The 72,089-nt window shown below is 34.9% G+C and overlaps 1 protein-coding gene across 2 annotated transcripts; it reads left to right on the forward strand.

The window, feature by feature from the left end:
- The first annotated feature begins 7,266 nt into the window (after window positions 1-7,266).
- SEC11C (SEC11 homolog C, signal peptidase complex subunit) lies at window positions 7,267-32,530 on the forward strand. 2 transcript variants are annotated; one of them, XM_074279462.1, is made up of 6 exons: window positions 7,267-7,504; window positions 21,935-22,044; window positions 26,618-26,767; window positions 29,462-29,581; window positions 31,792-31,849; window positions 32,327-32,530. In XM_074279462.1, the coding sequence occupies exons 1-6, from the start codon at window positions 7,463-7,465 to the stop codon at window positions 32,378-32,380; spliced, it is 534 nt and encodes a 177-aa protein (XP_074135563.1). In that variant the 5' UTR covers window positions 7,267-7,462; the 3' UTR covers window positions 32,381-32,530. The 2 variants fall into 2 exon arrangements, with proteins under 2 accessions (XP_074135563.1, XP_074135564.1); XM_074279463.1 differs by lacking the exon at window positions 7,267-7,504 and adding an exon at window positions 23,978-24,124.
- The last annotated feature ends 39,559 nt before the right edge of the window (window positions 32,531-72,089 follow it).

Here is a 72,089-nt window from a genome sequence, read left to right on the forward strand (position 1 = left end):
AACAGTTGTTTTTTACTCTAAGATATTTGCAATCTTTTGACTCTGTTTTAATATTTTTTATTGCTTCACAAAGTCAATTTTCTATTTTCTTTATTCTTATTTTCAGAATATTTGTTATTTGGGCAAAGTTTTGCACTTTTCATGCCAAACTGTTAATTCCCTTTTTAATTCTTTTTTTTTTTCATAGTTCATTTTCTTTTCATTTTCCCCTTAAGTACTCATTCCATTTATTAAAAAGTTAGCTATTTCTTAAAACAAACAAAAAATTATTTCTTCATAATTTGCTGAACTTCTAGTTGAATTTGTTCCCTACCTATGTTTTTCTTTGAGGCATTGCTTATAGAAGTTTTGGAGTCATTCCCTCCAGCATTTGTTTCTTGAACATTCTTATAATCATAATGGCTCATTATGGTAGGCTTTTTCTTCTTCTTCTTTTTTTTTTTTTTTTTTTTTTTTTTGCCATTTTCCCAGCCTACTTCTTGTTTTTGGACTTAACTGTCAAGTTCTAGCTCTGCCACAGTTCTGGAAGGAAGGCTTGGGCTAATCATGTTGCTATTTTCTTCAGATATTGACTGTTATGTAATTTTAGGATCTCAGGATAGGCTGGGGAACTTCAAGCTTTCAATATTCCAAAAGTCTCTCTGGGATGGCTGTCTCTCTAGTCTGAGCTCTGTAAGTTCCTGACTTGGCTTTAAGTCTGAGCAAAAGTAGACACTATTGGACTCCACCCCTATCAACTCTTGGATCTGAGTGACAGAACCCGTAGGATCTCTTTTGGAATAAGATTACTGTCTTCATCTGTCTACTAATACTGTGCTGGGCAAATGACTCACTGTAACTTTTTCTGGATTTCCACATTGGGATTTAATTTGGTCCACAGAACTGTTTGGAAGATTATGTGGAGGGTAGCTCTTCACATTGCTTAATAGTCTGTCATATTAGCTTCATCTCTTAAATTGTTTATCAAAATGATTATGCCAATAGTTCCACCAACAATAAATTAGTGTACCTGTCTTTTTACTCTCCTTTCAACATTGACTTCCCCTTATTTGTCATATTTGTTAATTAGTTGCATCTGATGTAAAATTTCATAATTGTTTTGATGCAAGTTTTTCTTATTATTAATGATTTGGAGCATTTTTTCATATAGTTATGAAAAGTTTGTAAGTCTTTTTGGAGAACTCTTTGTTCCTACCACTTATCTATTGGATAAATGATACACCTCTTTAAAAAGAAAGTTGTACATAATGGGCAATCTTTTAATCTGTCCTTTGTGCATGGAGGTGTTTATGTTTGCTAATGTCTATGAAAGTACTTTGTATTCTGTAAATTATCAATACAAAGTGTTATTCTTGTTATTACCATCATATTTATTTTCCTTTCAAGTTCCAACTAGTAATATATAAGCCTTATGGCTTCCCTGAAGATAGTGAGAGAGCTGAAACCCAATGGCCTGGAAAAGAGCTGCCAGCTATGGTAATGCTAGAGAAACTGAGGCAAGATAGAGATTAGAGTTTTTAATATTTTATTTGACAGGGAAGGATTGTGCTGGGGGCATGTTGCCTAGGGCTGATGTCTCAAAGCATCCAGCAGCCAATGTGAGGTTACCCTGAAATATATATACACGTGGCTCCAAGTGACCAGGGTAGAATAAGGCAGGGGTGGAGTCCAAGCACTGAGAGCAGGAATAGACTATCAATCTGATTCTGACAGGGTGAGGGGAGGCACGGGATATTCTGATGACTTAGGAGGAATTAGGAGCCAGAAAGTCTGAACTCCCCTTTATCTTGAGTTTACACATTTCCAATTTATAACCTTAGAGTAACTAGCCCTAAGTTATATCAGTCCTAATGTTCAGGAGGGTATTGCAACCAGGGAGATTAAGGCAGAACAATTAAAGGAACTGAGGCAGGAGCATTAGGGAAACTGAGGTAGGACAATTAGGGAAACTGAGTCAGGACAATAAAAGGGAACTGTGGCACAACACTATTAGGGTCTTACATGGTCCAGAAAATAATACTGAAAAGACCTTAACCTACCAAAGTGTTCTTTAATTTGCTATCTGTTGGCAAAGACTAGTTCCTGGCAAAGATAGTGTTCCTGAAATCTTGTGTTGTCAGTGAGACAGTTGAATGACCACATTGGCTGGGGATTAGGAGATTGGGTTCTGGTCCTAAATCTGTCTAGTCTGATCCTTTCTGCTTAGTTTGCCTAGAAAATTAGCAGGTAGACTAGATCATTTCTAAGTAGATGATGTTCTAGCCCCAACTAAGGTTTTATTTTCATATATATATATTTTTTTTTCCCCTGTCAAATCTCTAAGAAGGGTGTTCTGATCATCATAATAAAGAATGATATTTTATAGTGGAGAAAACAGGAGATGATGATACAAGAGGAGGCAAACTGGGAAATAAGAAGACAAAGATGAATTGTCTTTTTTTCAGAGACAGTCTCTACTAACCCTGCCACTTGCCAAAAAGCAGATGCAGAAAGGATTAGTTGTTACAAATTTATTCTTTCAGTCATGTGAAAAAAAATCACAGAATCTTAGAAATGCCAGGAAATTTAGAGATTCTCTAATGTAACTTAACATCACATATGAAGAAACTGAACCCAGGAGAAATGACTGATGTAACAGGACTCTGTCCCACTGATCTTTGTGGAGAGTGGGCCTCCTGGCCTGAGGAAATTCCTAAAAATGATCCCCACACAAATCTCAATCCCTCCTGATTCTGGGAAAACTACCTAGTTCCCACAGGAACTACTTCCACCTCCAATTGATCTGGGATTCACTTTGGTCTGGGAAACAATCACCACCTTTATTGATTTGGAAATTAGTCCCTAAATGCTCTCTAGCCCCAAATCATAGAAGGCTAAATAAAATCAAAACTCTGTATCCCAATCTTCCTAATTAGGAAGCAGCCCACTGGGAGAAAGAGTTTCTCAGTGAAAATAAACTCGTTTTGCTAAAAACTTCATTTGTAGACTGGGACTTTGAATTATTTCACAATACCTGCCACACTGGCCTAGGGATCCCCATCACTGCTAGGGTATTCTCACCTCTCAACATGACTATATATGATTAGCAAACTAGTTTTAAAATCTTAGGTGGTCAAGGCAATGATAAAAATACATATAATAATAATAATAATAAGTACCTCTTTCTTTGTGGAGATAGGGGAGATAGTGTTGCATATTGTAGTTGATGTCTGATTGGTTTTTTTAAAAATTCAATTTTATTCTATTTTCAGGTCCAAATCATCTACTATACTCCCCTCTCTTCCTTTCTTGGGAACGTAAGAAAAACAAAATCCATTACAAACATGTATGACCAAACAAAACAAGTTCCTCCATTAGTCGTGTTGGAAAAAAAAAAAAAAGTCTCAATCTGTCCTCAGTCCATCACTTCTTTGCTGAAAGTGGATAATATCAACAATATTTGTTGAATTGCTTTTTTTCTCTTTTAAAATCTCTATGACAAGGGATAGCTTACTTGGTAGGGGAAGAGGGAGGGATATATCCAGAAATGAGGGTACCATTAAAATAAGACAAAAACATTTTTTTTTAAAGAACACTAATAGCTGGCATTTTATAGCACTCCACAGTTTACAAAGCACTTTATTTCATGTAATCTTCACAACAATCCTTGTGAGGTAAGCAGGACAAGATTTATCTTCAGTTAATAGAAGAATACATGTGGATTCACAGAGATAAATGTCTTGCCCAAAGTCACACAGCCAGTAATAGGCAGAGCTGGGAGCCAAACTCAGATCTTTTCAAATAGAGCATTCTTTCTCCAATGTTACAGTTGGCTAGAAGGTAGTGGACATGCTATAGGCAAATCAGAATTAAAAAGTCCTCATAGAGTGAATGCTCCATTGACTATGGTCAAGAAGCATAAAGATCTCTGAATAATGGAAGCAAATTAATTTGGTGAAAAAGATGGGGCGTATTTAGTGCGTCATATTACTAGTAAGAGCAAAATGATCAGATTATAGGATTACTGAGGAAACTGTAAAATAGGGGAGAGAGATGAACAATGGAGGCTCAGTCCTCAAAGTCATATTCTGTGTATTTCTTATCTGCTTATTGCATGACAAAGATTTTTTTATTAGTTTCCAAAATAGAACTGAACAATCTACAAAAGTTTGCTTAAAAGAATTATAGAAAATTGGCAAAGACTACAAATAAAGGTAAGGGAAGTCCTAGACATTTTATGAAACACAAGAAGACACTTTTTAGTGAGTGAGAGGAGGTTGCTCAAACCAATATCCTTCCTTGGGGAAGCCCAAGGGCAAATCAGCCTATGTATTTATATTTACCTCCAAACTCTTTTTTCCCTAAGCATTAATTCAAGTAAAATCAGATTAAAAGGAACATCCAAAGTGTCTGTTAAAAAGAAAATAATTCACAGAAATGCCATCTGACAAGCAGATGCTAAATTAGGGAGAGGGTATTTTCTCTATTTAACAGGAACAGAATAATGTCTGGGAACCAGACTTTTCTTGCAGACACCCTTCAAAAACACCAGCATTTCACATTTTATTTAAAAAATTTGTGATGCTAATGCATTGTTGGAGGAATTATGAACCAATCTAGCCATTCTGGAAAGCACTTTGGAACTATGCCCAAATGGCTTTAAAACTGTGCATACCCTCTAATGTAGGAATAACACTATTGAGTCTATATTCCAATGAGATCATAAAAATGACCTACATCTGGGAAAGGACCTACATTGGGAAAAGGACCTACATGTGCCAAAATATTTGTAGCAGCTCTTTTTTATGGTAGGAAGGAATTGGAAATTGAGTGGATACCCATTAATTGTGGAATGGCTGATAAGTTGTGGTATTTTAATGTAAAGGAATACTATACGTTGTATAAGAAATGATAACCAGGCTAATTTCAGAAAAGCCTGGAAAAAATTACATGAACTGATGCTGAGTGAAGCGAGCAGAACCAGAACACTGTACTAACAGCAATACTGTTCAATGAACAATATGGATAGACTGAATTTTTCTCAGCAATATAGTAATCCAGCACAATTCCTGTAGACTTGAAAGGGAAAATGCTGTCCACATTCAGAGAAAGAACTATGGAGACTGAATGCAAATCAAAACAAATTACCCCCCCCCTTCTTTCTAGTGATTTTTCCCTTTTGATCTGATTTTTAAATACTAGTTACTTTTATTTTTCAAAATATGTGCAAAGATAGTTTTCAACATTCACTTACAAAACTTTGTGTAAAGAATTGCACATATTTAACCTATATCAGACTGCATGCTGTCTTAGGGAGGGGGAAGAAAAGGGAGGGAGAAAAATTTGAAAAACAAGGTTTTGCAAAAATGAATGTTGAAAACTATCTTTATATGTATTTAGAAAAAAATGCTATTTAAAAAAAAAGCAAATTCCAAAAAAAGTAATAAAGAATTATGGAATGATTAAAGAAAATGAAAACTATCTTTATCTGTAATTAGAAAAAAAAAACCACTATTAAGCAAAAACAAAACAAAACAACACCTTTTCAATGGCTTGATTTGGTGGATTTTTTAAATGTTTGATTTCTGTCATCTCCTAGAGGAGCTATATAGGATTATACAGTTATAATCCTGAAACCTCTTCTTTGGGGGATGCAGTCTTTTTTTCATGTATCAGACTTTCTGGGTTCTAGTCATGCTTCTGCTTTGCCCTCTTTTGGAAGCAAATATATATCTGCAGCCTGCTATGCTTAGAATCTTCACTTCAAAAAAAGTGCCTATTACTTCAGGGATAAGAAACTAAGCACATTCTCATGAGCAGTTACCCACCTCTCCTTGTTAAAACATCTGAGTTAACCTAATGGAAAGAATGAAGATAGAACCTGGAGTCTCAGTAAGAGATGGTGTAACGGTGTGGCAAGTTCTGAGAACAGCTTTTTGGAAGACTATCAAAACAATTTTCCCAGTCACTAAGGCTCACAACCCAGATGTCATCTTCAACTCATCACTCGTTCTCACCCTATATCCAATCTTCTGCCAAAACTTGTCAATTTTGCCTTCATAATATCTCTCATATACAATCAACCTTCTTTCTTGTGACACTGACATTTCACGTCACCTCTCACTTGGACTAATGCAATTGCCAGCTGGTGGTCTCTACCTGCAATCTTTCTTCACTCCAGTCTATTTTCCACTCAACTGTTAATGTTAACCTTAAAGCACATCATCCCACCTCCTGTGTCAATAAACTCCAGCAGTTGCCGCTCAAATATAAAAATCCTTTGGCATTCAGAGCCCTTCTTAATCTGCCTTCTCCCTTCCTAGTCTACTTACATATTAGTTTTTCCATGCTCATTGTATTCATCAAATCGGTCATTCCTTATTTCTGTATTCCATTACATTCAGCTAACACAATTGGCTTAATCTTTCCCGATTTATAGCTTCTACTTTGTTTCCAGTATTTTTTTTTTCACAAAAGTACTGCTATACCTATTTTGATGGATATGTGAGCCCCCCCCCCCTTTTTGTTTTTTATCAATGACCTTCATAGGATATATGTCTAGCAGTAGAATCTCTGGAGGAAAATTCCAGGTTGCTCTTTCTCTTTCTCCTCTGTCCTCTTGTCGTTCCTTCCTTCATTGGGAACATTTTTTTCAGACCGCTGTAAATACCGTGCATAATTCTTTTGTCCTAACTGTTGGAGAACTGCTTTTGGTCTTTTTAGTTATCCTGACAGAAGGTACATTCTGAATTTCGTATTAAAACGAGAGTTTTGCCTAGACAACGACTCCTTCCAATTCCAATTCAGATTCTGGATGCTCCCACACCAACCCTTAGTGGAGCATCATCACCCAATCTAAACTATCACCACGTGCCCCGCCCATCCAGCCACGCCTCCCTAGGCCACGCCTCCCCATGCCCTCCACCGCCCAATGGCCAAAGTACACGGCGCAGCCCGACCAATGGGTTTTTAGTTGTCTTCGAGATGCCTGGATGGAATGTTTGGAAATTCCATACCACCAGGTTATCCTTTCACTATACCATTATCCTGGAGACGTCCAGAACCCGCACCCTCTGTGGTTTGCTGACAGCACACTAGTGGCAGCCAGGTGCTTCTTAAAGCCCGCTCCGCTCCTTCTTCTCACCGGCTCAGGGTCCTAGCTGGAGGATGCTCTCACCCCCGAAGCATTTCGGGAGTAGTAGTTTTCTGTTCCCCACGGCCTTCCCGGGGTCCACAGCAAAGGACTACAACTCCCAGCCACCCAAGCGGGCCGCCTATCAATGGGTCCCACCTGTCCCGCGGATTCTCCGTTGCGCGGTCTAGACAAGGCGGCGAGGAAGCAGGAAGGGAGGGAGAAGGGGGCGCCAGGCAGGTGTTTCGACGTTGCTCGGGTAACAGCCCTTACCCGGAGCCCTGCTGCTCGGCCCCCTTCTTCCTCCCTGTTAGACGCGGTGTCCTGGGGGACCGGCTTTGGGAAGCCGCCATGGACATCTTCGGGGACTTAAGGAAGATGAACAAACGCCAGGTAACCGGAGGCCCGGGGCAGGGCGAGGGGCGCGAGGCTGCGGGAGCTGGCCGGGCTTAGGAGTGTTGGGGCCCCGGAGGGTGCGCGGGCCCCTGTGAACCGAAGCGGGGGGTGATGGGCAGAGACCCGACCGGGAGCCGAAGAGAAGCGCAGCCCACCTTATGTTACCTGGGGGTGAGACTCGTGGCCTCGGGTGGGGGTGGGACGTGTGCAGTCCTCGATGTGCTGGATTTCTCCTTCTGGCACTCTTAACCAGCTTGCTTGTGAGCATTTATTAGCGCCCGCTGTGTGTGAGTTCTGCAATATATACATTTAGGCTAGAACTGCCCTACCCCTGGGTAGCTCACACTGTTATAACGTCAGGACATGGGTGAATTCCGCTCCCTTCTGCCGGGGGCTGCTGTGTGTACCGGGCACTGGGGGAGGAGGGGGGTAAAAGCATGTCAGGGAAGGCACCCTGTGGTGTCTGGCTTCCAACCCTAGGTAAAGAGCACCGGGCAGGGCGGGAGGGATCGGGAAACCGGAACCCGAGAAGGATCCTCTGATGCTTGTCTGTAACTGACAGCTCAGCAGTGAGGATGTGACGGCCTGTCAATCTTCTTCCTATGTCTATTGCAGCCCTACTTCGCTCTCTGCTCTTGGCTGCCTGGTGTGGAACTCCTGCTACTCCATTTCACTGGGGCCTTCACTCCCGTAAAATAGCTTTTGGAACGTTTTCCTTCTGTCCCTGTTTCACTGCGCCCGACCTGCCCCCAGCTTTAAAGTAAATCTTCCTTCTCCATCTCAGTGATTCTCTGAATTTTTATTTTTTATTTATTCTCCAGGGCTAATTTCTCCAGTTTCCCTCACTGAATTTGATTCACGGGTGTTAAATTATACACTGTTTGAGTGCTACTTAGTACGACAAAAGTGAGTCAAGAAACTGCTAAGTTCAAATCTAGTCTCGGATAATAACCCTTAAGTTTTGTGACTCCAGGCATGTCACTTAACTCTGCTCATTTCCATCCGTTGTAAGATGGGGTAATAACAGCATCTCCCTCAAAGGTTCTCGGGAGAATCGAATTAGATGATTTTTGTTGGCACCATAAGTGCTATGGAATGCTAGGTATTTTTATAATCTGCTTTTATTATTGGAGATGACTTCTTTTGGCCTCCCACTCAATTGAAATTGTTCTATCAAATGGACAAGTCTGGTCGCCTTTTCTCCTGCAGTATTTGAAACATAAATGTCAAATGCTTGTATTCTGCTAAGTGTATTTTGGTTTCTTACCTCTGAACCTTTTTTTCTGTCTACTGATTTCTTTTCCTCTTTTCAGCACCACATGTCGGTGCTTCCTAGGTTCCTTTATCCTCTTCTCTTTATGTAGGTGACTTCAAATGTCTATCTTAAGCCTTAATCTTCCTCCCAAGCTCTAGGTCTCATTCTAAGAAGGACTTTTCCACATTGAATGAGCTTCATTTAAAAAAACCAATGATATTTAACCCAGAAAAGGGAAAAATTGAAGAAGAACATGATTTCTGGCCTCCTTTATTTGAAGAACCTTGTATAGAAGAGGGAGACTTATTCTGCTGGGATCAAGGGAGAGAAAAACAGTTATAAATAAATTTATTTTTTAATTAAGCATTTTTTATTCCTCCCACTCTCTCCCCTACACACACATCCACACACATAGAAGAGAAAAGAAAAACAAATTCCTTACAACAGTGCATAATCAAGTAAAACAAATTCCCATATTGGCCACATTCAGAAATGTATCATTCTTCTTATTGTCAGTCATTTCTCTAATATTCCTTATTAGCTCTTTGGAATCATGGTTGATCATTTTGTTAATCGGAGTTCTTAAGGCTTTCAAAATTGTTTATTTAGAGTGTAAATTTTTCTCCAGGTTCTGTTCATTTTATTCTTCATTAGTTCATCCAAGTCTTCCCAAGTTTCTCTGAAACTTATTTCCTTTGTTTCTTATAGCATAGTAAATTTCATTGCATTCATGTCACAATTTGTTCAGCTTTTCTCCATTTGATGGATACTCCCTTGCTTCCTAGTATTTTGCATAAAAGAGCTGATCTAAGAGTGTGTGTGTGTGTGTGTGTGTGTGTGTGTGTGTGTGTATGAAAGACCTTTTTTGATGTCTGTTGATACAAGCCAAGTAGTGGTATTGCTGGGCCAGATAGAAGGCATTACTTAGTAACTTTTCGGGCATCCTTCCAAATTGCTTTCCAGAATGGCTGGACCAATTCATAGCTTCAACAACAATAAGTCATTATGTTTGTTTTCCCGATGTTTGTTGTCAATGTTCCCATTATGTTTGTTGTTCTTTCCAACATTTGTCTTTTTTTTTTTTTTTTTTTTTTTTTTTTTTTTTTTTGTTCCCCAAATTGATGGCTGTGAGCATAAAATTACTTTCATTTTAATTTCTCCAGTTATTAATGACTTGGGGCATTTTCTCATGTAGATTTTACTAGACTTTCTTTCCTTGAGAACTATCTGTTCATATTTGTTGACCATTTATCATTTGAATAATAGTTATAATTATCATAAATTTTAATCAGTTTCATATTTATCTTGAAAATGAGAGCTTTATCAGAGAAACTTACTGAAAAGGTGGTTTTTCCCCTCAATTAACTTTCTCTTCTAAACTTTATCTGCATTGGATTTGTTTATGCAAAAACTTTAATTTTGTGTATTCATAATTAAATGTTTTATTTTTGTGACCTTCTCAATGCCATGATTAGTCATGAACCTTTTATCCATAGATAAAAAGGTCATTTCTTTCCTGTTCCTCAGATTTGTTTATGTTGTGATATTTTATATCTAAATCACATACGCATTTGGAACTTGTCTTGGTAAATAATGTTAGGTGTTGATATATGCTGTCCAATTTTCCTAGCATTTTTTTCATCATATTGTGAGTTCTTTTTCTAGTAATTGGAATCTCTGGATTTTATTGAACACTAAGTTGTTTGTATTATTTAAGTACACTAGTGTTCCTAATGTGCTTCACTGATCAAGCACTATTTTTTAACCAGTATAAAATTGTTTCTCTGATTACTATTTTGTTGTGAACTATGGTATTGTTGGGTCACTTTATGACTGATCACTGTTTGATCTTTCCTTCAATCCATACTTTTTACCTCAGCTTCTTAAACTGTGAGGTCTCATAACTGAATGTGGAGGTTGTGAAATTATGATTTATTATCAGTCGATGTTTGGTTTGTATGCTTGTTTTGTATATCTATATATCCAGAATCACAAAAATTTCTCAGTGAAAAGGGGTCAAGATTGGAAAAGGTTTAAGAAGCAGTGCTTTATAGCGATGCCCAAGTAGTCTTTCTGTTGCACTATTATGATCTATGTTAGTCACAAATCTCATCAAATTTCCCCATGATGATTCAGAAATTTAAAGGTAACACAGCTGTCTTCTTGGCCCTGCCTTCCTATTCCACCCCATTCAGCCAAGCCTTCTACATTAATTTCAGGCTAACCCTTATTTTACTCTGCTCCCCATTCATGCTGGATGTTCTAATCTTCTTTTCTTCTTTCCTTACTTCCTTCCCACACTACCCCCTCTTCTCTCCTTTGTCTATACAGGAAATCATACCCTTCCTTATTTGCTGGTGATTGCCCAAAGGAATATACATTTGGATTGCTGAAACCTCACCAGCTATCTTGGGGTTTATGGACTAGATTTCCTTTTTTTTAAAACATTGTCTTAAACCCAAATTATTCTTTTTGATTGGCCAACAACAGTAGATCCTAACTCAATCTTCACTTGGTCTTTGTTTAAGTTTTGATGGCTTAGAGTGAGTGTAAATAGCAGTTGTTTCTGCTTTGGCCAAAAACGCTGAGGGTCTTCTCTTACAGATTGATTTTTTTTTGGACTAGGTAAAAGAGGTCATTTTGGGGGCTTCATTTCCTTCCTATCCTTAATTATTGAATGGCCGTTTGCCACAGGTAAACTTGAGACCTGAGAAAGAGTGGACCCAAATGACTCCCTAGGAGAGAGTAAAGCTGGTGACTTTGCACAGCCCTCCCTCACTTAAATCCAATTCACTTTCAAGTCATCATGTCACCTTCTTGAAGTCTTTGGTCTTCTTCTAGAACAACAATGGCAACAGCAAACAACAACAATTTGGTCATATTTAACTACTTTTATATTCCCCTTTCTCATCCCTACTCCTTTCTCCACTTATTTAGGGAAGTCATATCCTATTACTGTAATTAGAATGCATATCATCTTCCTGCCCACTTATTGGAATGCCTATTATTTTATATCTTCTATGAAACTTTCTGTCAAACTCATCTCTTCTTTCCTTAAATTTAAAATTATTTCTTCCTTCCTTTAAAGCATTTTTGTCTGGATATCTCCTTTGCTTTTATTATATTTTATTTTGTATCATGGTTGTAACATGTCCAGTTTCTCCTTTTAGGTTGAAACTATCTTAAGGGCAAGAACTACAGAGGTTCCCCCCCTCCCCATATTTCTATCTTCAATGCCTCACTTGTGTACCCAAGGCTTGCATATTTTATGTAAAAGTTGAATAAACACCCATAATTTAATACGTTGAATTCAATTGAATCACTTGGCTTTCTTTCCTCCTCTCCCATTGTATAACTATCAACCTAGTTCAGCCTTTCATGGTTTTTAAAATCTGAACTACTTATAGAAGAGATTTCTATATTGAGAGGAAAATTGTGCTATGACTTTGAAGGTCCCCCTTACCTTTGAAAGTCTGTGATCTTTACTGTATCCATGGTGTAAAAATTAATCACCACTTCTGGGAGCAGATCAGGAATAAGAATTGTTCTCTTCCTTACTTGCCCTTAATTCTACAGTTAGCTTTGGGTTCTAAGGGCCTGGTTTAATGATAAGTGAGAACTGAATGCAATCTTCTGAGAATGCCTAAATTTTTAGGCTGAAAATCCATGTCATGAGCTTGTTAAATCATATTCAATTCAATTGTCATTTATTAATTGCTACTACATGTACTAGGTGTTGGGGATAAAAATAGAAGATGAAAACTAGCCTTTGGAGGGAGTGGGGAATGATACAATATTTAAGCAGCTAAGTATATATATATATATATATATATATATATATATATATATATATATATATATATATATATATATGTAGCAATTTAAGAAAGGAGAAAGTACATATTGGGCTTTAGAAGGCTTTTCATAGGATCTTCATGGTTCATTAAGGAGTCTAAGAATTCAAAGAGGTAGAAATGAGAAGGAAATATATATATATTTCAGACATGGATAAACCAGAAGGAATGCTAAGTTTAGGAAACAAGTAGGCCAAGTTTACTTGGGCCATTGAGTATGAGAAATAAACCTGAAAAGGTACGCTGCAAATGTTTTGTCAAGTGCTTTAAGCATCAATCTGAGGCATTTGTATTTTATCCTGTAGACATTAAGGAGCAACTCGAGGTCCTTGTTTAGGAGAATAACATGGTCAGATTTATTTCTAGAGAAGTTTTTTTTTTGGTAACTGTTTTGAAGATGGATTTTATAGGGGAGAGATTGGAAGTCCTGCAACTGCCTATTGCAATGTAGGTAAGAGGAGACTCAATGGCCTGAACTAATAGGGTGCCCATGGATGAGTGAGCCAAGAAAGATTATGAAAGTAGAATTGACAGTATTTGGCAACTGAATGAATATGGGGGATGAAGGAGAAGGAGAAGTCAAGGGTGACTCCAAAGTTGTAAACCTAGATGATTGAAAGCATGGTGCTGTTTTCACCAGAAATAAGGAAATTTGGAAGAAGAATAGATTTAGAGAGGACCATTTTAAACACTGGTATTTTAAACATTAAATTACTACTTTATGCTTGAGTAGTATTTGCTAGGACCCTTATAAACCACTACTCCATGTTGTAGTACATTTAAAAAAAAATAAGCTAGTCCTTTTTTTCCTTTTTTAATAAGGAGACATTGATGAAGGAATGCTCAGGTAATTCAATTAGATTTAAACAAAATATAACATTCTGTTTGGATCAAAGTAAAAAAAAAACTCATAGGGAGTTTATTTAGCAAAATGAACAATTTATGGAGCTTAAAATCCACTTGACTGATGTGCTTATCTATGACAACTCTTCTCCCTTCCCCCTCCCCAGTTCTAGACTATGTTTCAGTATAATAAAAAGTCCACCAGGAATTGATGAGTTCTATCAGAACACTAAACAAATCTGAATGGCTCTTGAACCTTGAGTTTTATACCATTTTATACTCAAAAGAATAAATGGAATTGAAACCCAATACAATTGTAGCTATCTAGAATGAGCAGATACTAGAGCTCTTTGAATACATGAAAAATGAGTAAGCTTTGTATGCGTAATTCCTTTAGTGTACTGTGGTCACACTTAAGAAATCATTAAGCATTCTAGTTATTTGTCTGTGTCTTTACCTTCATCTCTACTCCTTTCCCATCCCCCAAGGGATCTAGTCTTATCAGATTGCTTCCTTCCAGTTTTTGGCAAGTGCAATCACTGAGGCTACTTTTAGGTATATTATGTTAAACAATATAACAAACAACAACAAAAATCATAATAACACTACTAACAAATTCACAATGAACTTATGGACTAATGAAATATTGGTAGAGTCATAGTATTTGTTATATTCCAGGAACTGTTACCACCAAGAAAGAATCTGAAGCTAACTAGTTTAGTCACTGATGTATTGTTTTGTTCCTAAGGGTTTTTGCTATACTAAACCTTCAAGACTGGTGGGGATCTATCTTGTCAGAGCTTTGTCAAAGAAAACCTAGTTGGAGTTCAGTGGACTTTTGAGAGCTTGTTCTAGTAGGGGAATACAGCTATATTTATGGACCCTTGACTAGAGAATGATTTACCACTATTTAGTTTTGCAGCCTTGTAATTATATTTCTAATATACCTATGGGTAAAGCAGAATCTAGTCTATAGATAAAAGTGATCACTGATAAATTGTTGGCTGCTTCCCCTAGGAGAAACTAATAAACAGTACAGTCCCATACATTTCCCTATACTTGGAGCCATACTGTCCTTATCCCAAGTTCCTTTAGGAGGTCACAGTCTGATAAGCTCAGTACATTTAAGGCTAGGATGATGAATGATGGCAGAATATAATTTGTTCTTTGACCATGTGTACTCCATTTATTTCATTAATTCAAGAATGTGAGTACTTTTCTGTGTAAGCAAATTTATCTGTATAGGGATTTGTATGCATAACATGTTTTTGTGTGTATATTTATTTCTGCACATAGACATACATATATACATACATACATATATGCTATAGTAAATAATTTAATGAGTTGCTCTGGTTTCCCAAAATTCATCACTTGGTGGTCAGATCTCAGAAGATCTCAGTGAACCTATGCTTATTGCTTATGCTTATTTGATATCAGACTTACATTTCTTGCTGGGCGCATGCATTTTTAGTTTGATAGTTCTAGCTAGCACATATTTCATTGGCATAGTATCTAAGGAATACTTTTATATCATGATGGTTATCAGAGAACTTCAATGGAAGCATCACATTTATCCAAGTAGAATGGCAGAATTTGTCTTAAGAAATGTCATAGATTTTATGGAATATGTTTTGGCAGCTGTATGTTTCAAGGTATGTGTATCTAGATGCTTGGCTGCTATGACAGCTGTAACTAAATTTAATAAAGAACATTTCTGAAAAACTGAATGATTCTTCTACTCTTGGATATTATCAACAGAAAACTCCCCCAGGAACTTAGGGTTGCATTGTTAAAAATGGCATTATGGTAATACTGGGTAGTTAAAAAAATAAATCCTCCAAAATGAAGTATTGAGAGTTGCAGCCTGGCAGGAGGGCCTGACCTTCTGGAATGTCTTTTCCCCAACTAATCTCCCCAGTTTATTCTCTCACTTCTTGTATGAGCCAGTTTTGCTGCTTGTTTGTGCTGCTTCTCTTAATTAAAAATTGTAAAATATTACTTTCTTAAGAATATTAGCTACTGATACTTGTTCTTTGGATACATTCTCCTTATTGAAAACCCCCTTTTTTTTTTTTCTATTGCCCTCTAAAATCTACTAAATAATGCATGTTTAACCTGGGACTATTTTCTCTGTTGTAAAGGGACTGTTCTTTTCTCTTTGTTTCCACTTTTAAGGGAGGAAACAAAAAAGTCACTTTAGTTTAGGCATCTGAAAAAGTAAATCTGGTAAATCAGTTGTTGTCATTTTTGTATTCCTCAGTTGACATTATCTGTAGACTGAATTTTTTGTTTAAAATATTCAAACACTTGTCATCTTTATTGTTAAGTTTACTTCTGCTACTTAATTCTGCTTTGATCTTGGAAGAATTATGTACAAAATAGTAACCAAAGAAATAACCAGTAAACAGGGTTTCCTATGTTTCAGATCAACATCTTGATCTCAGATTATTTTGCTCAAAGAAAATAATTCTTAATTGATTTTATTTTTCCCTCAAGATTTCAAGCTAAAAAAAAAAAAAAACCCAGGGAAAAAAATAAATTCTTTGTATGATGCTTTTGCCAAATAAGAAGCTAAAAATAAGAATCTGCTTCCAAGCTACTTTCCACACAGCTGCCAAATTGATAAGCCTAAACACAGATCTAACCGTGTCATTGCTTTGCTTAAAAATTTCCAATGACTTCTTGTTGCCTCTTAGATAAAATAAACAAGCTTTGGCCTGGCATCTAAAACCCTTGACAATATAACTGTCACCTACATTTCCAGTTATATTTCATATTATTTTCTCTTCAGGTAGTCTTCACTGAAGTCAAATTGACTTTGTAGTTCCTCCTCAGATAAAACATTGTTTCCTATCTTTATGAATCTGAAGTTGGGCCTTTCCTGATTTTTCTCTTCCTTTTTTCCAGTTAGTATCTTCTTCCCTCTTAACATTTCTTTGTATCTCTTTACTTACATATTCAGCCTCCTAATAGAATGTAAGTTCCTTGAGAACTAGGACTATATCATTTTTGACCTTTTTTCCCCATTACCTAGCACAGTATCTAATAAGTAACCATAATAGAAGACATCTAATAAATTTTGCATTCCATTTTGTTGAGCTAAATCAGTATGGACACAAAGGACTTGGAAACCTTGTCTCAGAAATAGCAAACTTTTAAGGGTGCCCTGGAGCATTTTCCAATTAAATCTACTTATATCTGGATGAGATGGGTATCCCTGTACCAGTATGTCTGGCAGTCCATCTGTAGACCCTCCACCAGGACATATGGCAATCCATCTATGCCTTTTTATCTTTATGTCATACATGTCCATGTTATTCCATGAATTTTTCTGAAATCTGTCTACCAAGTCATATGTTTTCCTTTGGAGCTAGCCGTTTGTTGTCTCGTTCCCATTGCCCTATCAGTTCATCTCCTTTCTGGTCATTTTTAAAAGAATTTCTACTTCATTCAACAAATATTAAGTGTTGTATATAAAACTGTGTGCTAGGACATTTGTATAAATGTTAAACAAAACAGTTCCAGGGAACTTGCATTCCAGTAGATAAGATCAGATAAATAAAAATGAAGACAAGTAAAATGAATGAAAAAGCATTTATTTAGCAGTAGGCCAAACAACACTGTGTCAATATCTGGAGATACATATAGAAAAAAACTAGAAAATTCTTTCCCAAGGAGTTTGTACTCTAATTGGAGGAAATAACACATAAAAGAACTGAAAGCCACAAGGCAAATAGAAAGGTCCAGAAATCCTAAGAGTGTTGTAGAGGAGGAGGGGGCAAGGCCAGGAATATTTAGGGTTATATAAGTATGTTGGATCACAGTGCCAAGGAATTGTACGGCAAAGAAGCAAGGCAGATGATAAGGCACAGAGGACTTGGAGACATTGGTAAAGCAGGTGGCACAGCTTGGTGGCCTTCCTTATTTCTGGAAGGAATAGAGTTGACTTATCCAAGTGTTGTGAGCAGTTGAGAAGCAAGCAGGAAAGGTGCTCCCACTGGTAGTGGATCTCCTTACTGCTCAAATTCATTCATTTATTCATAAGTGTGAGGCAAATTATACTATTATAAATGCATAGTTAAGGCTAAAACAGAATGTTGCTGTTTAGTTCTTTTTCAGTTATATTTGACTTCTTTGTGATCTCTTTTGGAGTTTTCTTGGCAAAGATACTGGAATGGTTTGTTGCTTTCTTCTCCAGCTCATTTTATAAATGAGGAAACTGAGATAAATGGGATAAAGTGATTTGCTGAGGATCATACAGCTAGTCTTCTTGATTTCATACTTGGCACTTTATCCATTGTACCACCTAGCTGCTCCCTAAACAGAGAACTAAGGAATTGAGGAGGCAAAAGACCACTTGTTGAGAGGGACACCAGGGAAGGTTTTATGTAAGGGGTTGCTTGGCTTTGAAGGAAGAAAAAGATTTTGACAATTAGAGATGGGGGAATAGACTATTCTGTTACAGGAATATCATGTTCAAAAGTTGAAAAGAGCAGGACAGGTCAAGGGGGTGAGAAGTAGTACATTTGGGTTGTTTGGAACATAGAGTGAACATAGGTGATCTTAATAGTCCACCTGGGGAAAACTTATCTGATTGAAGAATGCCTTTCATCCAGATTGATCTACACTGTATGGACAGCTAATAGAGTGGATTCATCATTACACGTATCTTGGAAGATGAGCTAGGCCAAAAGTTGAATAAGAAGACTAAAGTAGGCAGGATTGGATTTTAGAAAATTGCTCAGTGCTTTCACTGAACAACAAAAACCTGTCCTTTTAACACCAAGCATTTTTATAGTGATAACATATGGCTGTAATTTATGGAACACATCACACTGAAAAATCAAAATTGTAGATTACCTAAAGGGCGGTGGAAAAATGTTCATTGGGTCTAAATGGGCTGTAATATATGACCAGTGATTATTTGGTTACAAGAAACAGTGTAAAAGATAAGGAACTAGGCCAGTCTTAACCAAGGAATTATATATGGAAGGGCAATTCTAATGCTGTCCTGGTATCTAAGATTAAAATTCCCACAGCAGGGAAGGTTTCTTCACCTTTCTTGGGTCATACCCAACTTTGGTAGTTAGGTAAAACCTGTGGATCCCAACTTGATACAATGTTTTCTTTTCTTTTCAATAGTATTTTATCTTTCCAAATAGTTTTCAGCATTCATTTTTGTAAAACTTTGTATTCCAAATTTTCCCCCTCCCCAAAACAGCAAGCAATCTGATATAAGTTAAGTATGCTTATCATGTTGTGTAAGAAAAATCAGACCAAAAGGGAAAAAAAAAAATTGAGAAACAAACAGAAAGGTTAAAAATACTGTACTTCGATCCATATACAGCCTCCTTAGTTCTCTCTCTCTGAAAATGATTGGCATTTTCTATTCCAAGTCTATTGGAATTGCCCTGAACTATTGTGGTATATAATGTTTTTAAATGTATAAAATAAAACATATAGAATTACAAAGGAAATCAATTGTACTAGAAATAGTTATCAAAATGATTTTTTTCTAATAGTCCATAGATCCCAGGTAGGTCTATAATACATTTATTGGACCCTCTAGGGAAACTTAGTGGAGAAGAGGAGGGAAAGGGATTGGAAGAGGGGAAGTTCTGAGGAGTCTGACAAGATAAATCTTGATGGTTTTTTAATTTTACTGTTTTAAGTACTACTCAATTTAATGAAATTATAAATTAGTTGAAATATCCCTACCATCAAATGTAGTGCCTTACACATGATGGACACCTAATGTTTGTTAAATTAAACTAATCCAACCTTTTCTTCCTTTTTTAATTTAAAAACAAAAAACAAACTAAGGAAATTTTGGTTCAAAAGAAGATTAAATATCTTACCTCACATCACATAGTTAAGTGACTTTAAGCAAATTAAATTGTTTGGACTATATACCACTTTTTAATATAAAACATGGATCTATCTTTTAGATTATTCAAAGGGACTTAGTTATTGAATATTGATCTTGTTATAATATGGCAACCCATAACATCTTATTTTCCCCATTCCCTAAGGCATTATTATTTATAAAGTTTGGTGTATTTTAATTTTTTACATTTATGAAGGTATTATAACCCTAAATAGAAGTAACTTCTCTTTTTTTTCCCTGAGGCTGGGGTTAAGTGACTTGCCCAGGGTCACACAGCTAGGAAGTGTTAAGTGTCTGAGATCAGATTTGAACTCGGGTCCTCCTGAATTCAAGGCTGGTGCTCTATCCACTGCGCCACCTAGCTGCCCCTAGAAGTAACTTAAATTTTACTGCAAGTGAGATTAAAAATCTTTTTTCTAAGGCTAAAGTGATTGTCATTATTAGGATGGGAATTATGATTCGTAAATGTTTTTAAAGTATATAAAAGCCATATCAGATTGTCAGGATATACCTTTTATTTCTTAGGCTTTGTGTGTCCTTAAAGAAGAGCTGTTTATATATAACCATTGTATTATAAGTCAGGTGACTTGAATTCTAATCCTTGCTCTGCTACTGTTTAGTCAAGTTACCTCAGGCTAGTTTCATAATCTCCTTCTGAGTCTCTTATATATAAATTAAAAGGATTGAATTAGATCATTTTTCAAGTTCCTTTTCAAGTCTCAAATTCTCTGATCTGTATCTACCTTATCAATTATAGGAAATGTTTAAATGAATTAAATCCAAATTAATGAAAAGCAAAGTTTAGCTTAGAATTTTTTATACAATATGTTTGGTGAAACAAAAGTACATGCTATTTTCTTTATTTGGATACTCTTTAATTTTAATTTGTGAAATGATAATACTCTAGGAGAAAGGGCAAAAGTGAAGCTGGTATTCATATTTAATTAAACATTTTTTTCTTCAATTATTAAAATAGTTTTTTTAAACATAAAGTCAAACTCTTGAATGTGACAGTCAAAAGTAAACATTTTATGGAGATTTAAATTTGGATTCTACAAGAGTCTCTTTTCTCCCCTATGCCAAACGTTGTTTAAATAATAAAGATTTGAAAACTTATAGGAATCTTATAAATTGCATGAAGCCAATGAGCTGGGCCCAGAATTTACTAGGAGGAAAGCCAGGGAAATCATGTTTGGGAAATTGCAAAGTGCTATCTGTGGATCCCAAACCATTCCTTGATGCAGAAATCCCATCTTTTAATACTGGAATTTTTCTGATGTTAATTCTCAGAGCTTTAGGCCTAGCTCTTGATACAAAAAAAAAAGAAAAATGAAACAGCTCTTGTCTTTGAGAAGCTTATATTCTGCTGATTGGGAAGAATATATACACAAAATTATACAGAATTTACAAGAATAGTCTATATTGTATAAAATTATTTGAGGAGAACTGACAGCTGAGGGCATGAGAAGATAGGGAAGGCTTCAAAGAATAGTTGAACTTGAAGAAAGATAAAGATTGGAAGAGGCTGAGATGAAATCAGGAGAACATTCTGATTTGGGGGAAGTATGGTGATACTTCCAAGTATGCCAAGTTTTGGGAAATAATAATTCAGTTTGAGCAGGTTATATAGTGGGTAGAATATTGAGCCTGGAGTTAGGAAAACTTGAATTCAATCCTAGTTTAGACACTCATCGACTATATTACCCAGGACAAATCTTTTTACCTCTTTCCTTCAGCTTCCTCAATGTAAAGATGGGGAGAATAATGATACCTACCTTGAAAGGTTATAATAAGAGGAGATGATATTTGTAAAGTGCTTATTAGCATAGTACCAGACATAGCATAGTAGACAATATATCTTATTCTTATTCCCCTTCCTTAAATGCTTTTGTTCTCCCCCAAAAGATCTGAAAAAGGGAATAATATGAAATAAGGCTGAGTCTTGCAATAACTGTGGATGATTTTAAATGTCCAGAGAGTTTGTATTTTTTACTTATAGCAAGCGGTTGGAATTACTGAAGGCTTTTGATCAAGGACTCCAAGAAGAGGGCTCAGAGAACTAAAAGGGACTTGGGTGATGGATTACTTTGTAGACTTGTCTAAGTGAAGAATTCCCACCCTTTGACCTTACAAGGATCAATCATCTCACTATCTTCCAAGATGTTTGGTCTTTACACTAAAGTTTCACATCATCTGTTATGGAAATAGAAGGAACTATCTTAGAGTACATCTCTTATTTTCTCCTCCCCTGGATCAATCTCAGAGAAAAAAGATGTATTTTCAATTTGTCCCAAAACTCACCCTTTATCCTCGACTCCAGTCTTTTTCAGGGCGATGCCCTGTAGGCATTTTCAGATATCTCCCTATTTACTATATTCCTAAAAAGCTTCTTTTAATACTTTCATTTCCTCAAACTGTTACTTACCCATTTCCTGTTAGACTTTTATTTAGGGCTTATATTTCTTGCCTACAGTTGCACACCATCCACTTACTTCTCAAAATCTTTAGTTTTCTTCCAATACCATTCTTTACTGAATCCAGCTTTTGTCCTTTTTGTTATGTTTTGTTTTTAAATTTTTCCACAGCTGTATTACCAGGTTTTAAACTTTGCCATGATTGTATCATCTGCTCTTATGATTTGGAAAGGCTTAATAGTTGTCACTGGGAGCGAAAGCCCTATCGTTGTGGTTCTGAGGTATGTCTTGCATAATTTTCTTATTCAGTCACATTAATGTATTGTTAATGTTTTTGTGTTTTATGGTAGTGTAAATGTAAATATTTGAATAAGAAGTTTTCCAAATTATATCAACTTGAGAAATTTCATATGTTTAATTGAATAAAACCATTCAAAGTCCTTTCTGATAGACCTATTTGGAACCTCTTTAGAAAACATTTCAGGCTTTCTTATCTAGCTTTCAATGAAAAGTTTTATAGTTAAGATTAGATAGATATACATGTTGATCAAGGTCTTACCATGCTTTCAAGTCCTTGTGTAGTCTTTTTAAAAATGCACCAGATGGGTCAGTTAGTTGGTGCAGTGGATAGAGCACCAGCCCTGAAGTCAGGAGAACCTGAGTTCAAATCTGGTCTCAGACACTTAATACTTCCTAGCTATGTGACTTAAGTCACTTTAACCCTGTCACAGCAAAAAAAAAAAAAAAAAAAAAAAAAAAAAAAAAAAAGTACCAGATATAATGACAAGGAGTACAGACAGAAAGAAATACAGATAAGCATAATAGCTTTTGAAAAATTAAATTTGTTATTTATTTAAAAGCAAACTGTATGAAATAAAGATTCATGATTTTACCTGTTCTGTTTTATATGCAAATTGCCTTTGAATATTTTTTGTTCATTAAATTCAGATAAAAAGTTTAAAATCAATTAATACTCTGAATTGGCAGTGTTTTTTATACAGTAAATAAGGTAATAATTTTTTACATTTAAATTTTTTTAAAAATATGCACTTTTAAAAAAAGTTCTGATGTTTCCAGCCAAGTTTCCTTTACATTAAGAGAATACATTTTAATGATATTCTTTCAAATTTCTTTAAGTACATTGTTCACAAATATACTTGTTTGATTTTTTTTAAAATACCTTATGTATTAAGAACTTTTGCTAAATTAACACTGATTATGCTCATCTAGTCATATATGATGAACAATTAAGAAATCATTGAAATTAAATGAAATCACATAAGAATCACCATGTTTCAGAACTATGAAATGTTGTAGTATCCCTATTCTGAATGTGTCAGTGATACTGTTACTTTATCTTAGGTTTTATGATCAAGTTTATTGTGGCTCTTTGCAGAGGTCACATTAAAGGCTACACCTCTATGAATATGGAAAAATTATGGGAAATTTGAAACCGTGAAAGGAAACGAGTAAGAGTTGGAAGGGATTTGGGGATCCTCTGCAGACCATATATAAAAACAGACTAAGGCTGAGTTTGGTCTGCTGGCCATAGGCCAAAGTTTGCCCTCCCCAGCTCAGTGTTTTCATTTTACAAATGAAGAAACTGAAGCTTAGGCTTGCCCAAGGTTATGTGAGAAGTTAGAAGCAAGACCCAAACTAGAACTTGGGTTTTCTGATGGCCACTCTAATGATGAAGGGAAGAGTAGAGGAAACTCCTGGAATAGGAGGGAGGGGAAGAAAAAAGGGGAAGGGGGAGGAGATAAAAGTATTACTTTTAAAAATTATGTCATGGTGTTCTAAAGTCACTTCGCTAGCTTAGTGATACAAACATAGTAATTAATAGTCATGTAATACTTTTAAGTTTTAGAAAGTACTTTGTGTTATATATAACTTGATTTTCTAATGAAATTATGTTTCTTAAGTCACATATAGCAATATTCAGATTGAAGTATTCAAATGATGGTTATAAATTTCCTTAATGAATTTTCTTTTAAATATTTTTGGTTTAGACCTGTATAAGCTCAGTTGTCATTTTTTGGATACTTTGAACAGATGAAACTGACAGCATAGTCAAACAGGAAAATACTGAGGTTTCTGAAATTAATTTCCCCCACAATGTCCAAGAGATATAGAAAGAACTGATTTTCAAAAAACTATCTTAGAAAGTAAAGGAAAAAATCCCCAAACTTACTGAATTCAATATCTGTCACATAGTATTTAGTGACAACTGAGAGAAGATGACAGTTAGATAATCAGCAGTTTGTGCCTGCTTCCTTTGCTTGAGACACGAATGCATCTAGCACTTGTAATGGAGAATTTGTACAGAACTGCGGGGCACAAGAATCACAACAGTCCGATGTGGTAGGTAAAATTACATAGACACTTTAAATCTTATTTAGATTTTAAAATTTACTTTGGATTTTTTTTAAACCATGAAAACCTGGGTAGCAGTGTAAAAACAACTTATTAAATATTCTCAAAGAAACCATAATTTCAATTAAAAAAAAAAAGTCAGGAGGAAATATATTCCAAGGCCTTTATAATTAGACCTTTTGCTAATTTAGTTAACTTTAAACATGTTACATTTTACAAATACTGGAATTATTACTGCAGTGAGCATTTCTATTTTTATTTAAGAAAAATGATTTGTGAAGGATACCTAGTGATCGATAAGCTTTTCCTGCGTTTCTTGTGCTGATGCTGTTCTCTCCTCTCTTTTTATTCTTGAATTCTGCTCAAAAAATGTAACTCATTGTTAAAAATCCAAATTGATTAGAGTGGTGTTCAAGGCTGCTTATTATTCCAATTTAGACAGGTTTTTCAGTCTTTTGTCCTTTTACTCCCCTTCACAAATGATTTATTTCATTTCTACTAATTACTCACAGTCCCCTAGGAAAAGAGAATCTTAAATCATTTTTACTTACCTTCGTGACTTTTTTTTTTTTTTTTTTTTTTTTTTTTTTTGCTTTATTCCCCTATTGACCTAGCATGGGCTCTTTATTTCTGACCTGATTTAAGTCCCAATTCTGCCACTTAATAACTACTACCTGACCTTTGGTAAACCATTTAATATTTCTGAGCCTCCATTTTCCCATCTGTAAAATGAGAAAAATTGTATTTGCACAGGCTTATTGTGAGGAACTCACTTTCTCAGTATTAGGACATATAAATAGAAGCTGTTATCCGATAGCTAGCTACTTATTCATCAAGACCTGGCCCAGGCTCATCTATCCCAATGCTTCCCACTTTGATTGTCCATTGTACTCACTGTCCTAGTTATCCATGTGGCACTTTAATAGTACAGTGAACATAATACTTTCTTTTTATGTATATCATAGCTTCTAACTAGATTATAAATTCTTTGATGAGAGGGAGTTTGTAGGGAATATATTAGAAAGAGTTGTAAGATTTATAAAAAAGATTCTATGGTAGTCTTCAAAACAGTTTGCTTAAAAACCAGGTAGTTTGCTATAGCCCATCTTCTTTAACTGTGGTTGGTGACCCTATGTGTGTTCTGTAACTCAGAGGTCACATTTATCAGTAAATGTTTGATTTGTATACCTACTTTAAATATTTATAAACCCAGGGTCACATGCAAACTTCTTAGGTAATAAAGGATCACGGGTAGAAAAGTTTAAGAAGCCTTGTGATATATAGCATGAGTCAGTTTGCATTATCGCCACTCAGTGATTTCTGCAATAAAATGGTGATTCCATTTCATGGCTTTCCTTTATAGTTGCACCCTAGACTTTTCCCCTCAATAATCAATCAACAAGTATTTATCAAGTACATCCTATGTTCCAAGCATTGTGCAAGGTGCTGAGAATACACAGAGAAGAATGAAACAAGCCCTGTCCTCAAGAAGCTTTTGAAGGGAGATAATATGTTCATAAACATATAGAATACATATTAAATAAATACAAGGTGGTTTTGGGAGGGAGGACACCAGGAATGGGAAAGGATCAAAAGCTACTTGTAGAAGATGATCCCCTCATGTCAATTATTTGAGCAATATAAATTATTTCACTTCAGTTAGGGAGTCTTAGAGTATAAATTAAAGCTATAATTTAGAGAATTTTTGTGAATCAGGATTTTATAATTTTCAGTTGCCGAATTATAAAACTCAATTATATTTTGATTATTTTAGCTCTAATTACCAAGACTCTGGGATATAAAAAGAGAGAATGCCACATGGTAGCTTCTAAAAATCAGTTCATATTTTAGAAAATTTGACCTTGTGTTAACAAGAACTCTAGAATTGGGGGTTGGGAAACTTGGGTTCTAATTTTAGCTCTGCCACCGCTTGACCTTGAATAAGTCAGCTTCTCTGGCCTCTTTGAGGGGAAAAACTTTTTATTTTTTGTCTCTGTAACCCCATCCTCTACAGTGCCTGGCACAGAGTAGGTACTTAATGTTAATTAATTTGTTGATTGGATCTACTTTCTCATCAGTTAAATATAGGGAATGATCCCATTCAACTGAAACATTTTGATTTTAAATGAATTAAAATTTACTAGAAAAAGACAGAGTTTTTAAAGTTAAATATGGAAGACTCTACCATCAAGATTCAGAAGTCTCTTCTTGAGCTTGATCTGCCACAGAGTTTCTAATCTTCCTAGGAATCAAGGGGGAACTATTGTCTAAAGCGTAGCATTATTGATTTGTAGATTATCTGTAGCTATGAAGAGAAACATGTACTTGGTAGCATTATTGATTTGTAGATTATCTGTAGCTATGTTTGAAAGTTATTTCAACCTAAATCGGCACATTTGTATTATTTTGGACAAATTTCAGTGTTGTTCATTTTTAGATCATAATATAAACCCTGTAATTATTTTTGTTTTTTCTTTTTAGTGGCAGTATGGAGCCAGCATTTCATAGAGGAGACCTTCTGTTTTTAACAAATTTCCGGGAAGATCCTATTAGAGCTGGTGAAATAGTTGTTTTTAAAGTTGAAGGAAGAGATATTCCTATAGTTCACAGAGTCATCAAAGTTCATGAAAAGTAATGAAAAGTTTAATTATTCTTTTGTGCTTCCTTGTTTCTTGGTTCATAATTGGGGAGTCAGCAAAATGCACTGGAAAGACTGCTAAATTAGGAATTACAAAACCTAGTTTGTGACTGCTCCTGCTGCCAGATCTTAACTTCTTGACTGTGGGCAAGTCACTGTAGCCTTTATGAACCTGCTTCCTCATCTTTTAAGACTGATTTGACAATAATTCACAGTAATGTTGGGTAAATTAAATGATGAAATTATTCATGAGAAAGAACTTTGACAACAAGTAATATATAAATGTAAATTTTATGATGAAAATTTTATTTCACATATAATATGAATATTTATTAGACATCTCAGTGTCTTTTTAGAATGGGTTCCATTTGTCGAACTTCTTCCTAACAAACAGGTTTTATGTCGCTAGTTGTTACCTTTTTTCCAGCATCATTGTTTTTACCCTGTTGTATTCTGTGATGAGAGAAGTGGCACATCAGGAATATATGTGTATGTATAGTATCCCCCAAATAAAATAACTCTTCTCATACCTCATTTATTCCCTTGCTTTGACTCCTTATTTAGTAATTTAATTGGAGTTGCCTCATTTTGAAATTCCGATGTCCTTCAGCAAATATGCCTGCTTTCCCTTTAAATTCTTCTAAATAGAAATTGTTTTTTAAGAATCAAAAGCATTAGTTTCTAATATACATATTAATTTCTAATTAAAGATCTCATTTCTGATTAACAGTACTTTGCCTATTTTGGTTATTAATTTTTCTATAGCAAAATGGATGATTTTAATTTACTTCTTAAGAACTGTTTTATTAAGCACGAATCTAGCATATTATGAAGATAATGGAGTAAACCTTATATATACATATAAATCCCATGTTTTCAGTTTCAAATCTACCAGTTATTCCCAGATGTCTTGAACTATTATAATCTTCTACCTTGAATGACTGCTCCTTAAAAAACTTGATCTATTCTAAGCCTACATTTATAGTTAAAATATGCTCTTCTGAGATATTTGTGAAATACTTTTTAATTTACTAAAGGAAGAAATTTACTTAGAAATCTGCTCAAAAATCTGCTCATGGCCTTGATTGATTTTTATTGTAATTTTGTTTTGTTTTGTTTTTTAAGTACTAGAAAGAGAAAAATTGTTCACAATTGAATAACTCCAATAATTTACATTTGTATGCTTTATTGCTGTAGCGTTTGGGGAGGGTTTTTTGTTTGTTTTTACGATGTAGATTCCTGTAGCTCAAATCAATTTATTGCTATTTGGTCGAATTTTAAATTCTTAGGCGGATTTTAATGTTATCTAATTGTGGTTGTGCATTTTTTCATTTGTTTTATTTTTAACAGACATATAGTTATTTAATTAATTTAATTTAATTTAATTTTGTTTCTAGACTATCTTAATATTCTTTTAGAATGCTTAGAATTGGTCCCATTTGTAGAACTTTGCTCTAAACATGCTGGTTTTATGCTATTAGTTGTTTATGCTAATAATAACTAATAAATATTATTAGTATTAGTGATCTTTCCCAAGATCCTGATTTTATACTCCATTGTATTCTGTGATGAGGGAAGCACATGATACAATGTCAAGTAAAAGAGGAGAATTGAGAAGTACTCAGATCTGTTTGACTTTTTAGAAGCTGTATGCCCAAAGTTTGGCAGAATATATTTCACATTTATGTGATACTTAAAATGTAATTTTTTTCTTGTTTTTTATTAGGTTAGAGATTTACTTCTGAACCACACTGCTCCTCTATTGTTAAGGGTTGCTTAAGTGTTTTAGGTTTCTACCAAACTGTCATCTAGTTTCTCCTTCAAATTGATCCTTATGTAATTACTGGTTACTTGTCAATGGAATGAGCAAGTGGTAGGTGTATGAGTGTGTTGAAGGGGAGTGAAGTGCTTAAAGGCCTACATGTAATGTTAAATCAGTGTCAAATGCTGACTGATTTGAATTTTAAGTTGTTAGTGTAAGAATGACTATAAGCATGCTATCAACTTAATCTGTATTCAGTTTCATAAGACTTCATCCATATGTTTGACTAATAGCATAGGAATTCATGGAACTTCATTTAAATTTTAAAATGGGTTGAGGATATTAGGCCCCATTATTTTCCTTATTGCAAAATGTCTTGTCAATGAATTTTAACTAGTAGTAATTACAGATAACTCTTCATTTTAAGAGACTTTTTTCCCCCTGAATTGTAACATTCTTTTGTTTTTAAACATTCTCAAAGCATTTCAGAATTTGATTGTGCCATATTTTCAGTTGAATCTTGCTTGTGAGGAGTTGGTTTGAATTTGAGGTCTGGCTGTACCACCTTATATTCACTGGGTGACTCTGGGCAAGTTACAACTTCTGGAGGCTCCATTTTATTCATCTATAAAGCAAAAAAGAATAATATTTACATCATTTCATTGGGCTGGGAAGAAAGCACTTTACAAATTAATAAACACTCTTTTAGATGTAAGTAGTATTTATGACAGATTAATTTTTTTTTAAGTTTTACATACAATCAGGATCCCAACAAATAGGTGTGTCTCATGTGGACCACTCAAAATTTTCCTCATGAGCACTTTTCCAATGCTTTTGGATCATTCTGTGGAATGACGTGTACGTCTAAATTCATTTTTAATCATACTGAAATTTATTTACAAGTTGTTTGTCTTTTGCCTTTCAGAGATAACGGAAATGTCAAATTTCTCACTAAAGGAGATAATAATGAAGTCGATGATAGAGGTCTGTACAAAGAAGGTCAAAACTGGCTAGAAAAGAAGGATGTTGTAGGAAGAGCAAGAGGGTAAGAAACTTGTTTTTATACTTTGTGGTTTCAGTGACGCAGAAAATGATTTGGCCACAGTGAGATTGAATTTTTGAGTATAAGAGATGATCCAGTTTGTGCCATAATAACAAAATAAAACTTCTCATAACTTTTCAAGGACTAATGCTAATCAATTTTCTGTGCCACGGTTTGAATTCTTTTTCAGTTGCACTCTAAAGTTTTTTTATTCTTGATGTTTACAGAAATGTCATTACTTAGGGGAAAATTTCAGCAGTTTACTTTGGGGGGAAAAGGGAATTAGGCAATATCTTTTTACTTAAAGGCACATCACTGGGTTTTCTCTAATTTTTTTGAGATTCTAATTTACAGAGAGGCCACATGGTTAAGTGGCTTCAGAGTTGGCTTCAGAGTCAGGAAGACATAGATTCAAGTTCCACATGTGCTGATTATATGGTCTGGGAAAATCTCTTAACCCACCAATGCTCCAAGGTTCTACACTATATAAGTGTCAGTTTGTATTGGTAGAGAAATTGCTTTCTCAAGAATTTTCTGTGCCAGTTCAAAACAAAATTTCACCAAGCAATCTCTGTTAAGAAGACAAAACTAATTACAAGGTAGTTGTAGAGTCTCAGATGAACCTGAATGTCATCCACTTGATCCCTTTACTAACAATCAAGACCATGTTAGCCATCTCAACTAGAAGAGAATATATTCTAGATTTTTTAAACAGAACTCCAGAGAAAACTCTTCCCTTACCTCCTTTGGCAGGTTTTCTGTATTTAAATTTCAACATAAGAAAGTTATCACACAATTGTGTATTGAATTTCTTTTTTTCTATAAATTATGACCAACATATACTCAATTGAAACAAGCAAATGATTATTTTTTGTGTAATAAATTTTTTGTGATTTCCTCTGTAACTCTTCTATTTATCCTCAGTAGTAGTCAGACCCTTTTTTTTCCCCCCCCAGGGACTGGTTGTTTACTTGTGGCTTACTTTACTCATTAATTTTTTTTGATTATTTTACTATCCCCTAACACTTCTCCTGGAGGATACACAGGTAGAATAGGTGGGACTTCTTTTGCATGTTTTTAGAACTTCCACTGGCATATTTGAATAGAAAAAGAAGTACTGTTCCATGGGATTAAGAGAAAACTAGTCAGAACCCACAGAGCAGTCTGTCCATGAGAAACCTCAGAATAAGCTGATGTTCCTAGAATTTAAGACAATAAACAAGGGCTAGATATTGTATATAAAAGATATCTCTGAGAACATGTGCTGCTGACTGAGGGGTTCCAACCCAGCCACCTCACCTGGCACCCATTGTTGGACTTATTAGCTTAGCTGAAACCTAAAGATTGTCTGTTGGTTTTATGTAATTTGTTCCCTCTTTGTTCAAATGATTGAGAATTGAGTGATTTCTTAGAAATACTAAAGATTTGCTCATTTTCCCCCCCTCTCTCCCAAAACAATTTATATTTATTTTCTATTTGTCCCCTTTACTCCCGTTCCCCAATGTTTTTGTCATTGTATCCTCAGTACCTAGCAGAATCTTAGACACAGAAGCTCTTAAATGCTTTCTAAATAAATAAAATAATTTCCTGGCAACACAAGTTTTCTATTCCTTATTAAATTGTCAGCATAGTCAGTTAGTTTGATTTCAAACTTTCAGATCTTATGTTGGTAATTCTTGATCCATGAACTTTAAAGCATATCTAAAGTGACAAGGGTATTTGTCAGTTAAACCAATAAAGTGTTTTTTTCCCCTAATTTTTTGGCTGCCTCAGATGGTTAATGTCAGCAGTATTTCTATAGAAAAGTTAACTTTGATTCTCTATTAAAGATATTGCAAATGAAATTTGTAAAAAACTTTCTTTTTCATTTGTGCAACAAGTAAATTTTGTGTATCCATTTTATGGTAGTAAATGTAACTATTGAGAAAATTTTTGGTTCAAGTTCACATACTCATTTTTAAATTGGCTTTGGTTTTTGAAACAATTTTTTGTTTGTTTTTTGTTTTTCAAATCCAATAAACCCTCTTCAGAGACTTTGTAGTTTATTTTAAGTACTTTGTATTTATTTTGTACTTTCTATACTTTATACTTAAACAGTCTTTGTCATCTTTCCCATCACATTCAGTAATATTGTATAAGAAATAGTTAGCTCCTAAGTGAATCTAGGGCCCACATTCTGTGAGTAATTTTATTGTTTTTATTTTTCACTTTAGGTTTTTGCCATATGTTGGGATGGTTACTATAATCATGAATGATTATCCAAAATTCAAGGTAAGAACAACTTTTTTGAGAGGGAACTAATCAATTGTATACTTTAAATAGCTGAAAGATAACTTTATTTGCAAACCAGTTGATAGTTATGGAGGGAAATTATCATTTGGAAATTTTTTCTTTTCCTTTTTTGGTTCATAGTGTATTATGAAATGATCTATTAAAAAGCAAACACTAATTTAAGAACAAAGGATTTATTTACAACTAATCTTTAAGCACTGGTTATTTAAATTCTTATTCTAGCTACATGTTTATAGGTCTGTAACTCCAATGTGCATAATAACATCTGATGCCTAATTTGGGGCATAAAACATGGGGGAATGTAAAGGTCTGGGCTAGCTCCGGGGAAGAGGTAGTCATTTACTTTTTTTCTTTAAACCATTACTGAACAGAGTTTTTCTGAATATATTTATAGGCTCTAAAGTTATTTACAGACTTTAAAGCTAGGACTATAATTTCCATTATGTTTCTTTACAGTATGCTCTTTTGGCTGTAATGGGTGCATATGTATTGCTGAAACGTGAATCCTAAAATGAGAAGTAATTCCTGGGACTGGACGGAAATGAATTCTATTGAAAAAATAAAAATTAATATATTTGAAATGTTTCACTTTCTATATAAAAGAAAACAGTGTGCAGATTTTTTTTTTGTCTTGTCCAAATAAATGGTTCATCAAGTAAACGTTTTCTTGTGTTGATTCTCAAATTTGAATCTATCCAATTTATGTAAGCCAGTGTCACCTAAGGATTTACATCACTTAAAATATCAAATGGGCCCTTTATAAGACTAAAACATTGATGGGAGAAAATATCGTCTCTATGTGTTATTAGTTTGAAATAAGTATATCTTTAAGGAAAACAAAATTCTGATCTTAATCAAACACAGCACTTTTCTAAAGAGAAAAAACCAAGCATAAACCCGTAAAAAAAAAAATGTAGCTTTTTAAATATATATTTTGTAACTGACAACTAAAAACAATGAAAAATGGCAAGAAAAGATGCAGTTTGTTTCATTGTCTTTGTCATATGGAATGACATAGATAGTTTTTTAAAGTTTACCTTATCCTTCCTATAATATGTAATCTGCCCTCCATATCAAAGTTAAACCAATGACATATTGCACACCTCTGAGATTACTTTCCTTGAGTTAGTTCCCAATTTGATAAGAGACCAGCAGGAGTGATCCATGGGAGTCAACTTGTCCTTTAAGCTTTTATCTCCCCTGAAATAGGCTATTGCAATAATAATGGGCTTCATCCTGTTGAAATCAGCAAAACTGAAAGAAAAAATGTACTGAGTACTTTTTAAAAGCATGATTATTCTTCTGTGCCCTTTAATAAATTGTTTTCCTCACAAACTAAGAAAAATCCATTTTTCTTTCCCTAGCAGTTAAAATTGAAGGTACCATGTTAGATCATAATTTTAGATTTTATCCAATCTTCCTGGGGTTCTGTGATTGGTTAAGATAATTTTTTGAAAAAAACCTACAGAAATGTCTAGTCTGGCCTAGTCTGACAACAATTCTGCCATGGATCAAGTATGTGACATTAATAACTCATCCATTTGGAGGATGGAACCTTTCTCTTCCACTAGCAATCGGGAATCCTAAGTTTCTGTTGACGAGTTTGTTAATAGCGTAACACATTTCTCATCATCACATAAAATTGTTATGTATTAGATAGTTTTGGCTGGTTAGAAATTGAGGCCTTTTTTTGCTGCTTAGAATCCATTTACCTTTTATGGAGAGGCAATGGTAAATAGAACAGAGGTGCAACAGGACTTTTTGGAACATCATTTACCCAGTACCTATAAAACACTGGCATAAAATTCATGCTCTAAAGCTTGTAGGCTTCATGTAGCTCAAAATGAGGGCTTAAGGATTCTCCTATTTGCTTTTAGTTTTGTATGTAATTTCAAGAAAGCTTTAATGCCTTGTTTCCCAGCAAAGCCATGTGAAGCAGTGTGGTAGATACAAATGGCTTACCCTGTCACCACCCTCCCCCTCTGAGAGCCAAGAAGTGATGATAGCCTGACCTGGAAGATAGAAAAAAAAAAAAAAAAACAAACAGTATGGTGGGGGGAGAATGGGAAGAGGGAGGGGGAGAAAGTATGCAGACTCAATAGTTGCATATATTTCAATATCAATGAAAATCACTGCATTGCAATACAATGTAGTAATAAATTATACTCAAAATAATAATCCAAAGTCAAAAATAATTTGAATTATATTCAGTATCCTTTAAGAAGATAGAAAAATAAGTATATTTTATTTTTCTCTTCTGTTTTGATATTTAATTTTTTAACGTTATCCATCTGTCCCCTTGTATGCCTCCCTTTGCCTTCTGAATTCAGCACTCCCTATTAATCAAATCTTTTTAAAAAAACAACATAAAAATAAAACTTCTTGATTGACTTTATTTTGCATTGTAATGTTGTACAAATTGTTCTAATTTTGCTCATTAGTCTAATGTCAATTCAAAGAGGTCTTACTAATTTCCTTTAAAATTCCATTTCATCATATAGCACAATAATATTTCATTATGTTAATAAAAATACAATTTGTTTAGCTGTTGCCCAGCAGGACACACATTAACGTTCTATTTTTAGATCACTGTGAAAAGATCTATAATAAATATTTTTCTACTTATAAATCTTTTTTTCACTTTTATAACTTTTTATCTTTGGGGATTGTAATAGTATCATTATAGCTAGGTCAAAGATTATGCAGAATTTAGTGATTTTGGGGGAGCATTCTAAATTTCTAGAATGACTAGAACAATTCACAGCTGAACTTTGTGTACCTGTTTTCCTAAAGCTTCAACAACATTTGTTATTTTCCTCTTTGTTAATCAGTTCTGATTTGTAATTCTCTTTATTATTAATTTGGAGCTTTTAAAAATATGATTGTTGATAGCAGATTTTTTTTCCCTTAAAAACTGCCTGCTTTCTATTCTTTAACCATTTTTCTATTGGGGAATTGTTCCTTGTCTTATAAATTTGAATCAGTTACTTATTTATGCTGGTTATGAGCTTTATTACAAGACTTAATGCTTTTCCCATTTAACTTTCCCTTATTTGGTATGATCTTATCTATTACTTGTTTTGTCTTGAATTCTTCCTCTCTCTTCATAAATCCAAATCATTTGTTGATGATTGTACTTTTTATATCTAGGTCATATATCTGTTAGGAGCATATCTTTGAATATAATATGAGGTGTTGTTCTAAACCTCTATCAGTTGTCCAGTGTCATCTGTACTTTTTTGGTCAGATAATGAGTCCTATTCTCAGTAAGTGGGTGGTCTTGGTTTATCAAATATTATGCTATGTTTATTTGCTTTATGTTGTGTACCTTATTGTATTAATTAACTTTTTAATTAGTTTAAAGTAATTGCTGCTTTATAGTAGTTTGATGTTTGCTACTGATAGACCCCCCCCCTTGCCCATTTTTTTATTATTACTCTTGTGAAATGACATTTTGTTTCTCCTTATGAATTTCATAACCAATTTTTTCCCAGCTCTCTAAAGTATTCCTTTGGTAGTTTGGTTCAGTACTGAATAAATAAATTAAATTAGATAGTATTGCCATTTTTGTTATATTGGCTTAACCTACCCATGAGCAATGAATGTTTCTGAGGTTATTTGGGTCTATTTCTTCAAGTGGTTCATTGTAGGTCATATATCAATGTGATAAAATAGGTTTTGATAATTATAAGAAAAAGCTTTATCTGAAAAGTTCAACATGTGAATTTTGATGACAGAATAAATGAAACAGTCATTGTATTTAGGAGAAAAATCTCATTTAATGGGAAGGTAATATGAAAAAAATCTCAGAGTTGAAAGGGGGCCTCAAGAACAATTTTATCTAACCTATACCTAAAAAGAAATCCCTTCTACATTATACCCAGTGAGTGGTGAGCTAACCTCCATCTGATCTCTGCCAAAAGTATTGATTACCTCTGAAGTCATCCATTCCACATCTGGATAACTCTTGTTGTTAGGATGTTGTTTTCCTTTATCCTTTAAATTTTAAGAAGTAAATCACACCTATTGTATAATTTAGCCTTTTCTGCTCTGCTCTTCCTTGTATACACAATCATTTTCATTTATCTTGTAGTGATAGATTTATCATTAACTCCTTTGGGGAAGATTCAGAGTATTTTCTTTTAGCTGTTCCCCATTCCTAGAATGCTTTCCCTCTTCACTTCCTTTTGTCTTCCTTCAAATTCCATTTGAAGCTTTCCCCGGTCCTGTCTTCTCTCTGTGGTTATTACCAGGTTTATCCTGCATTTCTCTTATGTGTCCATAGTTGTTTATGTGCTGTCACCCCTACTACACTGAACTTGAAAATAGAGATTGTCTTTTTGCCTTTCTTTAATATCCCCAGTACTTAGCACAGTGCCCGATACATAGTAGACTCCTAACAAATGCTTATAGATTGAATGATTGAGATGGGCTATTGGTAAGTGATAGCAATATTTTTTTAAAAACATCATTAAAACTTTTTTTTAAAATGACACACAAGGATAACCTGTGGAAAAAACCCTAGTGTGTGAAGCATCATGATAGAAAGGAAGAACACTGATATTGGAGTTAGGAGGCCTGTCCACTTCTAACATTAGCTTTGCAATCTTGGGAGAGAGACTTCTTGAAACTCTGAATCTTTGTCTGTAAAATAAAAATAGTAATTCTTGTACTGGGGCAACTGGATCTATAATGAGGAAGACCTGAATTCAAATTTTACTTCAGATACCGCTGTTTGCCTCAGTTATCTCATGTGTAAAATAAATTGGAGAGGAAATGGCAAATCACTCCTGAAAGCCTCAAAGAAAATCTTAAATGGGGTCACAAAGAGTCGGATGTGATTGAAATGACTAAACAACAATATTTACACTGTTTACTGTTTGTTTACCTCATACCATTGTGAGAAAAGTACTTTATAAACCTTTATGTACTCTAGAAATTAGAACTCCCATTAAATAACCAGGCGTCTGAACCAACCTGGATGATTTTGAGTGAATTCTCATGGTGGATTTGTTCAAAAAGCATCTCTAATTTTTGTCCCAGTGGGAAGCATTCAAGATAGGCAGATCAAGTTCCTAGTACAGCTGTATAAGTGAAGATTGATGTTTTGGAAAGGCTCCACCTTCCAACAATAGAAACTGTTATCTTCCTCACCCTTCCCCACGCAAACACTGCATTTATTACATTTAATTAAATACTAAAATAATAACCACACTTGACCCCAACAAAAATCTCTGAGAAAGCATCCTTCTTTGTAGAGATGAGATAGTATAGAAGTGAAAGTGTTGAACTGTTTTTGTCTTTTTTTTTCCTTTTAAAAATTCTTTGTTTTAAGAGATGTCTTTTGGGGAAGGAGAGGGAAAAGATCTACATTAGGAAATGTAGGTGACATAAAGGTAGAAAATATCAAAAAGTTTATTTTTTCAAAAACTTAATCTAAACATATATGTTTTTCAGGGAGGCCAGAGGGGTGATGTATTGGATAAATGAACCCTTGGTTCCTTTTAGATAGGGAATATAAGGGGAAACAGCTTGGTAGAAAAAATATGTATTAAATATCTATTGCTGACTTCAATCTTTATTACTATTGTAAAATGGATTTGGGAAGCTTACTTTTCTGATGTCTAGCATCCAACCCAAGCACATTGTCCTGACCCTTTCACTTTTGTCAGTGCAATAACTTGTTTATTAGTCTCCCTGTTTTTAGTCTCCTTTTTCAGTACTTTTTGCCTTTGCAATATCTCTTTATATCTCCTCCTCTCCTCTTCCATAAACCCAGTTCAGGCCCTCGACAACTGAACATTATAGCAGTAGTCTTCTATTTGGTCTTCCTGCCTCACTCTCCCCACTTCAATCCATCTTGTCATGTAGCTGCCAAAGTAATCATCTAAGGTGTTAGTCTAAGGTGAGCATATCTGCTCACTACTCTATAAACTCCAGTGGTTCCCTATTATCTCCACTATCAAATATAAAGTATTTTATTTGGCAATTAAAGCTCTTTATCTGCCTCCTTCAATTTTCAGTGGTCCTATGTTTTGCTCCCTTCCACATACTCTCAACCCAGCTATATTGCCTTACTAGTTGTTCCGAAGCAGCAAAGCACAACCTGCAATATTTTGGCTCCTTAGGGCTGCTTCTTGCTTCTTAATTTCCTTAGATTCCTTCAAGATGAAGGAAGGAGAAAAGAGAGAAAGGAAAGAAGGAAAACTATTTGGAGCATTGGACCTGGTGTCAGATCTAACCTGGCTAATTGACTATATGACTTGATTAATTACTTAGCCATTCTGAGTTCACTTACCTATAAAATGAACATAATATTTGCTTTAGCTACCTTCCAGAATTGCTGTAAGGATGGAGTTCCCACACACATGATGTTACCCACACACATATGTTTTGAAAATCATGAAATGACAAAGTTACACTGTAATTATTACTAATCATTGAGATTACAAATGACATTTATACAGTACTTTAAGGTTTACAAAACATTTTGTAGATATCTTTCTTGATCCTCAGAACAACTGTGAGGTAGATATTCTAGATATTATAAATGAAGAAAACTGAGGCACTTCTCTATACAACTAGATGGTTGTAGATAGGCTACTGGGTCTAGAGTCAGGAAGGCAAGTTCAAATTTGATTTCAAACATTTATTAGCTGTATGATCTTGGGCAAGTTATATAACTTTTGCCTATCTCAATTTTCTCAATTGTCATATGGAGATAATAACATTTGTACCAGCCTTTCTGTGAGGACTAAATGATAGAATAATTTTGTTTTTTGCAAAGCAAAGTTAAGTGACTCATCCTGGGTCTCACATCTAGTAAGTGTTAAGTATCTGAGGCTAGATTTGAATTTGGATCTTCATGACTCCAGGACCTGTGCTCTATCCACTGAACCATCTAGCTGCTGCTCGAATATATATATTTTTTCATTCCTGGCACATAGTAGGCACTTAGTAAGTGTTTTTTTTTTTCTTTTTCCCTTTCTAGACAATTTTAAAAAATATTCTGCCTGCTGCCTTTTACCTCTTATCTGGAATGCACTCATTCCTAGTCTCTGACTTACAAAATTCCTAGTTTTCTTCAAAGCACAATTCAAGTACTATTGGGACCTGTCCTATTCCTTCCCTGTCTTTATATCTTTGTCTCTTTCTCTCATTCAGCCACTTTGTAGAATTTCCCACATAATTTGTATCTATTTCTGTACATTGTATTCCTCCTATAGATGCTCCTGAGGGAAAGGGCTGCTTGGTTTTTCCCCCCTCTTTTTCCAGAACCTAGAACAGTATCTTGTACCTAGCAAGCACTTAATAAATGTTCATTTAATGAAATTGAATTTTACAGGTTAAGAAACACAAGTAGTTAGGGTTAGAGGTGGAATTCAAATGTATGGGCAAATTACCTTTATGAGTAAAGATACATTATAGACAGTCATCAGATCAGAGCTCATTTGTACTGTTTTGTTTTTAATAAACAGTTTCACAATTCAAGAAAAGGTAAAAGGATCCCCTGCAATCAATGTTTTTAGCAAAATTGGCCATCTTTTCTCAAAAGCAGATTGAAAATGATATACTTCTGAAATTAAACAATGTGGAAACAGAATGATCCTGTTCACTACTTCTGCCACCCCCTTTTGAGGGCAGTAGGATGAAGTTTTTATGTCATTGATTTCAATGCCATGAAATGGAAGCAAGGATGGAATTAGGAAAATTTGGCCTTGAATGGGATAAGAAGAGGGTTCTTCAGAACTATAACAAAGTACATGTTAGAAAATAAACTTCACATTGTCCTGGTTCTCTTGTGCTTCTAGAAGTTGACTTTTACTTGAAATAAGTAGGTTATTGATTTGGATTTGCAGACTTTAAGTTATTCAGATATTTTTTGTAGGGAAGAATATATAGTTACTATAAATAATGTGGGGCAATTGTCTTCTATTTTCTGCTAGGATCAGAACAAGAGGTGTTTTGTTGCTCATATTATAGAACAGGATTTAGACAAAATATTTGGAAGAACTTTGTCTTGCTAGAAATGCAGATACTATACTTTGTTGACAAGGGAGTTTCTGAAATCTCTGTCATCAGTTAAATTTCAAAAAATAAGATGGAATATAATCTTTCTGGGATGGCCTTGCCTGGAAATTGGTGGGGGATAGATGGGCAGGAGGGTAGGCATTTGCTCAGCAAAAGGTGACCTTTTCTTGAGGCCCTTCCACCATGGCGTCACACCCACTAACTAGTGGACATAGGAGATGGGAGAGTTGTGATCTATCTCTCTTACAATTTGTGATCACCCCAGGAGCGGAAAGAAGAAAAACGATTTGTAATGAGACTAATTAAATTGGATGCTTATATCGTTACTGTCTTCTCCTCCATCTGGTGAATGTCAGCCCAGCCAAGCTTCTAATGAAAGTAGATGAGGGAGGAGAGCGGGCTGGGGGGGATTTTTTGGGGGGAGGCTAACAGGTTTTCAGTCTTCATATTCTTTTAGTTTCTGTCTTAAAATCTGCCTTGCACCAAAATTGGGAAGAAAATTTATTTATTTTTCCTCCTTCTCTATCACCAATGTCTTTCTTATTTTTGAGGTCCCTGTCTTAGCTCCTAGCTTCAAAAGTCCATCCCTTCCTGTGGTTCCTTGGCTGTGGTTCCATGTCACCATGGTGCTTGAGCATCTTGGTCCATCCTTGGATACAACCATTCATCATTCTCTTTGCCCAGCCACTCAATAAAATGAATCAAATTTCCATTTCCTTAGAACCTACTTCTTGCTAATGAAATAAAGTAATATGTACTGGTGAATTAGTGGGTTTTCTTATTCCACCCCCCCCAAAAGCTTGCTTTTTCCCCATTTCTAAGCCTTTGCTCATGCTGTTCTCTCTCCCATTAGCTTTTGTGTTTTTTATGTGTCTGTCCACTGAAACCTTTAAATTCTGAGTCTCAAAAGGATTTTCAAGAGACAAGTGAGCACAGAGGTCATTCCAGACATAGAAATAGCCAGTAGAAAATTAGGAAATAGGGAAGAGAATTTGACTGACGCATAGAGTACATAGGATTGGGGATAACTGGATTATGTGTCATCAGTCTGGATAGAGATTGAAGTCAGACTTTGAAAGTCTTTAAATGCTGAAAAGAAGTAAAATAAAGTTTTGGGAACTTTTTTTGAGAAGGAGAGTGACATCCTTGTACCTGTTCCTTAGGCATACCACTTAGAAAGCTTTGTGAAAGGAATGGAGAGAAGAGAGATTTACTGCAAGGAGAATGACTAGGAAACTATTAAGATAATCCAATGTTGAGATGCAATGCATGGTGGTGGTCATGTGAGTAGAGGGAAGAGTTTGGAAATGAAAGATATTATAAAGAGATTATTGATAATCTTGAAAAGAGCAATTTTAGTCAAGTAGTAGGGACAGAAGCCAGATTGCAAGGGGTTGAGAAGTGAGTGGGAGGTGAGAAAATGGAAACAAGAATTGTAGAATAGCTTTTTCTTGGCGTCTGGCTGTGAAAAGGGAGAGAGATATAGGGTGTTACTTTGAGAGAATGATTGGGTCAAGTGAAAGTTTTTTAACGATAGGGGAAATCAAAGCATATTAGAAGACAGCTGCCAAAGAGCCAAAGGATAGAGGTAAGTTTTTAAAAAAGGGGAAGTGTTGCTCAAAAGCCTAATTTCACAAAGGGGATGGAATGGTTTGGGAACAAGAGTACAGATACAGAGATTACCCTAACTATCTGGAATAATGAATAAGAGGATAGTGATTGTGATTCTGAAGTAATTTGAAGTGTAGAATTGGGAAGAAAAGGAAATTTGTGATGTATAACGTCAATATTTTAGTGAAGTATGAGATGCTGTTCTGTCATTTCAATTGTGTCCAACTCTTCATTACCCATTTTGGAGTTTTCTTGGCAAAGGTACTGGAGTAGTTTCCATTTCCTTCTCCAGCTCATTTTGCAAATGAGGAAACTGAGGCAAACAAGATTAAGTGACTTGCCCAGGGTCACATACCTAGTGTCTGAGTTCAGATTTAAACTCAGGAATATGGATTGTCCTGATTTCAAATCTGACATCCTATCCACTGTGCAACCTAGTTACCCTAAATTATGAGATTAGCAGGCCAGATACTTCTCCATATGTTGTCTACATTGACTAGACCCTGGTGTGCTGGTGATATGGTTGGATAGGATTTAAAACTCAGGCTCAGAAAGATTAGGTATAGAAGCATGAAGAGAGGTTTGAACACCTAGGATACCCTTTGCCTCAGTGTGAATCCCAGGGATGAACAGATTAATTCTGAATCTCACTTCAGATTTTTACTAGCTACAGTGGTAGACTAGCTACAGACTCAGGTAAAATGCCTGATTTTCCCTATTCTTAAAAAAACACTCCCTTGATCCAACTATTCTGGACACTTAACTCTTTGGATCCTTCCTTATTTCCACAATGTGGACATTAGACCCAGAGGTCCTAAGGTCCCTTCTAGCTTCAAATCTAAGATCATTCAAATGTTCTTGGATCCCTCTATTAATGTTCTCTGTTTCCATTGCATCCCATCACTTCCTCTCTTCTGTTCTTCCCCTCTACCATACCAGAGGTCCCCGATACCCTTTCCCTGGAAGAAAGGGTAATTGTAGAGGAGAGAGGAAATCTCACTGGAGACTGTTTAGCTGCTCAAGAGAAGTTTAAACTGAATATGTTGGGAGGAGAAAAATCCATACAAACAACAGCAGGTTATCACTACAGGGGAAAAAGAATATCAATAGATAAATCTAATAAACCATAGAAGACAGCACTTTAAAAAGGTACAGTAGTAAAACAAAAGTATCTAGGTGGTGTAGAAATTAAAGTTGATTCTGGACTCAGGAAAACCTGAGTTCAAATTCAGCTTCAGACACTTACTAGCTATTATTTAACTGCTGTTTGCCTCAGTTTCATCCTCTGTCAAATGGGGATAATGACAGCATCTACCTCTCAGGATTGTTATGAAGATCACAGAAAATTATAATTGTAGAGTACTTAGCACAAGGTCTGGCACATAATAAGTGCTATATAAATATTGGCTATTATTATTATTATGGTAATTATTTAATAAGGTGATAACTATCAAGTGTTTAGCAAAATTTAGAACTTCTAAAAGGGCAAAGATCAGTTCAGGATGTTAGAGAGGGTGGTTTTATTTGGGTCTTCAACATTCAATCTGCGTATGAAGTATAGGATACCAGTTTTTTTCTTCCATCATAGACATACTTTTCAAAATACAGAAACATAAAGCACCTCTAAAAGCCCATTATACTTATTCTACCCCAATTTCCCTATCAAAAGTAAAAACAATTTTGAAAAATAGCTCAGAAGGTCCAGATTACTGGCCAATTGGATGTAACTTTCTTTAGTCTTTCAACTGCAAAAGCCTCCTTCCTGGTTGTGTTCCTTCTCCTCCAGGAAATAGTACATTGGCAGAAACTTCTCACTGGGCAGCTGGTATCCAACTCAGGAATCTAAGTATTCTCTGGAAATTTGGTGTATTCCAAATATTTGTGGGTTCTGTCACTCCAAAACCAATTCAGAGGCTTAATCTGTTGTTGATCTCTTGAGGGAAGCTCAGAGAAAGTCACATAGAGACATATGTACTCTCTGCCATCTAGGCTCTGCCCTCTTGAGTCTAGGTATTTTCAAACTTATGACATAGCTGCCAAAGCTGTAAACGTCCATTTCTCAGGATTGCTAATCACTGATCTGCGATCAAAGGAGGCAATAGAAGGGAGAAGGAGGCAAACCACTCGGGAACTTAATTTGGTATTATGCAAATAAAATGTCTATCACCTACACTTCCACTTCTAGCCCAAACCCCTAAGACAATCAATTATTGATAATCAATAAACATTTATTAAGTGCCTATGATATATGCTATGGTAAGCATTGGGGATACAAAAGAGACAAAACACAATCTTGTATTTTGGAGCTCACAATCTAATGGAAGAGATAACATGCAAGAAATTATATAAAAAGCAAAATGCATATATATGATAAGTAAATAATTATAAGAGCGAAAACATTAAAATTAAAAGGAATAGAGGAAGGCTTCCTGTAGAAATAGGATTTTACTTGGGACTTAAAGGAAGACAAGGAGATAAATAGTTGGAATAGAAGAGAGAGAATTCCTGGCATGAGGGACAGCCCCAAATTGAGAAATAGAATATTTTGTCCACAGCCACAAGACAGCATCACTAGATTGAAGAGTATGGGGAAGGGAATAAAAGGAGAAAGATTTAATACAAAAGTAGCTGTTTTCAGCACCTTGAACACTTTCAATACTTGTTATGTGAGAAATAAGATTTTTTTTTTCTGTTTGGCCTCGGAACAAGGGCCAATCTTTCTTATATTCCCCTTTCTCTTCTCTGACAGGGCCACCACCCTGCTGCAAACCTTTATTACCTCACCCCTGAACTATTATAATAGTTTTCTAGTTAGTCTGTCTGCTTCAGGTCTCTTCCCCACTCCAGTTCATCCTTCCCTAAACTGTCAAATTGATCTCTCTTTAGGTCTGACCACATCACTCCTCTACTCAGTAAACTCCAGTGGCTTCCTATCACCTCAAGGATCAAACATAAAATATTTGGCATTCAAAGCCCTTCAAAATCTGACCTTTTCTACATTTTCACTCTTCTTCCATTCTACATGCTACACAGTGATACCAGTTTCCTTGCTGTTCCTTACACAGAATACTCCATGTCCCAATTCCAGGCATTTTCACTGTATGTCTCCTAATATCTGGAATTTTTTTTTCCCTTCTCATCTCTGCCTCCTGGCTTTTTTTCAGTTCCAGCTAAATTCTTACCTTTCATAGAAAGTCTCTCTACTGCCTTCCCTCTGCAGATTATCTCCAATTTATCAAATATGTATATATCAGTATATATTTATATACAATAGTGAACATAATACATAAAATATATTTATTAATATGAATGTATACATATTCAATATATCATATTATCATATTAATATACAAAATATTTATATATAATATATAATTAATGTAATATATAAAGTATATATTTATCATATGTGAATGTACATATATATAATTTGTTCTCAATATAGTATGTATATCATATCAATATATAATATATAATCAATTGGAGATAATTATGCACATATATGTATATACACAAAAATATAGTATATCTTCCCTAAGAATCTTTAAACAGAAGTTATGTGACTGCTTTTTCAGGGCAATGGAGGCAACCACCCTGCTGACTATACTATACAGAGGCTCCTCTCCAGCCTTGCTTTACCTTGTTCTCCCCCATAGGTGGCAATCTCACCCAAAGTAGCCTCCCATTGTATAATTATAAGATATTTACCTAGAGATATCATTTTACCAAAATCTCTACTCAAAGAGAGGAATGTCCAGGGTCTTTCCCCACTGTCCAGATTAATTGGTCTTAAATAGTTTGAGTGTATATTTTATGTTGCTTGCCTCAAAAGCATTTTGTGTTTCTTGCTCTGAATTCCATTTGCAGCTCAGCTCATTCATTTGTAGTTCTGCTTATTCTTTTGCCTCCTTACTTCTATCTAAGGGGATTCTAGAAACCAGAACATGTCTCTTTCCCAAGGCTAGCCACCAGTTCCCCTTATAAGCACTCAGGCTCATGAGCCTTTAAAACATAGGTTTAAAACAAGATTATTCGAAGATCAATTCTACTGACGTGGCTCTTTTCAACAACCAGATGATTGAAGTGCTCTTATAATGAAGAGAGCCATCAGGACCCAGAGACAGGACCGTGGGAACTGAGTGTAGATCACAACATAGTATTTTCACTCTTTTTGTTGTTGTTTGATTGCATTTTTTCTTTCTTATTTTTTTTCTTTTTGATCTGATTTTTCTTGACAGCACAACAATTGTAAAAATGTTACATATATTGGATTTAACATATATGTTTAAATATTTTAACATATATTGGATTACTTGGCATCTGGGGAGGGAGTGGGGGAAAGGGGAAAATTTGAAACACAAGGTTTTGCACGGGTCATTGTTGAAAAATTATCCATGTATGTTTTGAAAATAAAAAGCTTTAATAACAAATAAAACATAGGTTTAATTTCCATGGAAGGAAAACAGAAAGTATTTGCCTCCAAGTCCATAAAGAACCAAGAGACTATCCTCTGATAAATCTTATTTCCCACCTTTTATTTTTCAGTTATTCAATCATTTCTGACTCTTTGTGACCCTATGGAACATAACATGCCAGGCCTTTCCATCCTTCAGTATCTCCTGGAGTCTGACCAAGCTCATGTTCATTGTTTTCATGATACTACCTATCCATCTCATCCTCTGCCCTTCTCTTTTTGCCTTCAGTCTTTCCAACATTTTCCATTGAGTCCTATCTTCTCATTATGTGGCCAAAGTTATTTAAATTCCAGCTTCAGTGTTTGTCCTAATGAATAGTCTAACTTAATTCTTCACTTAGAATATGTTAATTCATAGAGCTTCCAGAATGTATGTCCCAGTCAGAAGAAAGGTCAAAGCCTTCTTCTCTACTTCATGTTAGTGGTCTGTGTCTCACTGCTCTTCTACTAGTGTCTTTCTTCTTGCCATGGTTCTATTTTCTGCTACAACAGGGCTCATGGATCCAAATCACAAATGAAAAATATTGAGTGTTTATTTTTATTTGTCTCTCTTCTAACTTTTAGTGCAATTGGACCATGGAGTTCAAGGCTCCTTCTTTTACTGTACTATATTTACTGTTCTACTCAATACAACAGTGTGATCTGGATGGGCTATCAAACTTCTGTGCCTCTTCTTGTCTCTCAGGGAAACTAGCTTTTATTCCCCCCTTTGCTTTTCCCATCTGTGGGTAATGTGACTCTCCTGTGGCTAGTAGTGAGGGCTTTCAGATCAATGGCTTAGCCTTATTAAACTACTTTTTCCCTTCTTCCCTTTAACATCGTGTTTCCTTTAAGAACAGTTTTAAGTACAGACTTATAGGTAGATTTTAATCAAGATAATAAAAAATAAATATTGGGCATTTAGTTGGAATGGTAGAGAGAATGGTTGGAGTTAAAAGGCCGGAACCTAAATTTAGACTCAGATACTTACTGGTTTGTGTGACCCTTGACAAATTACTTACTCCTGTTTGTCTCAGTTTCCTCATCTGTAAAATAAGCTGGAACAGAAAATGGCAAACCACTCAATTATCTTTGCCCAGAAAACCCTTAAATTGGTTATGAAGAATTAAATATGACTAAAAAATATGGCTGAAGAACAACAATAAGAAAAAATAATCAAAGGATATTGATATTAACATATCTAGCACATACCCTTTCAAATTATAACCTTTTAAGTTCACTTAATCAACTTCCAAAGAAACAGATAAAACTCTTTTGTTTTTCTTTCTTTCTTTCTTTCTTTCTTTCTTTCTTTCTTTCTTTCTTTCTTTCTTTCTTTCTTTCTTTCTTTCTTTCTTTCTTTCTTTCTTTCTTTCTTTCTTTCTTTCTTTCTTTCTCTTTCTTTCTTTCTTTCTCTTTCTTTCTTTCTCTCTCTTTCTTTCTCTCTCTTTCTTTCTCTCTCTCTCTTTCTTTCTCTCTCTTTCTTTCTTTCTCTTTCTTTCTTTCTTTCTCTTTCTTTCTTTCTCTTTCTTTCTTTCTCTTTCTTTCTTTCTTTCTCTTTCTTTCTTTCTCTTTCTTTCTCTTTCTTTCTCTCTCTCTCTTTCTTTCTCTCTCTTTCTTTCTTTCTCTTTCTTTCTTTCTTTCTCTTCTCTTTCTTTCTCTTTCTTTCTCTTTCTTTCTTTCTTTCTTTCTTTCTTTCTTTCTTTCTTTCTTTCTTTCTTTCTTTCTTTCTTTCTTTCTTTCTTTCTTTCTTTCTTTCTTTCTTTCTTTCTTTCTTTCTTTCTTTCTTTCTTTCTTTCTTTCTTTCTTTTTTGGAGGCTGGGGTTAAGTGACTTGCCCAGGGTCACACAGCTAGGAAGTGTCTGAGATCAAATTTGAACTCGGGTCCTCCTGAATTCAGGGCTGGTGCTCTATCCACTGCGCCACCTAGCTGCCCCCGAAACAGGCAAAACTCAAATGCAGACATTCTATTAGGGTGGCACAGAGGATAGGACACTGGGTCTAGAGTCAAGAATATAGGAGTTGAATCCAGCCTCAGACATTTAATAGCTATATGACCTTGTGCAACACTTAACCTGTAAAATGGGAATTAACAATGGTACTTACTGTTGTGAGAATCAAATGAGAGGAAAGAAGACAAAGTGCTTAACGCAATACCTGATGCTTAATAAATGCTATTTCTTCCTCCTTTTCTTTATTCCCATCACTCCCAACTGAAGAATTTTCCTTAGCAAGATATCTTCCCTTGGATTCTTGACAGGGTAATATGATAGATTTAAAATTAGAAATGCACTAGAGGTCACCTAGGCTAGCCATTCATTTTACAGATGAGAAAACTGAGGCCCAGGCAATACAATTGACTTGCCAAAGTTCACACAGCAAAAGCATATGAGATGTGATGCAGAAATTCAGTTCGCTCTTCTGGGGTTTCCTAAAGTATAGGATAGCATACAAGCAGGATGGGATAGGTTGGTAGCATTCTCAGATAGCTGCATCTTTATTTCCCATTCTCAAGTTCTCCTTCCTCTTTGCCTATTAGATACCTGAATTTAATTATGCTTTTGTCCCTTTAATATTAAGGAAGGATTTGAGTAGGCTCCTTTTTTTCCTAATCATTCAGGATCTCTTACACTTTGTACTCTAGGACAAAGCTAATTAAACTGTGAGTTGGGTTCTCATATGGGATTACAGAATTGAATGTGAGGGTTGCAAAATTATGATATATTATTAATGAATGTTTGATTGTATACCTATTTATATACCTATATACCCAGAGTCACATAAAAATTTCTTGGGCAAAAAGGGGTTTTGAGTGGGAAAAGAAGCCCTCATCTAAGGTCTAAAGTTTCTCTCCAATTATTTCTTGTTGTCAGTCAACCAACATTAAGTACTTTGCATTCTTTCTCTGTGAAATTGGTCCCTTACCATACATAAACACTTTTGATTAAACATTGGCTAACATTGCCAAACCAAACTTATTTAAAAAGTCTTTCTTTACATCCCTGGTAGACAGTGTAAGTATATTTTTTACTCATTTTGTAGAAGAGGAAACTGAGGATTAGAGAGGTTATTTCAGTTCCTTGACTGATTTTCTCATTTTTTCTTGAGGGATTTTCTCATTTTTTGCTTTACATTCTCAGCACCTAGCACCTGATAGTAATAATAATGAAAATATTATTATAAATGCTTTCTTGAAATGGAAATTAATTGTTACATATTTTGAATCCTTCCTAATGTTCTGCTGGGCACAATGCTGTGAGTTTTTGTTTTGTTTTTCTTTTTCTGTCTTTCTTTTCTATTTTGTTTTTTTTTTCTAATTTTGCATTTAAGTTTTAAATAAACACTTTTAAAATAATAATGAAAAAAGATATTGTTTATAATTCATCCCATAAGATTTTATTTTATTTTTGGTTAGGCAATCAGAAGTAAGTGACTTGCCCAGGGTCAAACAGGTAGTAAGTGTCAAAGTATTCAGAGGCCATATTTGAACTCAGGTCTTCCTGACCCCAGGGCCAGTGCTCTCTATCCCCTTCACCACATAGCTGTTCCTACTGTCCCTTAAGATTTGCAAAAACATTTAATATATTATCTCATTTGAGTCTTACAACAACCCTGTAAAGTAGGTGCAGTTATTATCTAAATGCCCATTTGGCAGAGGAGGCAACTGAGGCTGAAAGTTAAGGGTGACAGAACTAATGTCTGAGGCAGGCTTTGAACCTAGGTATTCTAGACTCAGGTCAAAAATAAAAATCATGTCTTATCTATTTAAATAAATCTGTACAGTGTCTATCACAGCAGGACATTTACCAACAAGCACAAAAGATTTTTGATGGATTAGGTTTATTTGAAAGATGGATCTTTGATTAGTCGTATTGTCCAAAATTTGCTTCCATTGTCCCTTCCTAGTACATGATAAACTAGTTTAGGAAGTATCAAAGCTAGGTTATGAACAGGTATTTCCTGACTCTGGGTTCTTTTCCTTAAGCCCTTCTGCCTCTTCATAGAGTTCATGGAGGTAGGCATTTTATCTATAAAATATTTAGAAAACTGAGGAAAATCATAACCTTTTTAAATGCCACATGGATTTGTTTCTAATGATGAGAACTGAGCTCCACTTGGTCTATATATTCCTTTTTATTTTTTCTAATTTTTTTCTTCCTAATTGAGTTTAGAACACATTATGAATGCCCCTTGTCCTATGTATAGTAAGACAGCAAGCAAATGGAAAAGGTACACTCCCAAAATGGAGTATGGCATGAATCTTCACAGAGGCAGAGGAATGCCCTAAATGACTTTTAAGTCCCCTTTTTAGCTTTATGATTTCATACCCTGCAGAGAAACAACTTGATTGAATCCTTACTCATGCAGGAGATAGCTCCTTATTGACAAGTTCATTTCTGACCAATGTTCCCTCTAATTGTTTTAAGTTGTAAGCAGACAACAATGATATGCGAACAACAAACCAAGAAGCTTGAGCAAATACTTACAGAATTCTGCATCATAATCAAATCAAACTTTAGAGTTAGTCTGACACACATTTAATGATAGCAGTGGCTGGAGAAGCGGAAGCCTGTGAAGTCCTCCTGGCTTTTCCACTAACAAGCTCTGTGACTTCAAGCCAGCTATCTCCTTATCTGTGTCTTGGGGTGGGGATAAGGGTTCTCATTTGCAAAGATTGACTAGATAATCTCTGAAGTCCCCCAAGCTTTAGAATTTCATGAGGCTATGACAAGAATTATCATAATTGGGCTATGTGGTAAATGTGTATAAATGTATGTTCTTGAGGAAATTACTTAATTTCTCTGGGCTTGATTTTCCTTATTTATAAAATGAAGGAGGTCTCTCTAACATCTCTTTTAACTCCAATATTCTATAATCCTTAAATCCAAAAACAAGCTTAACTACTTTATAATTTTACCTTAGGTCTATTCTGCTGAGTGATCACCTTGCTCTGATCTTACTACAAGTCCCTGAGGCCCAGCTATCCTTAGTAATGTAAAACCTGACTTTTTGTAGTCAGTGTAACTAACTATGGTCTTCTTGGCCCTGCCATCTCTATTCTGCAGCCATTCATCCAAATGTTCCTTTGGTCCTTTGAATTTTTCATAATGATTCTTATGTTATTAGAATATTCTATTTTAGGTAACTTTAAGACTCTAAATGCTAGGTAGGTTGCTGATTTGCAATGGTGGAAGAAATTTCTACATTGGTGTTTGGGAAATTCCTAACATTAATAAAACCATATTAAATGTAATAAGATCGACTCTATATCCCCTCCCTTTCTAAAGTAAACCCACTTAAACATAGAGGGTAAAATATAATTATCCATTTCTCTTTTCCCTTTCTGAGGCCCCTCTGCCAAAAGTTATCTTTCCTACAATTGTCTGAAATTCTAACAACTCAAGTTCATTTGGTTTAATAAACAAGCTCCTATAAATAAATTTCAAGAATAAATTCAATTAATACACATTTATTGAAACTTATTATGTTTCAATTATGTTATATAGTGTATTTGGTTCTAGGCTTACAAAGACAAAAAATAGAGTGATCATGGAGCTTAATTTCTCTTGGGGTATCCTCAGCTTGTTTTCCTAATACCCAGTAAGAAAGAACAAAGAATGTTCTGGGCAGGAGAGGAGGAAAGAAAAGAGGTGATTTGTAAGCTTGAGGCACTTAGGAGTAGGGCAGGTTTGTGGGATGTATGTGTGTGTGTGTGTGTGTGTGTGTGTGTGTGTGTGTGTGTGTGTATGATGTAGAAGGAGTAGAAGTAGGAATAGTAGGAGTAGGAGTAATAGTAGAAGTAGGAAAAGAAGAAGAACAATAACAATAACAACAACAGCAACAAGGAGGAAGAAAAAGAAAAAACAGGAAGATGAAGAGAAGAGGCAGTGCTCCTGAGGAAATAGAAGAAAGTTAAAGGAGATAGAAGAAATATGGACAATTCTGCCTCTCTCTACCTTCCAGAAGCCATGAAGTTCTTAAGTCTTGTGAAATACCTTAGCCTTAGCAAGCAATAGTAGTTAGCTGATTCTTTAATGACAAATAGACAAGGACTAATTGTGGGTGACAAGCATCCTGCATAAAGATCATCACTTTTACATCAAAGTTTGAATGAATTTAGTCAAAATACTCTGTTCTCTCTTACTTTAACATCTGTTTATGTATACTGATGAGTTCCACAGCAAACAACAGGTACCCAATCAACTTCTATTTCAGTAACTTATTCTACCTCATCCTCATCCCCAACCATCTTATTTCCAATCATTTTTTTTTGAATGCAGGTCTTTTTTATTATTATTGTTTATTATTATTATTGTCTTTATTATAGAATCCAGCACAATAATCTGAACATGATAGGTACTTAATAAACATCTGGTAAATTTAAATGACCCAAATGTACAAGAATTAAAGCCCTTCTCTGACAGATATATGATCTAAAAATATGGATAGACAGTTCTCAAATGTGAACAGCCATATGGGAAATACTCAAAATCTTTAAAAACATAGAAATGAAAATATTAAAACTCAGATTCTCTCTTCCATCAAATTAGACACAATCATAAACAAGAAAACACCATGCTCACAAGATGTTATTAAACAATTGAAGGAGCAGCAAATAATTTCAACCTTTATAGGAAAGAAATTATACAGTGGAAATATATAAGTGGAATTATACAATAGAATTTTAATTTTATTTATTTATTTTTTTACAATAGAGTTTTAACAATAGAAATACCCCCTAAGCCACTGGTTCCACTATGGGGACCAAAAATATCTTTTTAAAAATTTTTTTTATTAAAGCTTTTTTTTTTTTTCAAAACATATACAAATTTCTCCCTCTTCCCCCCCCACCCTCTCCCTTAAACAGCAAGAAATCCAATATATATTAAACATGTTAAAATATATGTTAAATCCAATATATGTATACATATTTATACAATTATCTTGCTGCACAAGAAAAATTGGATCAAAAAGGAAAAAAATGAAAAAAAAATGCAAGCAAACAACAACAAAAAGAGTGAAAATGCTATGTTGTGGTTCATCCTCAGTTCCCACAATTCTTTCCCTGGGCGTAAATGGTTCTCTTCATCACAAGATCATTGGAACTGGCCTCAATTATCTTCCAATCATTTTTCTTTTATTCCTATATTCTTTAGTATTTTTAATAGTAATGGATGTTGGGTTTTTATCAAATGTTTTTTCTGCATTTATTGAGATAATCATTTTTGTGTGTGTGTGTAAATTTGATTACTATGTAATCAATTATGCTAATAGTTTTCCTAATATTGAACTAGCCCTGCATTCCTGGTATAAATCCTATTTGGTCATCATGTATTATCCTATAATCTCTTTGATAATATTTTATTTAAGATTTCTGCATCAATATTCATTAGGGAGATTCCAATAATTTTCTTTATTAAATTTGCTATTAGACTTGTTTCTAATAACTAAGTTCTAATAACTGACAATGGTTACTGTATTACCCTCCCAGGTTTTTTTGCACTTGAAATACAGAATTTTTGAAGAACCACAGAAATGACTCTATAAAGATGGAACTCTAAACATTGTGACAGTTGTGTGGGAAAAAGTATTTTAGGGAAGTACGAAAGCTTCTTTTTTATCTCTTAAATCACACCTAAGTGTAAGAGTGGCACTAGGCTTGTCTTGTATACATTTCTCAAGGCCAAAAATTATTTTATCTATTTAAATAAATCTGTATAGTGTATTTCACAGCAGGACATTAACATACATACACAAAAGATTTTTGGTAGATTAGGTTTATTTGAAAGCTGGCTTTTGATTGGTCATACTGTCCAAAATTTCCTTCACTACCTTTCTGCAAGTCTCAGATAAAATTCCATCTTCTCTGAAAAGCCTTTCCTGATCCCCCCTTAAAGAGGATTGCTAATCCCTTCTTTCTAATAATTATCTCCAATCTGTTCTACATGTACTTTGTACATGATTGTTTGCTTGTTGTCTCCCCCAATAAATTGTAGACGCCTCGCAAGCCTTTCTTTATATTTTTAAGGCTTAGCACAGTGCCTGACACATGGTAGGCACTTAATAAATAATTATTTACTAATTGACTTTGTATTAGTCAGGCAACATGAATATAGAGGGAAAAAAGAAATCTCTCTGTGTGTGTGTGTGTGTGTGTGTGTGTGTGTGTGTGTGTGTGTGTGTGTGTGTGTGAGATAAAATCAAAGGTTAAATGACTAAATGTGTGGCCAGGGTCACACAGCTAGTAAGTATTTGTGGCCAGATTTGAACTGAGATGTTTCTAACTCTAAGGCCAGTGCTCTATTCATTGTTCCATCTAGCTGCTCTGAAATATTTTTTTAAAAAGAAAAGAAAATGAGAAATGTTGTTGCAGGTTAGACTGTGATAAGTAAGCTGTAATACTGATATTAAGGAATTTAAAGGGTAATTTGAAAAAAAAAAAAAGTTGATAAAAAGGGAGTCTAAATTCCCTGAGGAGGAAGAACCTATCTCTGCAGAACAATTACAAATCAGATGCATATACAACTCAGCTAATGTAGGCCGTCAGAACAGCATGGGGAAATGACACCATGTCTTACAGGAATTCACTATTAGAGTTTCTCATCAGAAATATTTTTCATCCATGGTGACTGCTTGAAGAATAAATACCTTCTGAGATGAATCATGTCTCCATAAATCTTTAGGTCCCAAAAACTCCAAATGGAAAAATGATGGAATCTGGAAACAAGTGGGATTGTCCAGAGACTTCATACCCAGATGCTTCTCCCATTTTTCTATATTCCCAAGTCTTGTCATATATTATAGTATGAGAGCTAGTGGTTAGGAGACACCAAGTTGAGGAAGTAGGGATAAGATAGCCTTTCAAATGATAGTCTTTGTTTTGCCTCCTGTTCCTGGATTCTGAAGAAGAAAATTTGGAACTCAAAATATTATATAAAAAATGCATTTTGAAAACTATCTTTACATGTAATTGAGGGAAAAATACTATTGAAATAAAAAAAAAAAAAAAACTTCCCCCTCCAAAAAAAAAAGTGATATTGTTAATAATTTCCAGGGCTGGCCTAGGAAGTATACAACTCAAACTTGCCTTCCACTCCCTCTCCCCAGAAAGTATATATTTTAAATAACATCAGTTTGGAGGGGGATTGGTTTTTCTTTTTCTATCACAAAAGAGGCTATTGTGAATAATTGTGTAAGTATTTAGTCTTCCTTTCTATCTTTGACTTTTGGGGAAAGTCCCTGAGAAGGAGATAGAGATTGGTCCTGTGATTTCACTGGTATGGAAACTCTTAATTGAGAAAACTGCACTTAGCAATGCTACTCAGCATCTTTTCTGCAAAATTACCATCCTATTATAATAACTACCTTGTTTTAAGTGTAGGAGCAATGTAAGGACGTTCATATGTTTATCTTTTCTGCAAAATTACCATCCTATTATAATAACTACCTTGTTTTAAGTGTAGGAGCAATGTAAGGACGTTCATATGTTTATCTTTTCTGCAGCTTTAGAGTTTATTTTAGATGAAAAGTAATAAATTCAAATACAATTTTTCAATTAGGAAACTCTCTGTGCCCTGGCACTTTTTCAGCCACTTATAATCTTGGAGAGTTGCCTAGTGTACTGAAGGTTTCAGGGACTTGGGTAAGATCATGCTGCTACTATGTATCAGAGGTGAAATAAATTCAGATAGTTTGTGTTTCAAGGACAGCTTTCTTCATTATACATGCCATACTTCTTCTGAGAAAAGGAGAATTTAAAAGTCACTCTGCACTTTTACTCTTTACTCCTCCAAGACTAAAGAGGTGATTTTTGATGTCTGTCCCATTTGGGGTAGACATGAATGAAATATGATTATGGGAGGATCTGGACAGTATGAAAGCAGCATGAAAACACTTTCAAGAAAGAGGGATTTAAAATTAAATTAAAATTTATTAAAAAGTACTTTATGCATAGTAGTGATTCAAAAATATTTTTAAATAGATGACTAAATGAATGAATATATTTTACATATTATATTTGTATAGATATAAATAGGATAAAGCATATAGCAGTTTTAATATCTTTACTTTCATACAACTTATTTGTCCATGATGGCAGAAGTAATAAACCAAGCCAGTCACTGAGGGGATGTCCCAGGATAATCTATTCAGATAACCCAGGCAGGTGTTTGGTTACCCTTTGAGGCTTTCTTACGTGTCAGTAGTAGCCTTTCTTGCTTAATGATTGCTATAAAATTTGTTCTTAAAATTTCCAATCCTCTTTCTCTGAATGTAATGTGCATTTGAAAAAAAAGAGAGGAAGTTTGGATCAGGGAAGCAAAGATTTTAGCCTAAATAGCCCTCCTCCTAACATTCCTTCTCCCCTTATTCTAACCCCTTATCCCCATGCACAATTCTTACTATTCTTTGGGATAATTTGACCTGTCCTCATTCACAACTAGTTCTTTAATGGAGTTTGATTGCATGGTCCTAACTTATAACAGTCATTCACTTTTCTAGATACAAAAAATCTGCCAGAATTCCTGTGTTTTGGAAAGCTATTGGGAAAGAAACTTATCTTAACTCTGGCAAAGTCCCTCTTCCTAAATCACAAAACAAAAGCCTATTTGTTTCTTGGTTTCAATGGTGATTGCTTACTTCATCAATTTTTAAGTCCCAATTAAAACTCCATCTTTTACAGGAAAGCTTTCCCAACCCCTCTTAATTCCAAATGTCTTTTTTTTCCTGATATTTATTTCTTATTTATCCTGTATGTCATTTATTTTGTATACATTTGTTTGTATGTTGTTTACTCCATTATACTGCAAGCTCCTCAAGGACAAGAAATGTCTTTTTGCCTTTTTTTTTTTTTTTTTTTTTTTTTTTTTTTTTGGCCTTTTTGTCTCATACTATAAAATTTCTTGGTGGAGCAATGGAATCTTCAATGCTGTTACCTGCAGGCTGTGGAGATCATTTCTTTTTTCTTTTTTTTTCTTTTTTTTTCACAACAATAATGGTATTTGATATTTCAAAATACATGCAAAGATAGTTTTCAACATTTATCCTTGCAAAACCTTGTCTTCCAAAATTTTCTCCCTCCCTCTTCACATTTCCTCTCCTTTAGACAAGTAATTCAATATAAGTTAAACATTTGTGATTCTTCTAAATGTTTTTCCACATTCATCATACTGCACAAGAAAAATCAGCTCAAAATGAGTTAAATGAGAAAGCAATAAGCAAACACACAAACAACAATAAAAAAGGTAAAAACACTATGTTATGATCCACATTCATTCTCCATAGTTCTCTCTCTATGTATGAATGCTTCTTTCTATCACAAGTCTATTGGAAATGGTTTAAATGACCTCATTGTTGAAAAGAGCCAAGTCCATCACAGTTGATTATCACAGAATCTTTCTATTGCTATGTACAATGTTGTCTTGGTTTTAGGTTGTACTCATTTCAGGTAGCATCAGTTCATATAAGTCTCTCCAGGACTTTCTAAAATCACCTTTCTGATTGTTTCTTATAGAACAATAATATTCCATAACATTCATATACCATAACTTATTCAACCATTATCCAACTCTTGAACATTCACTCAGTTTCCAGTCCCTCACCACTACAAAAAGGGCTGCTACAAAACTTTTTGCACACATAGATACTTTTTCCTTTTTTATGATATTTTTTTTAATACAGGGCCAGTAGGCACATTGCTACATCAAAAGATATGCACAGTTTGATAGTCCTTTGGGCATAGTTCTATGGATCATTTCTAATACTTGCTTTTGCCTTCTATTGTATGCCAGTAAATACTTAATTATTCAAAAAAAGAAAGAGAGAGGAAAAAAAGGAGGGAAAGAAGGGAAGGAAGGAAGGAAGGAAAGAAAGAAAGAAAGAAAGAAAGAAAGAAAGAAAGAAAGAAAGAAAGAAAGAAAGAAAGAAAGAAAGAAAGAAAGAAAGAAAGAAAGAAAGAAAGAAAGAAAGAAAGAAAGAAAGAAAGAAAGAAAGAAAGAAAGAAAGAAAGAAAGAAAGAAAGAAAGAAAGAAAGAAAGAAAGAAAGAAAGAAAGAAAGAAAGAAAGAAAGAAAGAAAGAAAGAAAGAAAGAAAGAAAGAAAGAAAGAAAGAAAGAAAGAAAGAAAGAAAGAAAGAAAGAAAGAAAGAAGAAGAAGGAAGGAAGGAAGGAAGGAAGGAAGGAAGGAAGGAAGGAAGGAAGGAAGGAAGGAAGGAAGGAAGGAAGGAAGGAAGGAAGGAAGGAAGGAAGGAAGGAAGAGGAGGGAATGAGGGAGGGAGGGAGGAAAGAAGGAAGGAAGAAAGAAAATATACATGGCACACCTTTAAGATTCATCTGTTTTTAAACATTTTTATATTACTTTCTTGAGTCTGGACAATCAACAAAACAATAAATCAAGCCCTATTGTGTGTGTGTGTGTGTGTGTGTGTGTGTGTGTGTGTGTGTGTGTGTGTGTGTGTGTGTGTTTGCAAATTTCTGAGGTATAGATGCTCACACTGAAAATGTAGTATTTAGCTGTCATGTTCAAGCTGACTCAAGCACACCCCTACTTGCCACTCAATGGAATATTTGGCCTCAAAATTATATTTACTTACTAAACATCAATGACAATAATGCTTTGCAGTTACAAAGCCTTTTTGTATGCATAAACTTACAGGAAATCAAAATTGGAAGGAATCAGATATCATTTAGTTCAAACCACTTCCTTTAAAAAAATTGAGAAATTGAGACGTTTCTCATAAAGATCATGCAATTATCATCTTGAAATGAATAGGTTCCCATCCCATTCTCTTCTCAGACCAAAAGAAGTTGATGAGTTGTTCAAGGTATAGTAAATGGTAAATACAGACTTCCAACTAAGATCCTCTCATTCTAAATAAGCTGTAGATTAATGAGTATAGTAGACATTGAATAAATATCTGTTAAATGAGATATACTTAAATACTCATAAAAAAAGTTTGAGTGACCAGCACAAAAAGCTTATTTTCTATAACAAAAAAAGGTATTCTATAATTAGACTATTCTATGATGCCTGAAGCAAAAGAGTTACCATTCATGGGAGGAAGTTCCAAGATATCAGTATCTAATGGGACTTATGCCAGTATGAAAGGATTTCACAATTTGAACTTGAAGAAGAGAGATATAAAAAGAAAGAATTGCTAGCACTAGCCAATACAGTTAGTCAATAAACATTTATTGAGTGTTTACTATATGCCAGGCAATGTGGCAAAATAAGGCAAAAGGGAGTCTTTGTCCTCAAGAACCTTACAGTTTAATGGGGGCAGACAACATAGAAGCAAATATATACAAAGCAAGTGATACAAAATAAATAAGAAATAAATAACAAAAGGAGGGTGATAGAATCAAGAAGGCTTGAGAAAGTCTTTCTGAAGAAGGTGATATTTTATTTGGGATGTAAAGGAAGATGAAATAAGCAGCCACCAATGAAATGGAGAGATGAACAATTCCTTGCTTTGTGATTTAGGGAAAGGATTTTAACCAGGTAAAAGAGAGAATCTATAATGGCTTTCCCAAACAAAAGAATTCTGGCAGATCTCTAATGGCAGATCTCCAAGCAGCAGATCAATTTGAGAGGAGATAAGTTCCACTGATTCTTTACTCATATTCTCTGTCCACACACAAAAACAATACCTTTCTTATCCTCTTGTGAATTATTATTTATGAAACTATTATTTTCCCACCACCCCCTATATGAAACTATACCTATTTTTGATCAATGAGGGTGGAAGAGGGACTGGTTTATTGTTCTATGAATCATGTTGCTTTTCTAAATTAAAATACTTTGCTAATAATTTTGGTTCCTTCCTGATCTGACTAGAAAATACACTGGATGGGGGCTCTATTAACGAATTGCAAATTGATTATCCAAATTACCTAAATTAATCCTAGATGCACCTAGGGGGCCACAATGTGTATGTATGCTGTGAAGTCCTGGTTAAATATCATTGCCTAAAATAATTAAATTCTATGTCTCATTAATAATAATAATAATAATAATAGCTAACATTTATATAGTGCTTACTATGTGTCAGGCACTGTGCTAAGTGCTTTATGATAATTATCTCATTTGATGCCTTCTGGAGATGGTAACAATGAGGACATTTTATTTCCATACCCTTCATAAAATAGCATACTTTAGATGAAGGATTTCTGATTTTTTTCTTCCCCTTTGCTTATTTCCTCCATAAATACATTCCCAGGAAGGGAAATTAACACAGGCTTTAGTAGCCCCTCAGAGGAAGGCCAAAGCTATTTGCATCTCTAACCAGAAGGAAATTACCTCTGGCAGCCCAAAGTAAAGCAGAAATATTAAGAATGATGGAGTGAAACTTCTAAGTTAGCTGAAAAATAGTACTTCAATAAAAACATGTTAGAGATAAAAGCTGAACCAGAACAGTAGATTAAGAATATTTAAGGTCCATGTGAAAAAGAATTGGCCTTGTCATCCAATATTTGGGAGGGCTTTGTTTTTGTTTCCTCAATTGGCTGTTTCAGGTTTGTTTATAACTGATTAAGCTGAATTAGGATATTAGAGCAAATGAGATGATGTCTGTAAAGCACCTGAAAGTGCTAGATATCATCTGATTCCTTTATATGGATTTTTTTTCTTTCTTTAAATGAGGCAACTCTGGGATTGGAGTCATTTTTTTGTTTCGTTTTGTTTTTTCACTTTAAATCTAATGTTCTTGGTTTGTCCATTTCAATTAAAAGGAGTAAAGTTAAAGATGAAACCAAAACAAGACAATTTTGTTACTAATTAGATCCTAAGAGCACAGAATTAGAAATAAGAAGAACCTCCCAGTCCATTTAAGCCAAACCCCTTGCAGATGAGAAAACCAGAGTCTAGAGAGGTTAAGTGATCTATCTGTCCAAGGTCACTAGTAACAAACACTAATATAGGAGCTAAATCCAGATCTTCTAACTGTTAAACCAGCTCTTCTACTGTATCAGGCTGCCTCCAGATGTTCTGGTTGAAAAAAAAAATCAAATATTTGATGGGAAAGTTAGAAGCATTTGTCTTTTGGTACTGACTAAAATAGAATTCATAAATTATCTATGCATTCCAATAATTCAGACTTTCTCAAATGACCATGGAAAACCGATGATACTACATATTCATCTGTTAGATACAGCTAACAATAAAATCATAACAACTAGTGTTCATTTTGTTATTGTTTTCAGCCTTTTCTGTTATGTCCAACTCTGTGACTTCATTTGGGGTTTTCTTGGTAAAGATACTAAAGTGGTTCATTTTACAGCTCATTTTACAGATGAGGAAATTGAGGCAAATAGGGTTAAATGACTTGCCCAGGATCACACAGCTGGTATCTGAGGTCAGATTTGAACTCAGGAAGATGAATTTTCCTGATTTCAAATCTAGGGTTCTATGCAACTAGGTAGCTGCCCTAACCTATATTCATGTAGTATTTTAAAGCTAATGGTATTATCCATAAAGGTAATTATTTTAGAGGACTCTATTGTAACTTTATGAGTTAATTATGATAGAAACATCTTGGTGCACTGAAAGAGAACTGTGTTCTAATTCAATGCTCTAGGGACAGCTAAATACAGTGCTGGGTCTGGGTTCAGGAAACCGTGAGGTCAGACTTAGCTTTTGGCACTTACTGTATGACCTTAAATAAGTAACTTAACCTTCTGCCTCAGTTTTCTCAACTGTATAACAAAGATAACAACAGCACCTACCTTGTAGAGTTATTGTGAGAGTTAAATGACATTTGTAAAGTGCTTATCATAGTGCCTGGCACACAGTAGGAACTTAATAAATACTTGTTTCCTTCCTTCTTTTCTTTTTCTACTATACCATTCTCTTCCATAATCAACTCAAAAAGTTGATTATCATATCATAGAAATATCCTAATTTTGGTCTGTTGGCCTTAGGTCGGCAGTATTATGTTGTGCCTCTGTCATGTTTCAGATATAGGCTGGACTACGTAATTTCCCAAGTCCTTTTCATCTCAGATTTCTTTGTTTTGGCCATTCTTTTAATCATGGATGTGTAAAAGGTTATGGGATCTTGACAGTCAGTGATTGTAGAATCCTGAATCTGTGGTATTTTAAATACATTTTCACATATTCCTGGGAAGTAAATTTAATGAAGGCAGAAAATCTTATTTGAGGCAAGAACATGATTATCTTTGACAACATAAGCATAAACAGGACCTTAATTAATTAATTTACTTATTGTGTTTCCTTGTTTTAGACAATGACTGGTGTGTTCATTTAGTCATTAGTTAGGCCATATTGCTAAAGAATACCTAACCTCTCTTTTCAAAACTGTACAATACATTGAAGCCCTATACTTCCTTTAACAATCTGGTCCATCCAAAACTCTATCCCTTTACTTCCTTTAATAGTCTGGTCCATCCCACCTTACAAGCCTTCCTTCCCACTATTTGCTTCAATGTACCAGCAAAACCAGACCAGTCAGTATACTTTGATCACGTCCTGTTCTTTGCTGAACCTGTTACTTTGTTCTACCATTCCCCACACTTGGGATATCCTGCTTTTTATTCCCAGGGCAAAAATACTGTTTTTCCTTTAAAATCCATCTCTAATGCTGTCTTATCAATAAAGGTTTTAAGGATTCTCTGAAGAGTTGGAGATGACCTTGCCCTCTTATATACTATATTGTTTCTCTCTCCTATTATTTTGTATTATTATTACTGTAGTTGTAGCTTTCTATTCAAAAACTATTTCATCTGATGTTCAGCATATAGTAAGTACTTAAAAATTCTGAATTTATATACACTCACAATTGAATCCAAATGCCACTTCTCTTTCATCTTTATTCTTTCCTCATCTACTGATTCCTTCCTTGATTCCAGCAAACATGCCTGGGTTTTCCCCATCCTTAAAACAAAACAAAACAAAGCAAGGAAACAAAAAACTTTCACCTTGCTACTTCCTTGGGTATCTTCTTCTATCTCTTTTTCTTTTCACAATCTCCATTTTTCTCCTACATATGCTTCTGATTCTCCAGAATTTACCGCTATGTCCCTCAGAGGTTCTTCTCTTTTCTTCTCCCTCTAGCACCTTCCCCTGGTTTCTTAGGAACAAGGACTGTGTTTCTTTTTGCTTATATTTGTATCCCCAGCCCTTACTATAGTGGCTGGCACATAGTAAGCACTTAATAAATGCTTGTTGCCTGCCTGGGCTGCCAAAGTTCTAGCAAAAGTCACTTAGAATCATTTTCTCTGCTTCCTTGATCTCTCATCAAGCTCTTATACTATAGATTGGATCCTACTACTTGACTGAATTGTGTTTCTTCAGGATTTCCAATGATACTTTGCTAAATCTGCCTGTTGGATATCTCCATCTAGATGTCCTATAGTCATTTCAAACCCAACATATTCAACATGGAATTATCTCCCTTAACTAAATTTTCCTCCAAGACTTTCTATCTCTATCCCAGATTCTACCATCTTTTCAATTATCCATGTTCTCTACTTTGGCATCTTCTGTGTTATAAGAAATTATGAACATGGAAAAGACAGAAGAATATAAAAATATCTATATGAATGTATTCAATGAAGGGAACATATATAGACTATAACTACAACAATGTAACTGGAAAGAAAAACAACTCCAGACAATGAAAAAAACAGTTGCAGAAGTATAAAGCTTGGTCTCAAATAAAAGATGTGAGAAGACATTCTCCCCAACTCATTTGCAGATATCAAAGGTCTATGGGTATATAGCAAATTGAGGTTAGATTTTTTTAGATGTTTTGATAGATTTTGCTTAGTTGTCTTTCATCTTCCTTATTTTGAAAAAAGTGTTATAAAGAATGGTCTCTATGAGGGAGAAAGATAAAGAGAAAAGGTATGTGTAGAAAGAAAAGACATAAAAATCTATTTAAAATAAAAAGCTCAAGCATAATTATAAAGGACAAACAATCCTAAAGAAGGGAGGTGAAAAGACATCTCATTTTGCTTCTTTGTAGAGGTGGAGGAAAAGGGATAATATGTTGTAGAATCAATGGGAAGTTAGCATTAAAAGATACTTTATAAGTCATTTAGTCCAACATCCTTGGTTTTCTTTCCTTCCTCCCTGCTTTCCTCCCTCTGTCCCTTCTTCACTCCCTTTTTCTATTCCTCCCTTCCTTGTTCCTCCCTCTTCTTTCCTTCCTTTCTTCCTCCCTTCCTTCTTCCCTCCCTCTTTCCTCTATCTCTTCCTTCCTTTCTCCCTTCTCTCCTTTCCTCCCTCCCTCCATTCTTCCTTACCTTCTTTTTTCTTTCCCTTTCTCCCTCCTTCCCTCTCTTCCTTTTTTGCTTCCTTCCTCCCTTCTTCCCTTCTTTCCATTTTCCTTCCCTCTTTCTCTCCTTCCTTCCTTTCGTTAACAGATGAACTTGAGGCCCAGACTCAAGTGACTTAATAAATATCACATAGGTAATAAGAAGTAAGTACTGCATTCATTCGCATTTTAATTGAGTGTCTAATTCAAAGAAACCATAATTTCCATTTCTCAATAATATAATAGTTTTCTATTTCTAAAATTGAAAAATTAGAGCCACTTAAAAACATTAAGTTCTATTGATTTTTGTCCCCATAATGTGTTTGCATCTTTCTCCTCTTCTTAATCCATATTTTCACCACTCTAGTTAAACTTTTTATCATCTCTTTTCCTGAATGGTTGTAATTGCCTCCAAACCAGTTTCCTTGCTTCTAGTCTCTCTCTTCTCTAATCATCCTTTCCAAGACAATCTTCTGAATGTACAAATTTGACTCTGTCACTCTTCTGTCCTAAAATGATCAATGGCCCTATACCTGTGAGATCCAAAATTTTGTTTTTAAATCCCTACACTGTCTGGCTCCAACTTAGTTTTCCATTCTGATTTTACAGTATTTATTCATTTCACAGTCAAGAAAACTAGGCTATTAACTATTTCTTCATATTTTTCTACACTTGTGCCTCTGTTCATTCAGGTTAGTTGTTCCCTAATCCTCATCTCTTTCCACTTTAGATCCTTCTTTTCTTTCAAGGCTCAGGTCCAAATGTATGGAACTTTCAAGCAAATAGCTTGACTACATTAAGTACAATGAAACCCTTTCTCTTCATCTGGGTACTCCCTTTGTTTAATGCTATCTAATGTGCCATCAGATGTTTTTTTTAACAGCTTTATTCTTCAGTTGGTTCATATTGAACTTGTGGTCAGTAATAATCTCAGGGCTTTTTTTTTTTTTTTTTTTTTTTTTTTTTTAATTCTACATGAACTGCTATCAAGACAGGTTTCCCTGCTCTGGTATTTGCAAAATTGATGGCCTGAACCTAAATGACAGATATTTAATTTGTTTCTGCCAAATTTGATCTTGTTGCTTTTAGCTCAGTGTTGCCTTGAAAGATCATTGTGAATTCTAGTCCTGTCTTTCCCAATATTAGCTCTTTCTGAGCTTTGCGTCATCTCTATGGTTGGTCTTGGTTTTCCTCCATGATTTTGATTAAAGGGTGAACAAGACAGGGCCAAAAGCAGGGATCTGTGCCAATATGTTTCAGTCCCAAATGTGAAAGTGTTGGAGGATGGGGTAAGGTAAGAGAGGGGAGAAATGAGTGAGATGCCAGAAACTAGTATATTAGGACCTTCACTATCTATGTGTTTGTCTGCGTGACATGGAAAAAAACCCACATTTACACAACAATTCCAGATTTGCAAAATGTTTTCCTCACAACAGTCCTGTGAGGTAAGCAAGTAAGTAATACATTCCTATTCTACATGAGCTAGAAAGTAATATAGTTGGGACTCAAACATAGAAATTCTGAAAACTGGTCCAGTGGAGGAACAAGAGCACTTAGCAGGGTCAGAGGATCCAGGTTTGAATTTGCTACTACTCACTACCTATGTAACCACGGACAGATCACTTTCTATCTTTGGGTCTCCTTTGTAAAATCAGAGGGTAGGATTAGACAACCTTTAATATATATTCCAGCTAAAAATCTCAGATATGTGATCTGGCTACCTCTGTGGACCTCAGTTTCCTCATTTTTAATATAATAGTTTCTCTATTCTATATCTCTCTCTATATATATGTATATATCACTATTAAGGTCATCCTTCCACCTATCCAGATTCACAGCTTTTCACTCATGCTACATATCCAATAATTGCCAAATCTTGATTTTTTTCTCCATATAGCATCTCTTACATATGTTTCCCTCTCTTATTGACACAGCCTTCATTCTAGTTCAGGCCCTCATCACTTCTTGCCTAGATTATTGCAATATTCTCTTCTTTACCATTCCATCCCTAGCTGTCTTCTTACTGTATCATCTTTCACAGCTGCCAAAATGCTTTTTAAAGCAAAAGTCTAACTACATCATCCTACTTTTTTAATAAACTCCAGTATCTCCCTAGAGCCTCTAAGATCCAATATAAATTCTTTGGTTTGACATGTAAGTACAGTATCTTCACAATCACTCCTTTTCCCCCTTTCTAGTCTTTTTTACTTTTTTATTTTCCTCCTTTTTAAACTCTGAGATCCAGCCTTCTGTACTCACAATAACATTTCCCATTTCTATGCTGGTCTGCCATTCTTGGAATGAATGGCAGATATCAATTTGCTCTTGAAATTCCTGGTTTCATTCGAGACTCATCTCAAGCACCACCTTCCTGCATGAAGCCTTAGTTATCATTGTTCAATTCTTTCAGTCATGTATTACTTTTTATGATTCCATTTGAGGTTTTCTTGGCAAAGATATTGAAATAATTTTGCATTTCATTCTCCAGCTTATTTGACAGATGAGGAAACTCAGGCAGACAGAATTAAGTGACTTGCCTAGAGTCACTCGGATAATAAATGCTTGAGGCAGGATTTGAACTCATGAAAATGAGTCTTCCTGAACACAGGCCCAGTACTCTATCCATTGTGCTACCTAGCTGCTCATGAAGCTTTAGTATCATTCCCTAAATTTTCCCTAAATTACTTTGTATTTATTTTTTATGTAATTAGTATATACCTATATGCCAACATTTTTGTCCCTCCCAATAGAATGTTACCCTTCTGAAGACAGGAGCCTTTAGTCTTTGTTCTCCTAGAATTCAGCTCAGTACATTTAAATACTTATTAATAGATTGGGTTAATATGACCTTTTGCGGTCTACAAACATTTTGTTATATCTGATCCTCCCAACAAACTTGTGAAGTAGATATTAAAGGTTCATCACATATATAATAATAATAATTATTATTAAAGGTTTATCATTATATATACATATATATGCATATATATGTATACACACACACACACACACACACACACACATATATATATATATATATATATATATAATCATTGGGGAAACTGAGACTTAAAAATGTCAGGAAACTTGAACATGATCACACAGCTAGTATCGAAGTGAACTTTGAATGAAAGTCTCTCCTGATTCCTTGACTAAAGCTCCTTCCATTATAACATGCTGTCTATTCATCCATGTCCTGGCACTCTGTACCAAGGCATTTTTTCTTTTCAGAGGAGACAAGAGGATAATAGAGGGTCCTACAAATAATGAGGCATTTAAGGAAGACAAAAACTCAGTTTAAGTCTCACTGGAGGTTTTTCAGTCTCTTTGCCATTTTAATGCATTTCAGGTCAGCATCAGTACCAGCTTCCTCACTCTACAGCTTCCTGTCTCGCCTACACCAGTACTATACTCCTTTCTTAGTTGCTCAGCAAGAGTCTCTCGTCTTCTTTTTCCAATTCTTTCCTTCCAGGCAGATGGTGTTTATAGACAGGAGAGAAATAAGAAGTTATTAAACTTGATGGCTGATGATCAATACCCAGGAAGCCTGTCTAGGAAGGAGGCATCCATTGGGGAGCCTCCATTTGGTAGATGACAGTGCCAAAATAACTGGGAGGAGAGACAACAAGCTCCAGGCAAGGTAGAGGCTGACAGATCTTTATCTGCAGTTGTTGCAGCTGATTTGAGAGGGAAACATATCTTTTAGAAAAGATCCCATGACTACTAAGTCTCTGCTGACTTTTGGCATTTTTCTCTCTCCTTTGGACAGTATATAAATGTTTTACATCATGTCAGACCGACTTGTCCCTCTCACCACTCTAGTGCCTGCTATGGTAATCAAAAACCGACCAGTGGGTGTTTATTGAATCTCTGTTTTGTGCCTAGTACTGTAATTTCTCCATTAGCAAAGAGGATGTGTTCCCATGACAGATTTCTTTGTTAGAAACTTCCATAACCAAATGATAGCAATAATAGTGGAGGAATAGGAATGTGTTTCAGTGCACACAATATTGTAGGTCATGATACAAAAAAATCATTAAATAGTAATGAATGATTTTGGGGTTGTCCCCTCATAGCTTTGGGTTGCTCTTTCTCCTTCTATTCCATTAAGGGGTTGGACTACATGATTGTCAAAGCCTAAAAATCTATGATTTTCCTTTCTGATGCCTATGATTCTTTTGTAATGGGAAAAGTAATTTATTTTATTTTTGAATTTTTAATTTTAAACACGGGGGAAATTTTAAAAAGCAAATGTCTAATTGATGTAACACATTGGTTTATAAAAGAATTTCAGCCAAAGTGCAATCAATCAGTTAGATCCTTCCCTGTTTTGGCAGAGGATTTGTGTATTAGGAGATGTGGAGGGGAAGAGAGAGAAGTGGAGTTGGAACAGTAAGGAACCTATCTTGGGAAGTTGGAGAGAGAGAAAAGAATACAAAAAAAAGAAAGATGGACATTAAAAACAAAGTGAGAAGGCTGCACAACAATATCTAGACTCTTTCTGTGTGTATAGCAAGTAGGCATTCCACTTTGCCCCTTAACAGTTCCACTTCCAGTAAAGAAGGGTATTTGTATCCAAATCTTCCCCTCTCCTTCTATAATATTACCCTGAGGATTTTCAAAGCTTCTAGGCAATTGGTGCCTTAACAGGTCAGAATTATAAAATAAGGGTAGAAGAATGGAGGCAGAGGGCATGATGGGAGTTCAAAAGGCAAAGGGAAAAAAACAAGGAAAAGGAGAAGGAGAAGGAAGAGAATAAAGAAGAAAAAGAAAAGGAGGAGAAGGAAAAGGAAAAGAGGAAGAGGAGCAGGGGGAAGAGGTGGAAGTGGAGGAAGAGGAGGAAAAGGAGGAGGAGGAGGAAGAAGATAAGGAGAAAGAAAAATAAGAGGAAGAGGAAGAGGAAGAGAGGAGAGAATGAGGAGGAGGAAGAGGAAAAGAAGAACAAGAACAAGAAAGAATTTTCACCATAGCCCTTCTAGGATTGAGTACTGGAGACTTTTTACTGAAGATGAGAAGTTGTAGGGAAGGTCTTTACAATCTTTTGTTAACCAAATGTTATGTATATATTGAGTTAGAGATGCCTATGGGACATTTAGAGGGCTAGGTAGTGTAATGTAGAATACTGGGGCTGGAATCAGGAAGATCTGGATTCATATCTATCCTCATATGCTTACTAGCTGTAGGAGCCTGGGCAAGTCCTTTGCAAGAAAACTCCAAATGATGTAACAAAGAATTGGACACAATTGCAATCACTGAACACCCATATCAAGAGGATATCTAGGATAAGATATATAATAGTTACTAGATGATATGGGGTGGAGTTCAGGAGAGAGAATAGGATTGGGATACAGATTTTGGAATATCTTTCATAGAAGTGGTACTTAAACTTTTTGGAGTTGATGCAATTATCAAGAGAAAGTATGTGGAGAGAAGAGAAGGCCAGTTCACTCTTTTTTTTAATTAAAACTTTTTATTTTCAAAACATATTCATGGATAATTTTCAACATTTACCTTGTAAAACCTTGTGTTCCAAATTTTTCCTTCCCTTCCCCCACTCCTTGCCCAATAGCAAAGTAATCCAATATATGTTAAACATGTGCAATTCTTCTACATTTATCATGTTATATAAAAAAAATCAGCTCAAAAAGGGAAAAAATGAGAAAGAAAACAAAATGCAAGCACACTACAACAAGAAGAGTAAAAATATTATGTTGTGATCCACACTCAGTTTCCATAGTCCTCTCTCTGAGTGCAGATGGCTCTTTTCATCACAAGACCATTGGAAATAGCCCAATTCATTCTTATAACACATCTGGGCTAAAGGGACAAAAGATGGATAATGATCTGGTAAAGGAATCTGAGAAGGGGCAATCAAGATGGTAAGGAAAGAATCAGGAAAGGGCAATGTCATGGAAGCCAATGGAAGAGAAAAGTACCAGGAGAAGATAATGACAAATTGTGTCAAAAGTTCCAATAATGCCAAAGAGGACTGAGAGAGATGGAGATAGAAAGTTGGGGAAAAATAAAAAGTACTGCCTCATAACAGTAAGTGCCCAGTTGAAATCAGATAACATGAATTTATAGTCAAAATCACAAAATCACAGCTTCTCAGAATTAAAGGAACACTAGGGACTATTCAGTTCAATTCATACCTAAACAAAAAAACCTCTACAGCACAAGTGACATAAAGCCTGTGTTGAATCCCTCCAAATGAGGAAAAACCTGTTACTTCTTGAAGCCATCTGTTTAACTTTTGAATAGGGCTAATAGTGTTTAGTGTAACAGAGATCAAAGGAAGTCCTATTTTGCTGGCATGAAACCCTCTCTGTGGAGCTGGAATTAGCTTTGGTTACTTTTTGAGGTATATTTGTCCTGTTAGAACGACAAAACTTTAGATTGATTTCCAGAGACTGAGGGTGTCTAGTGGAAATGACTAGACACTGATAGATGTTTTTCCCTGTCTATAAAGGCATGGAGGAGAAATAGCCCAGCATCTTATGGATCAGTTTTCCAGTGCTTATCTTAGATTTCCATGGTGGAGGAAAGGAATGGTGAATAGAAAATGGATTTCCTGAGAAACATATAGCAATAGTGGGTTAACTTGTGCTTGCTCAGGGAAACTTTAGATCAATCCTCAAATCTCTGACTGCTTCTTCTTTTTGTGTTATAGCTTTTTATTTACAAGATATACGCATGGGTAATTTTTCAGCATTGATAATTGCAAAACCTTTTGTTCCAATTTTTCCCCTCCTTCCCCCCCCCCTCCTAGATGGCAGGTAGACCAATATATGTTAAATATGTAAAAGTATATGTTAAATACATTATATGTTTACATGTCCATACAGTTATTTTGCTGCACAAGAAGAATTAGACTTTGAAATAATGTACAATTAACTATGAAGGAAATAAAAAATGCAGGGGGACAAAAATAGAGGGATTGGGAATTCTATGTAGTGGTTCATAGTCATTTCCCAGAGTTCTTTCACTGGGTGTGGCTGGTTCAATTCATTACTGCTCTATTGGAACTGATTTGCTTCATCTCATTGTTGAAGAGAGCCACGTCTGACTGCTTCTTCTCCTTTCTTCTTCCTCTTTTTTTTATAAATAGCATCTTATTTTTTCTAATTATGTATAAAGACAAATTTTAACATTTTATTTTTATTTTAATAATATTTTATTTTCTCCCAATTATATCTTAAAACAATTTTTAACATTTTTTGAAAGTTTTGAGTTCCAAATTCTATCCCTCATTCTATCCCCTTCCTGAAATGTTAAGCAATGAGATATAGGTAATATATGTAAAATCATGTAAAACATTTTGACTTTATCCTGATACCTGAGAAATCTATATCTAGATTCTGCTGCATTGTTATCTAGTTTTTCCAACAGTTTCTCTCAAAGAATTTTGTCCTAAAAGCTTAGTTTTGGGGGTTTATTTATGGTCATTTATTGTAATATTCCACAGATCCACTCTAGTATTTCTTAGCCAGTAAACAGATTGTTTTGATAATTAACACTTTATAATACAGTTATAAGCATATAAACATTTTAATGTATATAAAATATAATAAATATTAAAATATATTCACAAGAATGAAGAATCTTACCAAATTCCTTTATGACACAAATATAGTGCTGATAATTTTTTTTTATGCTAAGGCAATTGGGGTTAAGTGACTTGCTGAGGGTCACACAGGTAGTGTCTAAGGTCACATTTGAACTCAGGTCCTCCTGACTTCAGAGCTGGTGCTCTATCCACTGTGCCACTTAGCTGCCCCTAATACTTATTTTTAAAACATCTTGAGTTTCAAATTTTCTTTCTCCTTCCCCACCCCCACCCAAGATGGTAATTATT

The sequence above is a fragment of the Sminthopsis crassicaudata genome, chromosome 1 (assembly GCF_048593235.1).
Source record: "Sminthopsis crassicaudata isolate SCR6 chromosome 1, ASM4859323v1, whole genome shotgun sequence".
NCBI lineage: Eukaryota > Metazoa > Chordata > Mammalia > Dasyuromorphia > Dasyuridae > Sminthopsis > Sminthopsis crassicaudata.

Coding starts and splice junctions, on each gene's coding strand:
- SEC11C (XM_074279462.1), top strand. CDS start 7,463: ATGGACATCTTCGGGGACTTAAGGAAGATGAACAAACGCCAG. Junction 7,505..21,934: donor GGAAGATGAACAAACGCCAG/GTAACCGGAGGC, acceptor ATTTTTCCACAG/CTGTATTACCAGGTTTTAAA. Junction 22,045..26,617: donor CCTATCGTTGTGGTTCTGAG/GTATGTCTTGCA, acceptor TTTTCTTTTTAG/TGGCAGTATGGAGCCAGCAT.